The sequence below is a fragment of the Schistocerca gregaria genome, chromosome 4 (assembly GCF_023897955.1).
Source record: "Schistocerca gregaria isolate iqSchGreg1 chromosome 4, iqSchGreg1.2, whole genome shotgun sequence".
Taxonomy (NCBI): domain Eukaryota; kingdom Metazoa; phylum Arthropoda; class Insecta; order Orthoptera; family Acrididae; genus Schistocerca; species Schistocerca gregaria.
This window is the reverse complement of record NC_064923.1, coordinates 71,378,354-71,443,333: the sequence shown is the minus strand read 5'-3', so window position 1 is coordinate 71,443,333 and position 64,980 is coordinate 71,378,354. Positions and strand designations below refer to the sequence as shown.

The 64,980-nt window shown below is 42.1% G+C and overlaps 1 protein-coding gene across 1 annotated transcript; it reads left to right on the top strand.

The window, feature by feature from the left end:
- The first annotated feature begins 10,613 nt into the window (after nucleotides 1–10,613).
- Nucleotides 10,614–30,616, top strand: LOC126267016 (solute carrier family 66 member 3). The gene is made up of 4 exons (XM_049971787.1): nucleotides 10,614–10,977; nucleotides 11,056–11,278; nucleotides 11,525–11,645; nucleotides 26,453–30,616. The coding sequence occupies exons 1-4, from the start codon at nucleotides 10,829–10,831 to the stop codon at nucleotides 26,578–26,580; spliced, it is 621 nt and encodes a 206-aa protein (XP_049827744.1). The 5' UTR covers nucleotides 10,614–10,828; the 3' UTR covers nucleotides 26,581–30,616.
- The last annotated feature ends 34,364 nt before the right edge of the window (nucleotides 30,617–64,980 follow it).

The window sequence follows — 64,980 nt, the reverse complement described above, 5'->3', positions numbered from 1 at the left end:
ATTTCCATAATTTGTTTCACAGGTTTAAACCTTATTCACAGTGGGGGAATTTATATGGAGTAATACAACATTGTGCATTATCTTGTTGAAAAATGCCAGTGCCATTGGGAAACATAACTGCCATGATGGGGTATGCGTGGTCTGCAACCAGTGTATGATACTCCTTGGCCTTCATGGTGCCTTGCACAAGCTCCACTGGACCCATGGATGCCCAGTTGAATGTTCCCCAGAGCATACTGGAGCCGCCGCCTGTTTGTCTCCGTCCCTCAGTACAGGTGTCAAGGAGTTGTTCCCTTGGAAGACGATGGATTTGCACCCTCCCATCAGCATGATAAAGAAGGTATTGGGATTGATCAGACCGTGCAACACCCTGCCACTGCACTAGTGTCCAGCACCACTGGTCACGTGCCCATTTCAGTCATCCTTACCGATGTCGTGGTGTTAGCATTGGCACATGCATGAGATGTTGGCTGTAGAGGCCCATTGTTAGGAGTGTTCAGTGCATTGTGTGTTCACATGCACCTGTACTCTGCCCAGCATTAAACTGTAAGGTTAGTTCTGCCACAATTTGCACCTATCCTGTTTTACCGGTCTGCTCAGCCTGTGACATCTGGCATCTGTAATGAGGGGTGGCTGTGCCCAACCACATGATGTCTGGATGTGGTTTCTCCTTGGTTTTGCCACATGTTGAAGACACTCACCATAGCACTCCTTGAACACCTATCAAGTCATGCAGTTGCCAAAGTGCTCGTGCCTGGGCCATCGCAACCTGCCCTCAGTCAATCTCAGATAGATCGTGCGCCTTCCCAATTCTACATACAGACACGATGCACCGTGTGTGTGCCTGACTAGCAGTCATTCCTCACCAGGTGATGCTGCTAATTCCTGGGTGGGGTTATACTGATAGTAGGTCAGCAGTCATAATGTTCTGGCTGATTAGTGTACGTACTTAGCACTTATTATATTTTAGATGCCATCTCTGCTCCTTCAGTGTTTATAAAGGGTAATAGTTTATGTGAACACAAAAAGGAGCCTATGAGCACTGTAGACAGTTCCAGAGGTTACGCCAAAATTGTAACATAGTGTACACATCATATTAACCTACATAAAACTCCACCTTATTATGGAGGTTTAAATTTCTGAAATGCACAATGGAAATAAATAATAACTTGTGGTTAGTAACAGTAAGCTGGAGAATTACCTCCATTATGTCAGCTTGCATGGATTCTGAAAACATCTGTCCTGTGAAACTCAACTCACAGTTTTCTCAAATGACATAGTTAAAGCCATGGATCAAACCAGTCAGACAGATGTAGTATATCTTGACTTTCAAAAAGCAGGTGACTCAGTTTCACACAAATTTATAAAAGCATGATCATAAGGGGTAACAAACAATATTTGTAACTGATTTTAGCATTTTTTTTCTAGGGGTAATGCAGTATTTACCTTGGGCGGTGAGTTGTCAGCAGATGCGGAAGTAACTCTAGGTGTGCTCCAGGGAAGTGTATTGGGACCCTTGCTGTTCATATCATACATTAACATGTTGGTTGCTGCTCGCATAGCAATGGATGTTTCACTGCCAGGGTAGACTAGGCAGTGTTAATAACCTGGTAGACATTATTAATAGTGACATGAGATATTTTGCAGATGGAGTTATCTATGATGTTAGTCGTAATGCTCTGTTGTGGATGGAGGTGGCCTCGAGGCAGTCAATGTGTTAATAATCTGGTAGACATTATTAATAGTAACATGAGACCTTTTGCAGATGATGCAGTTATCTATAATGAAGTACAGCCTAATAGAAGAAAAGAAGCTCCACAAATATTCAGTCAGATTGTGAGAAGATTTAAAATGGGTGCAAAGATTGGAAACTTGTTTTAAATGTTCAGAAACAGAAATTTTGCCCTTCTCTAAATGCAGAAAAGTGGTATACTATGACTGCAACATTTATGAGTCACAACTTGGAGAAATCCTCTCATACAAATGCCCAGATGTAACAATCAGTGGAGATACGAAATGGAATGATCACATAGGCTCAATTGTAAGTAAAACTTTGGTAGACATTGGTTCATTGGTAGGATAGTGAGAAAATGCACTCCATACACAAAGTAAATTGTTTATAAAACACTTGTGCAACTCATGCTAAATGTGGACAATGAGGGACATTTAACATACATGAAGGAGAAATGTGTGAATGATCATAGGTGAGTCTGACCCGTGGGTGAATATCATAGAAGAACTGAAAACCCTGAACTGGCAGATGCCTGGAAATAGATGTCAACTATTCTACAAAAGCATACTTAAAAAATTTCAAGAACTGGTATTAAGTGAGGAATCTGGTTATATACCATTGCATTTTATGTACTGCTTCTATGGGAACTGTACTGATAAGATTAGGATACTTATAGTGCACACAGAGGCCTTTAAGTAGTTGTCTTTCCTGTATTCCATATGTAATGTTCTTGCTCGCATATAACACACAACTTTAAATATAATTTCACACATAGCATTGTACTCTTACACTGATACTTAACATGTTGAATTTGTTCATTATTGTTGATCAAGCTATTAGTAATTCTCGTTTTCTGCAGGAATCAAAGGGTTATAACATTCTTGTTTCTTCTGGATTCACTTGCAAACTTGAGATTTTTACTCTTTGAAATAAAAAAGGCCCAACATACATAACCTGTCAATTTTCTTTATTTATTCATGCCAAATAAACTGCAACTTCCACCTCTCTCAATGATGACTTAATGACTCCCAAATGACTAAGTGCTTTGGTCCGTCACTGACACTTCTATATAAAAAAAGATAACAATCCATGATGAGAAGTTTATTACTAGTAGACCTATTAATAGTTCCATAAAAACAAGGGAGAACTGCCAGATTTTATGGAACAATCAGTACGCCGGGAAAGCTTTAAACATCACATCAGGCCTATTAATACTTTTGTAAAGTTGTCATGAAAAATTATTTTTTCACAAAAAAACTTGTGTGATACTAAATTTTACAATATTGAAGAAAATATTTGACACTGTTTTCTTATACAATTTATTTTTTATACAAAATTTTATTAGGTATTAATTTTGAACCAAAATTGTAAATTACTACTTAAGTGGTTTATTATTTTGGTTACTAACATTTACAAGATTTTCAGTGCTAAAAGTTACTTTAATTGATACAACCAACTGCCTTGTAAACAATGTTAGAGATTATCATCTTCTGAGACATGTATAATTTGAATAATTGGTCATGACATTACACCGTGTTTTTGTTGAACTTTCTGTTTGATTATTTTGCTTATTTTCTTCAAAAACTGTGTTATGAGTGAACTGTTATTTTCCTGGATTGGAAATTATTGCTTTAACAGATACATGAGATTCCAAATTATTGTGATATTGCAAATGAAATAGTACATCCAGCATTGTTATTTACAAGATATCTAATTATTCCAAATAGTGCTAGATGTGAACACTGATTGGCAAGGAGTAAACACAGACACAAATTCATGATGACGTAATGAAGTATAAAATGTATCAAGTAATTCACTAAAGTCATACACCATCTACCCCTATATGAAATGTAAGCCTGTTACTTTACGCATACAGTATACTCCCAATTTATTGGGGCAATGTGGGGGAGAAGAGGCACAAATAATCGATAAACATGAATAATTGAGATATTTTCAAACGTGCATTCTTAGTTTGATAGATAATCCAAGTTATGTGCATGGGTACTGTAGCCCTGTTTATTTCTTAAAGTAGTCTATGATGTTGGTCTGCTTCTGGGAGCGGTTGACATGTTTTAACACAAATTTTGCATTTTTCTTGCAGCAGTAATGTCAATGCACTGAAACTCCCACCCATTTAATCTAGAAGAGTATCAACACATTGCAGTGTGGTATAATAAATGACACCCACCCTCACTTTCACATTCACTGTCTTCTTCTTTGTTTTGTTGTGAAGCAGTGGTCACAATTTTGGCATCACTCATGTACTGGAAGCCAGGTTTACATGCATCAATCTTCAACCACTCATTCTAGTTTTCTTCATAGACTTATTCAAAGTCATTTAAACCTGTTGTCAGGTTCATTATTTGTGCAGTTGCTATTTTTTCATCACTAAAACCTTGAAAGTCACTTTCTTCTGTTTCTGGAAGAATTTTCCTCCATGATCGAACTAGTGTATGTGGCTTGACTTCTTGCCAGGCATCAGAAATTCGGTTTATGACATCAAGAATTGTCAAATTCTTCCTGATTGGTGCCAAACCATCCTCAGTTAGCATTCTTAGTAGACCAACCCAGTAGTGCTGTTTTACCAATGCAGTTACTTTGTGGTCCATTGGCTGTATAATGACATCATGCTAGGAAGTTACCATGAGACCATTATCAGATATGAGAATCCTCTCATCAGGATCTGAAGGGGTGTGTTATCAAGCAATAGAACAGCTTTGTGTGGCACTCCTTTCTCTTCTAGACATCACCGAACTTGCAGTACAAAATGTATGTAGAACCAGTTTTGAAAATTTCACTACCCATCTATGCTTCTTTCTGGAAGTAATAATGCACAGGGAGATCCATGGCTACAATATCCTTGAATGTTCATTCCCCCCCCCCCCAATCACTAGTATTTTAACTTTGTGTTCCCAGAAGTATTAGCAGTGCATAAAATTGTAATTCATTCTTTAGATGACTTACACCCAGAAGCACATACTCTTCTCTTAAAAGCAAGAGTTCTGGTACGTACACATTTCTAATACAGACCACTTTTGCCTGCATTTTAAATTTGGTTTGGTGTGAAATTCTCTTCTTCCACAGATTTCTGGAATTCTTCCCAGAAAGAATCAGCTGCCACAACATTTGAACTAAACTGCTGTCCCTGCCAGCACGTTTGTGTATCCTGTGACATTTGAATCTGGTTAGCTGACCAGGTGAGGCATTAAATTCTCCCTCTAATCCTAGAGCTTCATGAAAAATGTTAGCTTTTTTGGCACACATTGCACTAAACTATTGCAAAAGAGCAGCATCTAATTCATCAACTGCACATCACTTCATACTTTTTTGTGCAAATGGTCCATAATTAAAATCTCATTTTCTGACAAAATCCTGTATTTTCTGCATATTCTTTTTAACATTCTAAATAGTGTGCATTCTAATACCATAATCTGCTCTTTGTTTTGCAGTAGTTTCCCCCTTCTCAAGTCTTCTAATTAATTCTCATTTATGTTTTAATGTCAACACACATCTCTTTCATTTCCCCATCATCTCATTTATAAACTTTATAACTTGCTTCATTGACACTTACAACCCAATTAATATCAGAAAACTAAGTTTGTTTTCAATTTACTTGGAACAAGTTGGTCAACAACAATGGAAATAGTAATGTATTTTCACATAGCAGTCATATAAACAAATGGAAATGGCACTTATTGTCATGTGGCAGGTTGTTTATTGCTGTTTGGTAAAGAAAAATGTTGCACTTTTTTTTAGATGCACGATTATCTGCACACTGAATAATCCACACACAAGTAATTGAGAATAGGAATCCCAGTATGTGGAACAATGAAAAGTACCTTCTGTCATGCACTTCACAGAGGTTCACTGGCTATCAACACCTACATCTAATGTAGGTGTTAATCTGTGTATGCCTCGTGGACTTAAAGGCAGGTGTTCCTGGTTTGAGTTGCAATCTAGCATACCATTTAACTTGTATTGTTGACAATATTAGGAAAAGGATATATTGCCACTCGCTAAAGATGAGACACTGAGTTGTTGATAGGCACAACAAGAAAGCTGTTATACATTTAGCTCTCGGCCAAAGCCTACATCAGAAAAGAGAAAACACACACAGTCACACAAGCGAGCACACCTCACACACACATGGCCACTGTCTCTGACCCCTCTGATCACAATACAACTCTCACATTGAATGAAAGCAGCAATTTGAAGTGGGATGGGAAAGGAGGAGGAATAGCAGAGTAGGGGGGAGGGGGAGGGTTGAGAGGAGAGCACTGCTGGTGGACTGTACAGTGATTAGATGGCAACATGAGAAGACAGCCAAGCACAGCATTGGGAGGCTGCGGGACAGGGAGTTGGCGGTGAGAGTAGTGGGGGTGGGCGTGGGAAGCAGTAAAGGAGAGGATCAGGGAAGGGGAAAAGACAGGGAGGAGGTGATAGGACAGAGGGGGTGAAAACTGATGGTTGGAGGGTGTGGGGACAACAGGTTACAGTGCGTTGAGGCAGGGATAATTTCTGGAGTGCACTGTTCAGAAAAGCTGGTGGTGGAGGGGAGGAGCCAAATGGCCTTGATTGTGAAGCAGCCATAGAAATCAAACATGTTATGTTCATGCTGCATATTGCGCCACAGGGGAGGGCAGGGCAGGAAACTTCGCTCTTGATCACAGTTTGGCCATTCATCCAAGTGGCCTCACCTCTGATGGGGTAAGATAAGTTTGTGGCAGGAGTGGAATAGGAAGCCGTAGGTGGTTGAATTGAGCTGGTCTTGCACCTGGGTCTTCCATAGGGATCTGATCCTTTTGACAAGAGGTTGGGATTGGGAATGGCATAGGGATCGACTAGGATGTTGTGATGGATTGGTGGACAATGGAACACCACCACAGGAAGGGTGGGAACAATCTTGTGTAGGATGCCTTTCATTTCAGAGCATAATTGTAGATAATCAAAGCCCTGATGAAGGATGTGGTTCAGTCGTTGCAGTCCAGGATTATACTGAGTGATGGAAAGGGTACCCGTTTGTAGCTGCTCCTTTGGGTTGGTGGGAGGAATGGAGGTGCGTGGGGAAATGGCACAAGAAAACTGTTTATGAACTAGGTCCAGTGGGTAGTGCATCTGTGAAGGCCTTGTGAGACCTTTGACATACTGGCCACAGGAGTTCTTGCATTGCAAATATGCCACCCCCGGGTGACCAGGCTGTATAAGAGGGATTTTTTGATGTGGAAGTAATGGCAGCTGTCAAAATGCAGGTGCTGTTTGTAGAATAAAAGATGTTTATCAAAAGAATAAAAGATGTTCCCAAGACTGTGGTTAAGGCAAATACTACACTACTGTGGCTTTTGAGGGGGAAATAAATGACATATTCAAAGATTTTGAGTTAGGTTGTGAAGCAGTTAAGCATAGTTTAAATTGAAGCTCTGTGCCCACAAAAGGTACCGGCATTGAGTTCAATTCCTCGGCCAGGATACAATATATAACAATTTTTGGTGCTATGGAGATAGTTTTCTGAAAGTGGTATACTGTACAAAGGATGATAAGTGAAACGTATGGAATGGCATGAAGCACACTCATTATCAAGGAAAAAAATTAAAGACTTGACAGTGACAAATTTTGGTGACCTTTCTGTGGACAGAAATGGCCACAACCTGTTGAATTTTGTCTCTGAGGACACATGCTATCAGAGCTAATGTCTCCGTTGATACACTGAAAATATTTGTTGTGCTTTTCAGGACAAATGTTTTCACAACCAGTTTGTCTGCTGCATGAGATGGCCATATGGACACTGTGTATGGTATTCCAAAACTGTCACAGTTGTTTGGATGGAGAGACTGGGTAAATCCATCATGCAGTCCATTTTTTTTTATTTTCTTGAAAATTGCAGGAAATACCTGTGATACTGATGTTCAAGTAATAGTGATAAAAAGGAAGAGTAGGAGTTAATGCCTCACCAATGACAAAGTCATTAGAGATGGGATAGTGTTACAGTGGTCAAGACAGGGAGCAGAGAAGTTCTGTGACAATGGAATGAAAAAACGTGTGTTTTCGCCTCTGGTAATTATGTGGAATATTAACTAAAAGTGTGTGCTAAGCGTTGTATACGCTTTGCACACACTTTTGGTTTGCAACTTTTAGTTTAGCCAGTATGAAAATATAAACAAAAGAAGAGTCAGCCATTAATTGACGGGTGGTTAATGTGTGGTGCATGTGCCCCCAAATGCAACAACCTGTGACTTCATCAGTGGCAGTGACAATTAGTTAATACAATAACTATTTATGCTTTCCTTGCTGATAGCAGAGGATGTGGAGGAAGTGTATGTGAGGGTAAGGATGGGATAGGGGGGTAAAGGGAGATAGGGAAGTAGGTGGCTGTCAGTGGTGGTAACAAAACAAGAAATGAAAAACATGATTATCGTAAAATGGAGAGAGTGGGCAAGGGATGTGATGTGTGAGAGAAACTTTGGGAAAAAGCTGATTACAAGGTCTGATTAGGTGTAGTGGTCTAGAAAAGACAGGAAAGGAAAGGATGAGTGAAAGGATAAGACAGAGGGGAGAGGGATAGTGGAGGTTTAGGCTATCAGGATTATGAGAACATTGGATATGTTGAAAGGAGAGATCCACGTTACACAGATTCTGGAGCAGCTGTTGAAATTATGTTGTTTGTGGAATGTTCGGCAAGTGAGTGACCAAGATTGCAATTAGCCCACACAGAACACTGCTCAGTGATTATGGTACAGTTGATGGATAATATAGCTGTTCCACACAATGTCCATGTCTTTTCTAAAATAGGAGCTACCTATGATAGACATATGGTACAAAGTGGTAGATGGATAGGACAAACCTGGGTAGAGAGTAACTGATGGTAGAATGATCTGTGGCATGTAAGACTGGGAATAAGCTCAGACTGATGATACTGCCACCTCCTTCCTTTTTTGTGACTGTTTTAGTTCCATCAAACCTCTTCAGACCTGTAGAGATAACAAAACATTTACTAACCATTACATAACCTAAAATGTACAATACTGTTATTACACCCATATCTAAAACCAAGCATACAAGAACATATTTATATTTAAGTATGTCAGATAGATACAAGAGTGACCTGGCAGTTTATATATGCACAAAGCATCCTTGAATAATAAAGTGGTGTGGTAGCATTTTCCCCATTATATAAGAGCACTTGGCAACATTAGGTGACATGCATGTTTGCCACAAAGCAAACTCATGTGTTACATGTTGTACATTGTTTACTCATGCCAAACCCTTGAATCAATTTCAAACAAATCTGGAATGCAAACAGCACGAGTACGAGCTACTTGGGGTTTACAACCATCTAGCTCCAATAGGAGTGTGAATAATGGCAGAAACGTGTTTTTACAGCTTCCAATGTGTAGGCTGCCCTGCATGAAAGGCATGTTGGAGTAGTGTCAGTCTGTGATATTGACTTGCTTTACATGGTAATCTATATATCAGGGGCAAAATAAATGTTTTCAATTCCCTGATGTGTAGAGCGTCCTGTGCGATAAGTGTGTTATGGGAGTAGTATTGGCATGCTTTATCAACCTGTTTTGCAGAGGCTAGACATGTGATTGAGCATGGGTGCAGGGAGGTTGAGAGGGATAGAGGAGGGTATAGACAGGAAGGATGAGGACAGGAGAGGCATGGGAAGACAGATGGGGCTGGAAGGTATGGACCGGGATAGGGGGGAGAGAATGGAGAGAGGGGAAGGAGGAGGGAGAGGGGTGAATGGAAGGTCTAGTGAGGTATATTGAGGTATATATGTATGTACAGAGAGAGGGAGAGGGGAGGAGGAGGAGGAGGAGGAGGAGGAGGAGGTACAGAGCCAGGAAGAAAGGAGAAGGTGTACTGAGAGAGGGTGGAGGAGGATGTGTGCAGTGTGCTGAACATATAAACAGGTGAAGGTGCAGGGAAAAGACTAGTTAATAAATGTTTCTTCAGAGTGCTTTTAAATTCTTGTGCTACCACTCATAAGTGTTAGGACTAAATATTGTTGCTACTGCTTGTTGGTGTCTTTGGGGCTGTGTGGAAGGGCGTGTACCTAAACTAGAAAGAGTTACAAATGTCAGTGTGTTCCAGTTTCCCTCTCTGTTTCATGCTCTTTAGATTTTACCAATTGCAAATTTCATTGTCACTTTCGAACTCTACCATCAGAAGAATACAACAAATGGTTGGCAACAAATCTAAACATTCTGGAGTGGCACAAAGCTAGACAGAGCTTGTCTGTAGGTCACACTTTCACATTTTTTTTCAGTGTACTAAAAAAGCTGCAAATCAGTTACTAAATATTCCATTACTGCAGATGCGTTGTGAAACATGTTTTAAGTACCACGTCGGATTATCTGCTATAAACTTGCAAATTTTCTTTTGCCAAGGCTATATAGAGATATAAAATATAGAAAAATAAAATCTGCAGTCTGAGATGCTTTAAAAAGAAACTGTTTCTGTAGAAACACCAGATGTCAGAGGCTCATGGCAAATGCGCCCCTACGATCGTTTGTTCGGCGATCAAACTGGCAGGGGTGGGGATGAAGTATTTTGAATACCTGTATTGGCAGACGACTGGCGACTTGTAAGTACAGTAGCCATAAAAAGTTTGACCCTGATAAAGTCCTGCGTAATGTCGACTTTTAAATCATTTTCTTGAAAGAAAACCACCGACTACACAAAAGTTTTTCGTTTTCCTGAGAGCCAGTGGCATATCGCTGTCTGCTATTACACGCGCCCCTGGCTCCCGTAGAGTAGACACATGCCAATAACTGTGCCCAAGTTCAAACTGCCCTCCTCCCAGCGTAAGCAGTAGCTACTACTCCGATTGGTTCGTTCAGACTGATCCTTGTTTGCGGCTATCCCCACCCCTACGCTGAATTTAGTCTGCACACTTAATACAAACCGGCAATGCGGTGTGATAGTGAACTCGTTTGGCGGCATTCTCAAGGACCATTGTGTACCAGTCCTCCTTGAAATGCAGCCAAAAGATGCGATGCGTAGTCGTCATATGTCACCGATGTGTTAAGAACTTCTCCGCTAAGCGTTATAACGTTAGATAAATCGCGGTAAACAGAAGCGGCATTATTCAAGATGGAAATCTTATACGTTATATCTGACGTCCTGAGTATTATAACCATCACTTTGTGCCTTGTTTTGAAAATACCACAAATTTTAAATTTGCTGAAAGTTAAGAGTGCTGTTGGCATTAACCTGTATGGATTACTTTTGGAACTGACAAGGTATAGGACTGAGGTATCGTGCAATATACGATGAAATAGATTTCCTGTATTATGATTTCAAACCATTTTCATTTTCAGCTATACTATTATGGCAAGCTACAATTTTTGTAACGATTATGCATTGCTATCGTACATGGAATATCCAATAATTTTGGTGCAAGAAATTATTTTAATTTATTTGGTACTGAAGTATAAGAATATGGTGAACACGCTGAGTTTCGCAATATTCGGGATTTATTTAGGATTGACATCGGCTTTTCTTACCGGCGTACTACCAAAGACGATTCTGTCGATTTTAGTCGTAAGTCTTACGTTTGTTACATATATTTTTATTAGTTTCAAATTTCTATTTATAGCATTAGTCAGGCGGAATTTAGTAATTGTGTATGAACATAGCAATACAAAGCAATATGATCAATGAAAACTGAATGTTTTTAACATTTGACAACGGGTTAAGAATTCTTATCAGCTGTTTGACATTAAATATTGCTAGATCAACTTTAATTTTGATATGTGTGAATATCTGTAATTTAAATTTTTTGTGCAGCCACTATGTACTCCTGTCTCAGCCTCGAGTAAAGTTGTCCAACTATTGGAAATTTTAAGAACCAAGAATGCAGCATCTGTTAGCGTTTTGACCTGGTTTCTATCCGCATTTACTAATCTCAGTAAGTATGGCACGCTCTCAAGTTAGTATTTCGCTGTGCTGTGTTATGTGCAACCATCAATATAACGTTCTGTTGTCACACACTTGAGTGATACAAATGCATATCAGTTTGTCTTCTCTTGTGGTGTGTCCTGCAGTTTGTTTCAGGCCACAAGAAAAATTTCAGGAGAACAACAATTACTCAGGAAATAAAATCAGTTGCTTTCCCCTCAGTGAATATTTTTACTCAGTATTTCATACTAAGCATCTACACAACTTCACAGAAGACAGTGTGTGTTTATATATAAGAAAACCTGTATAGAGTGATCAGTAATATTAATTGGAATGTACATCACTGAGCTCAGAAGTTTTAGTAAATTGTAATAGGTGTGATTAGTAAGGTACTCTTTTACTTTAGCTTTGAATGTTTGGATATTTACAAATTTGTGCCTGAGGGCTACTGGTAATGTTCAGACACGTGGTGATGGTATCTCTTAGGGAAATGGCAGCAAGGGATTGAAAGGAACACTAGTTACACTCAACATGTTTGCTTGGGGGCCTCATTAAACATGTTGAAGATGTTATTAGTGTAGCCATTCATGGAATAGGATGCAGCTAATTACGGATTGTGATGCATGTTGAGACAAATGAAAGCTCTCTTCTGGGTTTAGAGGAAGGTCGTGCTTGGATCATTCAGGCTACTGACAGAAGAGTTTCAACAGAGCTCATAATCTGCAGCATTGTTCCGAAAACTGATTATAGCCAGCTAGTTCTAAGTCACGTGGAAGGCTTCATCCAGAGACTGTGAAGGTTCCGTGACAAGCAAGGCTCAGACATCCTGTACTTACGCCATTGGGTTGAGAACAGGTTCGAGCACTACACATCAGAGGCTGCTATCCAGCTAACTGACAGTGTATGGGGTACACAGGAAGGATTTGTAGATTATCCTGTCCAGATAAAGAAAGGTGTAGGAGACCAAAAGTATCAGTGCAAAATCCAAAGAAATACTTCCCTCGTCCTTCACAGACAAGAGTATTAAAATCATAGTGGTTAACTGCCAAAGCATTCATTTACTTCCGAAGCGTACATTAACTGTTGAGGCATTCACAAAAAAATGCTAAAGCTTGAGATGCTCCTAAGACATAGTGGAGCTCACACAATATTGGGTACCAAAATTGGTAGCATTGAGAGTTTTGGGGAAAATTTAAGTGTATATCAAAAGGATAGGCTAATGGGAATGGAAGTAGACTTCGTTGTAGTAGATGAGAAAGTCAATGGAAACGAAAACTGCATGTGAGATTGTTTGTGCAGTACTCAGTATCGTGGGTGGGCATAAGCTTATAATTGGATCCTTGTATTGACCACCTGAATCACCCCAGATGTATCAAAAAGCTTAAGAGAAATCCTCCATTACCTAGTACAAAACTTACTAGTCATACTGTAATCGTCTTACAATATCAAATAATCAGTTGGGATCATTACAGCTCTGTTAATGCTGGGTGTGACAAGGCTTCACTAAATGCAAGACTTCCCTAAATGCCCTCTATGAGAACTAGCTAGAACAGGTAGGTTGGAATCCCCCGTATGAGGGAATATATTGGCTCTATTGGCAACAACTCGACCTTACCTCTGTGAAGATGTGCACACTGAAACTGATATTAACATTGAAGAAACAGTGATTACCAAATTGCAAAGGGCAGCCAAAACCAGTAGAAAAGGTTAATGGAAACACTCGATTCCACCCGTCTGCTTTGACCAATGATGTCACAAGTATGGCGGAAACGACCATTCACAACTCCCATATCGCGACTATGATGTCATTACATAAACATGACAATAAACACGAAACTAGATCGAAAAACGATCAAACACATATTCCTCCTATAATATAATGAAACCTATGGGACAAGTGGGGGAAATTGGGGTTTTTTTGGGTGAGGACAGACTAACAAATAACACACGCCACTAAACCAAACGACAAAATCGGTAAAATAAACCGACCACAACATTCGCAAAATCAACTTTCAAAGGAGGAATCTAACACTTACCTTGGCCTATATAGGTCAACAGAAACAACCGATACCAATTCATAAACCCCAAAACCTACAACCACTTCCACAATCATCACTACCTCAAAATCCACAAGAAAACACCAAATGTGGAATCTGTCACTTTCCTTGACCTCACAGGGTCAACAACAACAACACACAAAACCAACTACCAACTCACCAATACCAGCAACACAACCCCCCCCCCCCCCCCCCCTCCCTCGGACGCATGATCCACATATCATCTAACCAGATAAAAACATGAAGAAAAAAGAACATGAAAGCTCTGGCCCGCCTACTAGATCGGACACCCCACACACACACACACACACACACACACACACACACACACACACACACACACACACACACACACACACACACAAAAAACCAACAGAATAAATGGCAACCAAACAAACTTTCCAATCCCCATCCCCAAAAATCAAAACCAAAGAAACAAACACTAACCAAAAAAAAAGAAAAAAACACTAACCCACAACCCTCGGCCTGTACATCTTACTAACAGCCCTTAAGAAAACCCTAAAAATACAGTTCCCCTCAGGGACGCTCTTCCTCCAACAGTACTCATCTAAATGAGCCTGAAGGTTGGAAGAGCGCCTCTTCCCCCCTCCCAATTACATATTTAACAGCTCTCCAAAACCCCCCTGTAGTATCTGTACAGGTCCCACTCTCATAATTCTTGCACTCTACATTGTGATTAACAGGTAAATGATTGTAATCCTTCCGACCCAACCCACTAGAAGATGCAAACCCATCAGAAACTACCGTATCCCCTGTTCTACATGATCTTGAATCAACCCCACTGACTCCCTCTTTGTACGATTTTCCACAACCCTAAACACACACTCAGAAGAACCAGACCCCGATACCACAGCCCCCCACACCTATAAACCAACCACAGGCTTACCCCTTCCATACTTCTTCGTACCAAACTGTGACTTGTCAATGTCAGCCTTTACTCCAGGCCCACCCAACATACCCTGTATTTAATGTATTCTGAACAAACCTCCTGACAAAAAGAATACCAATCAAGGACTATTCGCTCACTCACACCCACCTCGTGAGCACAAAAACTATGCGAGGACTGATAACAAAAATGGTAACTCATCAACACAATTTCACTCATGCCCAACCTAGACTTTTCAAACCAGGTACCCCGGCGAATGGAGCGCCAAACGTTGTCACGCCGGCCCTTCCGCATATAGCTGTCCCTGGTCTGAGACGCCGGAACTTATGTTAACTTCATATAATCGCCACATACAGAGCATTTCACCAGCAGGGCCAGTAACCCAAAAAACTGCAAAAATTTGATGACCGTCATAGCAGTGTCATCCATCATACCCCACAGCCCAAAACTGTTCACTTTATTGGTCATATCCATTCCTAACAACAACATAAAAAGTAATCTCAAAAATTCAAACTGACAAACCACATACAACACTACATTACCATAGGAAAAACCATCAACTCACTGCACAATATGCCACTAATCTTCACTTATAACCACAACAACAGCCGACAACGTCACAACTCAAAGAACCCAATATGGCATACAACCCACAAACGCCACCAGAGAGCACCACAGAACTGCAATCACACACCACCTACAAATACATCACAAACGCACACTAAAGCAACAACAAAACCTTACCCATAACCTACAAACACACCACTAGAGAGCACCACCGACAGCACAACAAGACATCTACAAACATGTGACACTCGCAAACTGAACTTCGCGATGTCACACACCACAACAGATTTATGTCACAGGTCAAAGCTGACGGGTAGTATGGGACGGTTCTGGTGATTCGAAAAATTGATATGTGCGGCTAACTTGTCAGAGAAGTAGTAGTGTCATATGTCAATGAGGAACTTGAAACATTTTGCTCGGGATAGGAGCATGCAGAAAAATTATGCCCCAAGTTTAGAAGAATAATTGAGGAAACATTGAATATGGGGTGAACCAGACCTCCACCGACAAATGTTTAAAGATTTCTCAGGGATATGTTTGTTTATTTTGGTATATAGACCCACTGTCTCCAGCAGGTTGTTACAGAGTTGTTGTATTTAACATGGATTTTTTGCCCCAATTAGTTTTGTATTTTTATTGCACCGAAAATAATGCGTAGCAGTGCAGATGTTGACAGTATGCACTGTGTGTCGTGTTCCCATTCACTCACAATACCTGCTGTTGACAACAGTAATGCCCTCTTTAACTTGTTGCCCTCGAGTTTGCATTCAGTATTGCTCAGTTCTATTTGAAGGGTTTTATTTTCAAGTAGCGATAGTTGTGCATCAACAGTTATATACAGAAGTACTGTGGATGAGTGTACTGATGAAGAATTGGCCAATATGTACGTCGTGTACGGGTGCAATGGACGCAGTGGAAGAGTGGCATGATGACACTATGCTGACAGAGTTGTTCTGCTTTGATGGCAACAACATCAGAAAATTTTTCCATCTGTCCTAGTGATATTTCTTTGAACGGTGTCCCATGTTTTCCATCTTGGTTATTGTGTATTACAGGCTTTGTCACTGTTGTGAAGGTATCTTCACAGAAACAAGAGTGATAATGGTAACAAACTGAGCAAACCATAATTACAATACTGCCTTGTAAGGAGCCACCAGAGATCACGAATCCCTCATAAAAAATATTCAGAAGGTATCCCTGAGCAACCTCTGAAAGTTTGTCAGTGGAGCTCTGTTTTACCCATTTTATCTGCACTTAGTAGAAAAGCTCATCGTGGGAGGGACCCTCTGTGTACTACAGTCACAAAACTCAATGAAATTTCTATATTGTAAAGGCTCTTAGTGCCACCAGAGTTTGTATCCAGATACTCATGGACCAGACAGGAATTCAAATTGAAGCTAGTAAAGTAGAAGCAGAAATACTGAACTCCATTTTCAAATACTCATAAAAAAAAGATGAGTAAAATTGTTATTATTGTTAGTGGCATTGAGAAACAGCTAAGATAGTTAAAATGGAACAAGGCAAAGATTCTGTACTAAATTTCTAGCAGATTTGCCCCCTCTTTACAAGACATCCATTTGTTGTACAATTTTAGAACATATTCTGCTCACAAATGTAATGAGGTATTTCGAACAGAATATTCCCTATGTCAATCAGCTGACAGTCTCATTCATGTTAAATCCAACTTGCCCTATCCTTACATGACATTCTGAAAGCTATGGATTAAGGCAGCCATGTAGATGCAGTATTTCTTGACTTGTCGAGAGCAGTTATTATTGAAAGTGCAGTCACACGGCGGTACCAAGCAAAACGTGTGACTGAATTGACAGTTTCTTGGTAGGGAGGACGCAGTATATTATCTTGGATGGAGAGTCATTAATAGAAGGGAAGTAACTCAGATGTGATCCAGGGAGGTGTGTTGGGCCCCTAGCTGTGTTGTGTATTTCCAGCCTTGCAGACAGTATTGATAGCAACCTCAGACTTCTTGCAGACTCTCAATTATTTGTAATGAAATACTGCCTGAAAATAGTTGCACAAATATTCATTCAGTTCTTGATAAAATTTCACAATAGTGAAAAGTGTTCAAACTTGCTTCAAATGTACGGGAATGTAAAACTGTGCAATTTACAAAATGGAGAAATGTGCTTCCTAAGAGTAGAAGATCAATGAGTCACAGTTGGAATTGGTGAACTCAAACAAAAACCTGGGCGTAGCAAATTGTAAGGGTATGAAATGGAATAACCACATACGCTCAGTTATAGGTAAAGCAGATGGCAGACTTTGGTTCATTGGTAGAACACTAGAGCTATGCCATTGGTCACAAAGGAGATTGCCTAAAAATATTTGTGGGACTCGTACCAATTTGGACAAATGAGGTGTATTGAAAATATAAAAGGAAAACACTTCCTGGCAAATTAAAACGTTGTGCCGGGCCGAGACTCGAACTTGGGACCTTTGCCTTTCACGAGCAAGTGCTCTACCAACTGAGCTACCCAAGCACGACTCACACCCCGTCTTCACAGCTTTACTTCTGCCAGTACCTTGTGTGCTACCTTCCAAATTTTACAGAAGCACTCCTGCGAAACTTGCAGAACTAGCAAGAAAGAAAGGATATTGCGGAGACATGGCTTAGCCACAGCCTGGGGGATGTTTCTAGAATGAGATTTTCACTCTGCATTAGAGTGTGAGTCTCAGTCCGGCACACAGTTTTCATTTTCCAGGAAGTTTCATATCAGTGCACACTCTGCTGCAGAGTGAAAATCTCATTCATAAAAGGAAGAACCACACAAATGGTTTAAGGTTTGTTTGACCCATGGGATAGTTGCCATGGAAGTACTGAAAAAATTGGAGTGGCAAATACTTGAAGACAGATGGAAACTATCCTGTGAGATGCAAATTATCCCATGAGAACCTACTTACAAAGTTTCTAACCATCCTAAAATGCCCTGTGTAGGGATTGTGAAGATGGCTCATGCAGAGGTCTTCAAACAGTCGTTCTCCCCACACCCCATATGTGAATGGAGTAGGAAGAAATACCCTCCCCATGCTTTTCACAGTGGTTTGTAGAATATGGATGTAGAAGCAGATGTAACTTTGAGACTTTTGCACAAGAATATAAAACTCTGTCATAAAACATGGTTAAAATTATTTTTACTTTATTAGTGGTTGTGAATTTCACCATTCACCCTAAATTCTTTTTTATTAGTAACAATAATTGCCATTAGTCAGTAAATGTTTTGATACATGAGTGTTGATATTTCTGAGGTTGCTAAAGCGTACTTCCGCTGCCTGTGGCTTTAGCTTTGTATGCCGATGCTAGCACTTCGTTGACTTTGGTTGTTGGCTGGTTGGGTGGCAGTATACTGTAGCAATGAGAATTGCTGAATCTAATGATTTCTTGTGGCTGAAGATACAAATTATTTGTGTTCAGTATGGAGAGTGCCAGAGTAATCTTGACTGTTTGTTATTTCGAATTTTAAGGTTGCTTACTGATTTTTGTAGTTATTTGGTGAATGGAAAAAACAATGTCCTGACAGACAGACCTGTAGCAAAGGCCAAGGATTAGGTTGGGTTGAAATGTGAGAGATCACTTGTTAGTTGGTGAAGCCAAAATTAACACGAAAATATGTTTACTGTGATAGGTTGATGTGTTGGCCTACATCTACATTTATATCTGCAGACATGTTCTGCAAGCCATCGTGTGCTGTGTGGTGGAGGGTACTCTGTATTGTCACTAGTCACTTCGTTCTCTGTTCCACTCGCAAATAGAGCAAGGGTAAAAAGACTGGCTCTATGCCTCTGTGGGAGCCCTAATTTCTCTTACCTTGTCTTTCCAATCCAAAAGAAAGCAGGTGTTGACAGATGTGAAAATTACCGAACTATCAGTTTATTAAGTCACAGCTGCAAAATACTAACACAAATTCTTTACAGACGAATGGAAAAAACTGGTAGAAGCCGACCTCGGTGAAGGTCAGTTTGGATTCTGTAGAAATGTTGGAACACGTGAAGCAATACTGACCCTACGACTTATCTTAGGAGATAGATTAAGGAAAGGCAAACCTTCATTTCTAGCATTTGTAGACTTAGAGAAAGCTTTTGACAATGTTGACTGGAATACTCTCTTTCAAATTCTGAAGGTGGCAGGGCTAAACTACAGGGGGCGAAAGACTATTTACAGTTTGTACAGAAACCAGATGGCAGTTATAAGAGTTGAGGGGCATGAAAGGGAAGCAGTGGTTGGGACAGCAGTGAGACAGGGTTGTAGCCTCTCCCCGATGTTATTCAATCTGTATATTGAGCAAGCAGTGAAGGAAACAAAAGAAAACTTTGGAGTAGGTGTTGAAATCCATGGAGAAGAAATAAAAACTTTGAGGTTCGCCGATGACATTGTAATTGTGTCAGAGACAGCAAAGGACTTGGAAGAGCAGTTGAACAGAATGGATAGTGTCTTGAAAGGAGGATATAAGATGAACAACAACAAAAGCAAAATGAGGATAATGGGATGTAGTCGAATTAAGTTGGGTGATGCTGAGGGAATTAGATTAGGAAAGGAGGCACTCAAAAACCTGTCTTTAATTATATGATATATTGCAATAAAACAATATATAATGCCATATTAGTGGGTAAAGAGTTTCTGTATTTGTGCATTGTGAAAGTATGCTGTTTCAAGGCAACAGCACATTGAAGATCCATCAAAAACACATTGTTCTTGGTACAGTACATTATGATTAAATAACAGATGATAACATATCAACGAATAAAGCTTTGAGATAAGACGCAAAGCATGGTTGTAGCTCATTCATAGTCGATATAGCATAATGGCTGGAAACACAGAATTGAAGATAATGGGTTATGTGTTGGTGGTTCGTGCTTCTCTGGATTCAGATATTTTTGTACTAACCTTTACATTTTCTAGTAGGTTCTGATACCATTCTAATAGTTTAATAGAAGTATATTCTATAATCTACACCTATGTGATTACTGTGCTATTCTCAATAAAGTGCCTAGCAGAGGGCAATAATGATTGATGTTGTGTAAATAAGTGTGCTCTTTCTTAGTATTGAGTTTATTCGGTTAGTTTTATCTGCAAGGCAGTTTGCACTACTTGGAGTAAGATATTTTGGCTCATTCTTGTTTAAAGTTTTATATTTCACATGTAATAAAGATTCTGCTCCTGAATAGGAATAATGATCAAGTAAGGATGACCTTATGGTTTTACTAAAACGTGAGAAAGATGAAATACTTTCTACCTTAGGTGGAGAACCATTATAAATTTGTATACATTGTTTGAAATGGAACTTTTATGAGCTGATGTCGTTTTTGACTGGACATGATACTTTACTTTTTACCTTGTAACCTGTTCATGGATATTGAAGTTTTTATTTACACATGCTATAGACAGAACAAAATGACTAGCATGTGGACAAGGGACAAAATGTGTTGTAATATCTACATCTGCGTGTACAGCTGTACTCTACAGACATCTGTGAAGTGCGTGGCAGTGGAGGGTACGTCCCATGCTACAAGTTGTCAGGGTTTCTTTCAGTTTCATTCACATACGGAGAGCTGAAAGAAAGATCGTTGGAATGCCTCTGTGCATCCTTTAGTTATTCTAGTCTTGTTCTCTTGATCCCTATGTGAGCAATACATAGGGTGTTTTAGTATATTCCTAGAGTTATAATTTAAAGCTGGTTCTTGGAACTTTGTTAGTAGACTTTCTTGGGATATATTACATCTGTCTTCAAGAGTCTGCCACTTCAGCATCTCTGACGCTGTCCAACATGTCAAAAAACCTGTGACTATTCATGCTGCCCTTCCCTGTATATGTTCAATATCTTCTGTTAGTTCTATTTAGTATGGGTCCTATATGCTTGAGCAGTATACTAGAATGGGTCGCACGAGCGATTTGTAAGCAGTTCTCTTTGTTGACTGATTGCACTTCCCCAGTATTCTACCAGTGAACTGAAGTCCAGCACCGGAGCCTATGTGAGCATTCCATTTCATATTCCTATAAAGGAATTCCATCCATTTCTTAACCTGTGGGATTTGCAAGACAACTGCCTCTGGAGCACGCTTTGATCACACGCCACACTGTGGCACATATACTGTATGCAAGAGTTGCATGACTTGTGAGTGTTCAGCAGCACATTTAACTCTGTACTTGATGAATATTGATGTTCAAAAGTTTGGTTAGTGATGAACTATTCCTGTCTTTTTCTGGTCTTGAAATGAAGCAATTAGTTGATTTTAGCCAATACCATTCATCAACTAAAACCTGAAATTGAACAATGGAAAAATTCAGGATGGAATATTATGAAAAGGAAAGTTGCTACTCACCATGTAGCGGAGATGCTGAGTCGCAGATAGGCACAACAAAAAGACTGTCACAAATAAGGCTTTCGCCCAGTAAGACCTCCATCAAAGACAGACGACCCCACTCCCGTACTGCAACTCGCACACACACACGTGACTGCAGTCTCGGGCAACTGGAGAGAGAGAGAGAGAGAGAGAGAGAGAGAGAGAGAGAGAGAGAGTGTGTGTGTGTGTGTGTGTGTGTGTGTGTGTGTGTGTGTGTGTCGTCTATTTTTGACGAAGGCCTTACTGGCCGAAAACTTTATTTCTGACAGTCTTTCTGTTGTGCCTATCTGTGATTCAGCATCTCCGCTATATAGTGAGTGGCAACTTTCCTTTTCATAAAAACTGAAATTGCTAACATTAAGCAAGCTCAAGGATCCATCAGAATTCCAGTAACATCCTATACAGAAACTGCAGCTGAATTAACTCGTATTTTAACCCTGATATACCACAGACCCGTCAAACAAAAAACTTGGGCACAGTGAATGTACAAAAGCACAGGTCATAATGTATACAACAAGGGTAGCAGAAGTGATCCACAAAACCACTGCCCGATATCATTGACATTCATTTGCTGTAGACTCTTCACACACATTCTGATCTCTCATACATTGAGGTATCTCAAACATGTACCTGTGAACAGGATGTTTATAAAAGAACTGGGGCAATCCATGCAGCATTTGGACAGTTAATGCATAGTCTTCATGAATAAAGACCTGAAATTGCATACCAAACTTGTATACATGGCTATTATCCCATACACATCCTTGAATGACTGTGAACTTGGGCACGCTATCACTGTAATATCAAAAAACTTGAGTGCTTCCGCCAGCAAGAAATTGGATACGTCTTGAACATTAAGTGGGAGGACCATGTGACCAACAGTGCGTTTCTTGAGAAAGCGCATCCAAACAGAAATAAGGCAACCATCTTCACCGCATAAATGCTTTATGACAAACTCTGCTATGGCAGTAGACCTCATGGAACCCCTCTGAAGCATTTTAAGGACCTTCTGAAACACACCGTGAAACAGCCGATACAAATGTATGAACATGGAACCATGTGCTGTGGACTGTTTACTATGGAGGAACACGACATCCACTGCTGTCCATTTGTTTGAAGAACAATGCTGCTGTCACAAAGGGACCAAGTGACAAGCAAGGAAGCTCTCTCAATTACAATCCTCTCTCCTCCAACCACTCAGTGTAATTTGTGTGGGCACATATTGTATGCCAGGATTGGTCTGTTCAGTCATTGGAAACAATCCCTTAAGCCGAGTTGAAATGCCCACTCTATGCAGGAGTAAGTTATGCATACTGGGAATCGAGTTGTTGCTGATGACAATGTCAAACAGAAAGACCTGATCCATGTCAGACAGTATGGATTCTGAGGAGAATGGACGTGTGAAACACAGCTCACACTTTCCCCATAAAAAATTCAGAAAGCTATGGATCAAAGCAACCAAATAGATACAGCATTTTTTGGCTTCTGTAAAGTATTTGACACAGTACCTCACCGACACTTATTATCATAGGGCGGTATCAAGCTAAATATGTGACTGGATTGAGAATTTATTGGTACGAGGACACAACATGTCACCTTCGGATAAGGGTTATTGATAGATGTGGAAGTAAATCCATGCGTTGTCCTTGGAAGTGTGTTGGGACCCACACTGTTCTTGTTGTATATTGATGTCCTGATAGACAATATTAAAATTAACCTCAGACTTTTTGAATATGGTGGAGTTGTCTATGATGAAGTACCCTATCGTCTAAAAACAGCTGCACCAACAGTCAGTCAGTTCTTAGCAAGATTTGAAAGAGGTACAAGGATTGGCAACTTGTTTTAAATGTGCAGAAATGTTAAGTTATGCACTTCATAAAATCCTGAAAAGTAATATTCTATGATTGTAGTACCGGAGTCACAATTGGCATCAGTCAACCAATACAGGTACCGGGGTGTAACAATTTGTATGCATAGAAACTGTAATGATCACACGGGCTACTAATAGGTAAAGCAAGTGGATTGCTTACAAAAAGTTTTCCGTGACCCATTCTAGAATATTGCACCAGTGTGTGGGACCTGTACAAAGGAAAACTTATGGGATATTGAATATTTGCAAAGAACGGCAACTCAAATGGACTCTGGTTTGTATGGCCCATGGTAGAGCATCACAGACTTGCTTAAAAAATGAATTGGCTGATACTTCAAGGTAGACTAAAACTGTCACAAGAATGCCTACTTACAAAGTTTCAAGAACAGTTTCCAAGTGATGAATTTAGGAATATGCTACAGATCCAATCATAACACTCCCATCAGGCTCACAGAGAAGAGATTAGACAAGTTACAGCATGTATAGAGCTATTCTTCCCATGCCCCATAAATGAATGGAATGGGAAGAAGCCCTTGTAACGGGGAAATGGGAAAGTTCCCTGTGCTATGCACTTCATGGTGATTTGTAGAATATACATGTCGATGTTGATGCAACTGATTGTAAAAAACAGTTATCTACAATTGGCCGCTTTGATAAGGTTTCCTCTTAAAGTGTACTGTACACTTCGAAGGGCTATATTAACGTCCCACGCGAGCCAGAATGCAGCCCCATTGTGAATGCTGTTCTCAGGCCTCAGTCAACATGCGGAAGAGTCTGTTCTGGCAGCCATTGGGAGAACAGAATGTAACTAGTTGTAGAATGTGGTGCTCATTGGAAGAGACAACTTCTGTCTTGGCTACGATGTCATATTTGGTTCATTACAGTGACTGACAGAGTAGATGAAGAAGGCCAGCCGTGTTCTGGGAGTTCCAACAAATATCTGTCTGCAACATTACCCTAAAAGTAATTGTGGCTCTCTGGTTCTGAGCCAGGTAGAATGCTTGAACAAGGGAAGTCGAAGGTTCACTGACAAACTAGTGTACTTGTGCTGTAAAGACATGGCACTGGATGGTCTGTCTGAGTAAATCTGGGATGCACTGTGCATCAGAGGCTGCTACCCAAGTGGCTGGCTGTGTTGCAAGTACTCAGCTCTTTTTTAATAAAAAAAAAAAAGGATTTTCTTTCTTTCATTCTTTTGTGCTGAGCCGACTTTCCATCTAATCCAGTTTACGATAGCTGCCTGAAGTATTAATGTGATAACCAAAGAAGAATGCCTCCAAGAGTGGAGTAGTGCTAGATAGCAATGTAGCTCATATAATATTATATATAATTGGATAGATTTTAAAAAATCTACTCACCGAGAGGTGGCAGGATTCATAATTTTTAAATGTGTTTTCTTGTGCTGCGGCTTGGTGAGTAGATTTTTATCTCTACCCAATCATATTATAGTTTCAGAAATTGACATTTTCATATAATATTACATATATATCAAAAATATAGGCAAATAGGAAATGGATGTGATATTGTTACCACAATAGACAAAAACTCAAATCCACAGAGAATGAAAGTGAAATTTTATTAAAATCATTTAGACAGGACTCAGTGTTAATGATGAGCGTAACATTATAATTGTGTCGTTCTATTGGTCACCAGACTGACCCTCAGATGCAATGAAATTTTAGTGTTGTGTAAACAATATCCTTTGTTGATTGATTGCATTCCCCTAATATTCACCAAGAAGCAAAATATGCCACTGACTTTACTTAAGACTGAGCCTATGTGGTTGTTCTATGTCATATCCTTATAAACTGTTACAACGAGGTATTTGTATGAGTTGACAAAAGCAATTTTGATATTGTAGTTGTAGGGTACTATGCTTTTTGTGTGTAAAGTGAACAACTTTATACACATCTCAACATTTAAAGGCAATCTTTGCACAACTTTACAAGATTTGACTGAATCTTTTCAGATAGTACATCAGTAGAGAGAACTACATCACGTATGAGAAGTCTGCATTGTCATTATTGTGCAATGTAAACGTCAAAGGTCCATAACACTTCTGTCAGACATGTCTGAAGTTGCTTTGACTCCTGTTTATGATTCTCCATCCAGTATCACATGCTGGGTCCTCCCTACCAAGAAATGTTCAGTCCAGTCATAAATACAATTATAGTTTCAGTAATGCGTGTAGGTGTGTGATGAGTGTCAAATGCTGTTTTGGAAGTTTTTTGGTGCATGTTCAGAGATACCTCACTTTAGGCCGTATGACACTGTTGAAATTGCTGTCCTAGAAGCAATCGTAAGCAGGGAATACTATGTTAGTGTTTTTCGTATTGGAGAAGTCACAGGACAACAGCTGGGGACATGGTGAAAGTGTGTGTATCCATTCAAGTAATGTCTTTCACAGAGGAACATTATTTATACTACTGAACCATTAATGAGCTTAGGTAACTTGTACTCCTTGAGTTAGCATCAAAATGTTTGCTAAACAATTAATAGCTTTTGTATTTATATGGCAAGTTGAATAAAAGAAATGCGAGACAATACCCTCCCTCTCTCTCTCTCTCTCTCTCTCTCTCTCTCTCTCTCTCTCTCTCTCTCTCTCTCTCACACACACACTCTCACACACACACACACACACACACACACACACACACACACACACAGTTCGTTTTCCATTTATGTATTGTGGTCAGAATAACAGTTGGCAATAGGATGAACTGCATCTTATGCTTAAGAAAAGAAGTAAAAAATGAAGACAATGATTCTGAATGTCAGCAGCTGTAGGCATCAGTTTTTGCCCCTTATGGTTTAATTACTGATGTTAACCTAGTTACTCTTTTCTAAGTTGTTCTTAGATAACAAGTTTGATAACATTATTAAACCTTTCATTATGTGAGGAACACAAATTTATATAACTAAGTTTTATTATTTCTAAATTTCGTGTTGGTGAAGTTTTCTGTGCTGTTGTCATTTAATCATGGGAGCCTTACATGCTAATACTATTATTCATATATTTATGATTTTGTAATATACTGAACAACAATTTCTTGTTTCAGCACGTGTATACACCATCTTCCTAGATTCGGCAGACATTACACTTTTGTCGAATTTTATTATATCTGTGATACTAAGCAGTTCTGTTATGGTAGCTGCTATTGTGTACAAGAAGCCAAAGACATCTTAAACAGTAGTAATTTTTCTATGTAGTGTGCTGTTTTGAACAATCTTAATTCCTGCCATATGGATTTGCTATAAGCTTTTGTAGGTAAATTATCTAAGAATCGGTTACCAACTCGGTGCTGACTATAGACGTCACCAGAGTCAAAGCAATTTGGCAATAACACACTGCCTGACTGATAGTAATGATGTATAATGCTTCCTTAGCATTGCCATTTTAGGAAGGACTCCACTTCTTGAGGAAGAATGAGTTCCTTTCTCCTGTTTTTCTAGATCTTGCTTTATAATGTATATATGCTGTAACTTGATACTTACTTCATGAAGGAGGGGGCTGCTAGAAGTAGATGTAAATGATCCCTGTCTCACAGATGGACTACTTTTCCTGTAGAGGCAGCATGTGAAACAAGCATACGCCAGAAGTGTAATTTCTACAGTTTACAAAGTACTCCCATACAAAGCTACCATACACAGTGGCAGCTGGTGATCATGTGCTAATGTGCTACAGCACACTAAACATAACACTAAAATTATGCCTTTTCTCTTCAAATGCTTGCCGGTGTGCAAATGAAATGGACAAAAACATGTTTTGAGGCACTCTCTCCATGATAACTGTAAACAGAAGCCAGTGTCGAAAGTTGAAATGATGGTCAGTTGCACTACAATAAACTCTGAGAAGGGGGATACAGCTGTGTGTTTTTGACTATGCATTCTCTGATGTGACATCATCCACTAAGGGTGTTTCATTGCTCACAGCACCAGGTCAGTATTTTTCTTTGAAAGTGCATATAAAATCTTGTGCAAGAAACATGGCAAATTGTATAGGTGATCTGCTAAAAGCGGACATTTTTCTGTAGATCTTTTGAGTAGAAAGTGAGAGAGAATGAGTTAGGTAGGCCTACTCCAAATTTAAATCTAACAAGGGGAGGGCATGGTATAGAGCTCACCGATTTGGCTCAAACTACATGAATAGAAGTCAGTAGATGCCTCTTTAGAGTTTCTAAACTATTTCCCCTGAATGGGATGTAGGAAAGGGTAAACAGTGACTAAAGATTGACAAGTACAGTATGAGGGATTTCTGAGCAATGGCTGTCATATCAATGCCGTGACGCAGAGGACAAGCACACTGACTGACAATTTGTCAGCTCGGGTTTGATTCCTCGTAACATTAAACTATTCATTATATAATTTAAACATATTTATGTAGTACAGTTTATATAAGTAAAATTAATGTATTCAGTTGAGTTATGATTACCCTTGTAAGTCAAAAGGCTACAGGAGGTGTTAAAATGAGAATATGTAGAAATTTCATATGAATTTGTATGAAAAGAATTGGATCTTTGGGTGTGATGTTCATAATGCACTATTTTTGCTTTCCATGCTTCTTGTTTGGGTACAGTGATGGATTGGGTGCAAGAGGAGTAAAAGGCATAGGGCATAATAATGCATTAATAAGAAAACATAGCAGGAATCATTAAATACTTGATCATAGAGCATTAGGTACAGCTAATGTCACAGCAATATCAAATCACACCTATCATGACAACATAGTGAAACACACTCTGTTTATTTTTGTAATATTGTATCATATTGGTAAAATTTTTCCCGAGCTGCCACTGGGTTACCTGTGTAAGGTTAGCACTGATCAGAAACTGTTAAGTATTGGTGGACTTTAACTGGTTCTTCACCTCTGAGAATACCCATGAGAAGTGCCAAGTTACAGTGTGCACATAGTAAGTTATTCTCATAGGCAATATGTCAGTCAACTCAAAGCAGAAATTACAGTGTAATAATGCAGCATCTGTTCACTGAAGAACTCCATAAAAAGACATTTGATAGGCTGTGCTGTTTAGATTTTACTGTATGATATTTTTGTATAATCAGCTCATTTGATAAGCTGTTTTATGAAACTCCTTATATGTTTACATTGATTTTAAGGCATATTGCATCATTATGATACTAGTGAATAATTTTATTTTCCATTACAATTTCACATTTAAGCTGAGGGGGCTAATGGATTAATGAAGAAGTACGCACCATAGCATGCAGTCAAGTAGATTCATTTCTGTATTTGGGGAATGACACCTCTCTCTCTCTCTCTCTCTCTCTCTCTCTCTCTATATATATATATATATATATATATATATATATATATATATATATATATGTGATTCTCTGCAGAGAATTGTGCAGTATTTGATAAAAGATAAAAATTTCCAATAATATTCAAATGACTTCATATTCCCTATGCAAACAGAAGATTGGAAACTTGTTTGTATAGTAATGTGCTCTCATTAACACTCCATGCTCATACCACATAGACATGTAGGTCATAGATTACTCTAACATTGTGCTTGTCTTGTTATTTTCACCTAATACAGACTAACAACACTTGGACAATACCAAAGAGTACACCACACAAGATTCTAATATGCAGTTTCTTTTTTAGAAAGTAGTTTGTTGACCATGAGGTCCATGTTTTCATGTGGTCAGATAGTTATTATAATGATCACTCAAAGTGATATTATGGCTGTGACAGGCTGTACTGCTTTATAAACAGTATTTTCTTCAAATAGTGGTGTGTTTCTTAATCCTTTGGCTCCATAGTAATCAATGGGAAGAAACAGACATTGTGTGGGTAAAGTCTTTCCTTCAGTTATCAGTCTTTGCTGTAACAGTATAATGTAGCAGTAGCCATAGGTGGTGTACCTTACTCCTGTCAGAACATCCCTGGACTCCCCCATGGCAGTGTTTATGGAAGAATGAGTTTATTTCCTCTGATCCCCCCACTTCTCCCACAAGGAGTAAAGAAAACATGCACACATCATCTTCTATTTGCGCATTTCAACTTTATTAGTATAGTCAACAATTAGTCATGCTCTCTTTGAAATGTTGCTTGTCGAATGTTCCTTATTTTAAGAATTTACTTCAGCTGCAAACCTATGTTTCCAAAAATTTGTTATGTTTTAGATTTTAAGTGGAAAATTATTAACTCCAGCTGTCTCTAATGACCTGATTGTCATTGGGGCATTAGTGTTTAATGTTCCATCTTGTTTTTCTCATTTTGTGTGTCTTTGCATTGTAATGCTTCGGTATTGTTCATTTTATTTCATTTAATTTTTGCTACATTATATAATAAAAATGTGATCATTTGTATGATGTGATGGTCAGTAGAATTTTTGTTGGGTCACACATTCAGTAGCTGAACAAGAAATTGTACAAGACAATTTGTTGGCAAAGTGGGTGATTGTATTCTGTCCTATATTTCATAGGGTACTTTCAAACAGTAGAAAGTTTAGAATGGAATAACAGTATGGAAAGGATAGTCAATACTTCCCATTTTGTTGTCGTAGGTCACTTTGTTTTATTTAAACTTATGTGATACCTCAACTGAAAAGTGTGTATAAATAATCTCCTGTGCTGCTGTAGTCATTGTTGAAGAACTGAGAGAATTGTTTTAGAACTTTCCATTTGTACATAATGAAAGAAAAAAATCTTTGTTTTTGTTATGATTTATTTGTTTTCACATACCTCATTGTTTAACATAATGCTCTTGTTCTTAAGGCTTTAAGATTATGTTCACTGAAAATAAATAATTTTCAAAATCTTAATTATCATATTGTAAAATTTATAGCATGTTCACAACAAAAAATATTGTAACGAAAGTTTCATAGCATTACAACTAAATGGTAAATTTTTAATGCCTGTCAATTTTTTGAACTGTTTCTGAAATGTTGAATAGTAACTGATTCCATGTTAATTATTGTAATTTTAAATTTATGTATGTTTCAAGTTTTAATGATCATGAACTTTGATTTCAATCAGATATATTGATAGGCTAAACCTATCACTGTACCTGCCTTTTTATAACAAGTTCCATGAGAATTTGTTTTTCGTGAAGACAATATGTACCTGTTATACAATAATAAAAAAATGCTCTTTTACACCAAATAACCCTCACTGTGTTGTTTATAGGCTATGAAAGATGCTTTCTGTATTCTGATTTTAACTGGACATTGGGAATAATATACGAACTAAAAGACGAATTGAGATGTGTGATGAAAGAAATTATTAAAAAGATCATGTAATTTCCTGATTATATAAGGCAAATAATAAAGAGGAAATGCAAAAAAACTGTTAGTACTACTGCCAGTAAGCGATATGGTATAGAGATCACGCATAGGGGATTATCATTCTCCTCCTCCTCCCCCTCCCTCCCTCCCTCCTCTCTCCACCCTCTCTCCCCTGCCTCCCCCCCTCTATGTGTGTGTGTGCGTGCGCGTATGTGTGTGTGTGTGTGCGTGCGCGTATGTGTGTGTGTGCGTGCGCGTATGTGTGTGTGTGCGCGTGCGCGTATGTGTGTGTGCGCGTGCGCGTATGTGTGTGTGCGCGTGCGCGTATGTGTGTGTGCGCGTGCGCGTATGTGTGTGTGCGCGTGCGCGTATGTGTGTGTGCGCGTATGTGTGTGCGCGCGTGCGTGCGTGCGTGCGTGTGTGTGTGTGTGTGTGTGTGTGTGTGTGTGTGTGTGTGTGTGTGTGTGTGTGTGTGTGTGTGTGTGTGTGTGTGTGTGTGTGCGTGCGCGCGTGTGTGTGTGTGTGCGTGCGTGCGCGCGCGCGTGTGTGCGCGCGCGCGCGCGCGTGTGTGCGTGCGCGCAAGCGCGCGCGCGTGTGCGTGCGCGCAAGCGCGCGCGCGTGTGCGTGCGCGCAAGCGCTCGCGCGTGTGCGTGCGCGCAAGCGCTCGCGCGTGTGCGTGCGCGCGCGCGCTCGCGCGTGTGCGTGCGCGCAAGCGCTCGCGCGTGTGCGTGCGCGCGCGCGCTCGCGCGTGTGCGTGCGCGCGCGCGCTCGCGCGTGTGCGTGCGCGCGCGCGCTCGCGCGTGTGCGTGCGCGCGCGCGCTCGCGCGTGTGCGTGCGCGCGCGCGCTCGCGCGTGTGCGTGCGCGCGCGCGCTCACGCGTTTGCGTGCGTGTGTGTGTGTGCGTGCGCGCGCGCGCGCGCCTGTGTGTGTGCGTGTGCGCGCGCGCGCGCGCCTGTGTGTGTGCGTGTGCGTGAGCGCGCGCGCGTGTGTGTGCGTGCGCGCGCGCGCGTGTGTGTGCGTGCGCGCGCGCGCGTGTGTGTGCGTGCGCGCGTGTCGTTTTAGTGAGTTAGTAACTATGAGCACTTCTGTCCGTAAGTGGAATACTCGTATAAATTATTTAGAGCCAAGACTAAACTGATTCATGTGATGTGGAGAAGCAGTAACATTAACTGCTCCATTAACTTACATTGCTGGGGAAAGGAGCTGCTGCTTACAGTGGTAAAAGCTTGTCCAGTATAACAAGGCTTATTAAAAAAAAGTCACTGCAGAATGTAGTCAAAGTTTCTATGCAATTTTACTTCTCTTTCCTTCACTTAATAGGATAATTGAAAAAATTGAACTGGAATTGTATTATGATGATCAATGTCATTCTAAATACTGTAGGTGATTTTTATGCAATGCGGAAAGCTGTACCCAGTGTAAGGAACTGCTGCCAGTTTTGCAATGAAAGATAAAGGGTGGGTGCTACCTTGTTGAGAAAAAGGTTGAAATCAATGGGCCACACATACAAAAAGATTCAAAACCAGATATCAGTTTTAGTTGAATGTGGGAATATTGTGGTCTGTGTAATGGTGATGTCCATTTCTTTTGCACATGAAATCCATTAGGGAAGAGGAAAATCAGAGCTTTGCTCAATAGTAATCTAATGTGTGGAAAATGCAGACAGTGTGAATATGTAGTGGGTGCACAATCTGGGGGCATGCTGCCGAATGATTAACAGTGCCAAGTGGCAGGTTGAAGACTGGATTTTTGAGGAAATTAAGTTCCAGTTCTAGGCCAAATTGACCCAAGGACATTACTGTGGTCAGCTGAACGTGACATTTGTGGTAAGGTCATCACGCCACATAGGATGGCAAGTTAAAAATTTGGAGTTAAAATTGGTGATGAGGTCAAGCCCTTCGCGCCACATGTATGCTGCAAATCATGCACTGAAGTCTGTGGTGCTGGAGCAAAAAGTGACAGAAGTGTCTTGGTTTTGGTGGGAAACAAGAGATTATACTGCTGACTGTTATTTTTGCATGCCAAATTTCCGGGTAAGTAAATGACTTTGATTCTCACAAGCTTAATATGTCTCTTTATTCCTTTTAAAGTAATTAGAGTAAGTATTATAACTGAATTAATTTAATGAGTATATCCCCCTTTACTTTTAGATGTAAACCAAAAGGACAGAAAGAGTGTAAAATACCCAGGCTAGTGCTTCATGGACCAGAAATTCCGTTTCCAAAACCCTCCAGATAACTAGAGTGGCTTTTATGGCCCAGATGATGATGACGTGTATGAAAGAGGATAACAGGAATGTTGGTTATATCAAGCCACCTTAGACTAATGCCACCCAAAACCTGTAACACTAGCCGAACTGAATAATTTGACATGAGATCTGTGCTTATCCAAACACTCTGCCCAGTTACTCAGATAATATCTTTGGGAAAGTGGATTGTTGGATCCGGTAACAACCTTCTATTGGTACCACAATCGTAAAGAAGAGTTTCGACAGTATTTAAGAAAGAATGAACAAGCTACTCTGGTGGTCTCATTGAATCTGTGGGTATAACATATATCCCTACTGAATGGCGGCTTCTCATAGTTTCATCAAGCAGAAGTTTGAAAGGTGTGCTGCTCCACATATGGAATATGATTGCTTCAGTTCCAGTACAGGTGAGTAAAATTTACAGTCATGTGAAACATTTGTTAACTGCTGTGAAATATGAGCATCACAACAGTAAGGTATATGGAGAGTTAAAGGTATATTTTTGAACTTAATACACTATATACTTAATGTGTTAGTTCGGTAAGTATGTCATACCATACACGGGTACACATTATCACTATTTGTACAGGTTGCGATCATACTGCAGGGTCTAGAAGGTGGCTATGCCAAATATCCTTGCTTCCTATGCCCATGGGGCAGTCAGGCAGATAAGAAGCAGTACTTACAATGCTTCTGGAAGCATGATCTGCTCTGATACCAGGTCTGCACAATGTTAAATCACAAGCTGTCGTGGATGCTCAGAAAATCTACATCCACTGCTGCACATTAAACTTTATTTGATGAGATCCTTTATAAACAAAGTGAATGAAATAGTAGGGCTTTGACTTTCTTGAAACAGAAATTTCCATTCATCAATGAGGCCAAACTTAATTCAGTAGTTTTTTATGCTGCTCAGATCAGGAAGCTTAGGAAAGATCCACAATTCAATGAGAGTATGGATGGTTATCATTGAAATCAATAATAAATTTTTTTCTTGGCATCTACAGTATGAAAATGCTGTTGAGGAACTGCTGCAAAACTTCCATGTTCTTGGTGCTTGTATGTTAATAATCATGCCCTTTCTCAGCCATCTTACAGGTTATCTCTCTGACCACTAAGAAGATTACAGCAAGGAGCAGGATGAGCACTTTCATAGAGATATTAGCGTAATGGAGGATAAGTATCTTAGTTGTTGGGACGTGAACATGCTTGCGGACTATTGTTAGTGCCTCAAGACAGACTTTTCAGATGCACAACGCACACAAAATCCTTGAAAAGAACGTTTCTTCCATAAAATGAAGTTAATGTGTGATCTTACAAACATAATTTTGACTTCATGCAAATGCAAAAGTGTTTTCAAATCAGTCAGCATATATACTTGTGGCCATTAAAGTCGCTACACCAAGAAGAAATGCAGATGATAAACGGGTATTCATTGGACACACATATTATACAAGAACTGACGTGATTACATTTTCACGCAATTTGGGTGCGTAGATCCTGAGAAATCAGTACCCAGAACAACCACATCTGGCCGTAATAACAGTCTTGGTACACTTGGGCATTGAGTCAAACAGAGCTTAGATGGCGTGTATAGGTACAGCTGCCCATGCAGCTTCAACACGATACCACAGTTCATCAAGAGTAGTGACTGGCGTATTGTGACGAGCCAGTTGCTCGGCCACCATTGACCAGACGTTTTCAATTGGTGAGAGATCTGGAGAATGTGCTGGCCAGGGCAGCAGTTGAACATTTTCTGTATCCAGAAAGGCCCGTACAGGACCTGCAACATGCGGTCGTGTATTATCCTGCTGAAATGTAGGGTTTCGCAGGGATCAAATGAAGGGTAGAGTCATGGGTCGTAATACATCTGAAATGTAACGTCCACTGTTCAAAGTGCCGTCAATACGAACAAGAGGTGACCGAGATGTGTAACCAATGGCACCCCATACCATCACGCCGGGTGATACACCAGTATGGCAATGATGAATACACACTTCCAATGTGCGTTCACCGTGATGTCACCAAACACGGATGCTGCCATCATGATGCTGTAAACAGAACCTGGATTCATCCGAAAAAATGGCGTTTTGCTATTCGTGCACCCAGGTTCGTTGTTGAGTACACCATCACAGGCCCTTCTGTCTGGGATGCAGCATCAAGGGCAACTACAGCCATGGTCTCTGAGCTGATAGTCCATGCTGCTGCAAATGTCGTCGAACTGTTTGTGACGATGGTTGTTGTCTTGCAAACGTCCCCATCTGTTGACTCAGGGATTGAGACGTGGCTGCACGATCTGTTACAGCCATGCGGATAAGATGCCTGTCATCTTGACTGCTAGCGATACAGGGCCGTTTTGATCCAGCACGGTGTTCATTATTACCCTCCTGAACCCACTGATTCCATATTCTGCTAACAGTCATTGGATCTTGACCAACGCAAGCAGCAATGTCGTGATACAATAAACCGCAATCGCGATTGGCTACAGTCCGACCTTTATCAAAGTTGGAAACGTGATGGTATGCATTTCTCCTCCTTACACCAGGCATGACAACAACGTTTTACCAGGCAATGCCAGTCAACTGCTGATTGTGTATGAGAAATCGATTGGAAACTTTTGTCATGTCAGCACGTTGTAGGTGTCACCAATGGCGCCAACCTTGCGTAAATGCTCTGAAAAGCTAATCATTTGCATATCGCAGCATCTTCTTCCTGTCGGTTAAATTTTGCATCTGTAGCACGTCATCTTCGTGGTGTAGGAATTTTAATCGCCAGTAGTGTATATTGTATCCAAACCATAATCAGCATATATATTTTATTAATGTGAAATACCAAGCAAGCCTGGCCTGACTCAACAAGGTGAGTTACATTTCTGAATTCAGTGTGCACAAAATGTAAAGAATTGGCATATAATAGCTTTACGAAAATGACGCAGACTAGTGTTATTAACTTCAACATTTACAAAAAATAAATTCAAGATCAAGCATAAACCTCTTATTAGCATCCAAATATGTTATATTTCAGCTTATCAATGCTTAAGATTACAAAACTTCTGAAAAGACGGGCTTTAGATGAAGAAATATGCATATGTCAAATAATTCACTTGTTCGAAGTATTGCAGGCGATTAGGACAGTCTTAGTGGAGTCAGCTACATTTAAAGTCTGATAGTCATTATTGTTCCCATTAATCAGCTAATGATAACAATTATCATCTTCTTCCACTCTGAGCTCGCTGCCATACAGAAAACTGACAACTCATAATAAAGTAGTCTAGGTATGTGAAAAATCAGCTTGAAGTTTGCTGTTTGTTCCATAGCCAGTGAGCATATGCTCCAAAAATTGTGCCCCTCCCAACAATGTCCATGAAGCCCAAGAAAGCCAGCTTAAGAAAATTATTTCTACATCACTGTACCAAACATTGAAGTTTGCTGTTTGTTCCATAGCCAGTGAGCATATGCTCCAAAAATTGTGCCCCTCCCAACAATGTCCATGAAGCCCAAGAAAGCCAGCTTAAGAAAATTATTTCTACATCACTGTACCAAACATTAACAATGTCACTTGCTTTTTCATGGTACTATTTTTGCTAGGATCAAGCTGAGCCTTTTCACAAGTGTTCACCTTGGCCACTGGTCAGTGGCTCTCCAAGCCATCTCTGTTTTGCATGCCATCAAGCAGGTAGTCATAACAACAGATAGAATGCTGCACCACTCACATTGACAAGGAATAATTATTGCTGCAGAGGAGTTCCAGCCACAGAGGTATAATAAGGGGAGATGGTGCTACAGACATAAGCTGTACTTTGCTTTGCGGGTTCGGGAGTTAGAATAGGCACGAGCTATTCCTGCCTGTCATAAGAGGCGACTAAAAGGAGTCTCTCACTTTTCGGTCGACTCAGTTATGGTCGATTTTCAGGATTTGACCTACACCTCATTCAGAATTATCTGAAGTGCAGGCCATTTGGGGATGGACACCTTACGTGGTGTGCCGTATATCCAGTGTGCGGTTAGACCTTTTCCACCTCAAGTTGTCCTGGATCAGCACCTCCACCTGCAGTCCAGTTATGTGGGCAAGGATGCATTACAGGGTACATCATCTACTTCCATAGTCTGCTGCCCTCTTTAGCCTGAGACAGTATTGGATTTCTCAGTACTCGATTTCTCAGTACCCAACATCCAGAACATTAGCCAGTCTGTTGTGGTGGGGCCATCATGTACTCATTTGCTGGTAGCCCCCTGACAACACAGGGATCGCACTGCTGATACCAGAGCTGCCACCTCCCCATGTATGCCAAGGACAGTGCCCATCTTCTAGGGCCATCAGGACTTCTGGCAATGACCATCGTGCCAGGTGGTCTTTGCTGTGGCTGGGTGGCACCCATGGGGAGCGTCCCTGATCAGAGTGGGTTGCAGCAGGGCAGATGACCCGCAGAGAAGCGGACTAAGTCATCCTTCGCTGGGGACCAAACAGCCCCATCAGTCTCTAAGGAAGGGAAGGTTAATTATTATGCTGATAGGTATAGCCCTAAATTATTCCTCTCACTAGCAACACCATGGGAGGAACATAGGGCTACAGAATGATGAGATCCATATTTGCCTCATTACTTAGTGTGCAGCAGAACTGATGGGAACAACGCCGGCGTTGCTATCGATGTTGCCGTTATGCCCGTCATCTAAGCTTACTCCAGTGAGCTCTCAGTGCTGCCCATCTCCCCCCCCCCCCCCCCCCCCCCCTCCAGCTGGCTGGGGGCATGTCTTCTTCTGTTGCTCCCAAAGCTTCTACTTTGGAAGCATCGTCCTCCCAAATGCCGGGGACATCAGTTCCCTCTCTCCAGCTGTAGAAGCAACAGCCTCCTCTGGCTCCTCTCAAACAGAAGGGGTCCCTTGGGACTCTACCGTCCACAGTTCCATGGTCGCCCCCAGTGGTCAAGCGGACACCAGCCAGTGGCTGAAAGAGTCACTGGCTGCTGGTCAACAGGCTTCGTGGTCTTCCTGTGTCCCAGGAGCTACTTCCAACGAGATCTCCCAGCAGTCAGGCAGCAGTAGCCGCAGCAACAGATAAGTAAACCGCTTTTGTGACATTTACGAGCTCCTAACCAGGAGCTAATTTTATTGTATCGTGTGTGTGCTTTAATAGTTTAGTTTCTTGTGTCTCTGCATGTAAATGTAACATCTAATAGCCACAGTTGTCGCGTTTTTGTCTGTGTTCGAAACTAAACCGATTTTGTGACATATTACAAGTTCCTAATCGGGGCAAATTATTTAGTTTCACCCGATTGCTTCAGTAGTGAGGTTTTTGAATATCTGCATATTACTAGACACAGTTTGTATGTTTTCGTCAGGGTCTACAGTAGAGTTGCGCAGCACGTGCCGATAGTCTATTTATCTGCATAGTTTAGTTTTCCATGGTCTTTAGTATGTACAGGGACTGTGATTGTTGTGTGCGGAAACGAGCCGAGTTGGTGATACTTCGCTCTCAGGTTCAGGCTGTGATGGCTTCGGTTACACACTTGAGGCTGCAGCGGATGGGCACCACTCTTGTGGGCTGGCCGTGGGCATCCATCGGACATTCAGCACGTTAGAGTCCTCAGATCGGTCCTCACCGGTGGCCAACCCAGTTACTGCCCGCTCTGAGACTGATCCCTCACCTGTGGTCGAGTGGGAGGTCACCTCGGTCCGAAGCAGGTGGCAAAAGACTTCCCAGGCGGCTGCAAGTAAGGCCTCCCCAGTTTGTCTGACAAACAGGTTTCAGGTGCCGTCTGTGGCTGACACTGTCACTGAGCCAGATACTGTTGCCTGTCCTGTTTCAGAGGAAACCACTCAGCCTGCAAGATCCGAGCAATTGCAGAGGGTGGGATTATTGGTAGTTGGGAGCTCCAACGTTAGGCACATTATGGGGGCCCTTAGGTACTTGGCTGACAAGAAGGGTAAGAAAACCAATGTGCACTCTGTGTGCATACTGCGTGGAGTCATTCCGGGTGTGAAAACGGTCCTCCCGGGTGCCATGCAGAGCATTGGGTGCTGCCAACTGCAGGTGGTTGCTCACATCAGTTCCAATGACGTGTGTCACTTTGAACCAGAAGGGATTCTCTCTGGTTTCGAGCTACTAACAGAAGTGGTAAAGGCTGCCAGTCTTGCTTGCAAGATAAAAGCAGAGCTGACTATTTGCAGCATAGTCGACAGGACGGATTGTGGACCTCTGGTACAGAGCTGAGTGGAGGGTCTGAATCAGAGGCTCAAACGGTTCTGCGACTGTGTAGGCTGTGGATTCCTCGACTTGCGCCAAAGGGTGGTTGGTTCTCGGGTTCCGCTGAATAGGCCAGGTGTCCACTATATGCAGGAGGTGGCTACACGGGTAGTGGGGGCTGTGTGGCATGGACTGGATGGTTTTTTAGGTTAGAGGGTCTTGGGAAAACACAAGAAGGGCTTCCGTCACAAAAGGTGCAGGCTGAACACAGGAAAAATGTAGATACAGGAATCACTGGTATAACAGTTGTAAATTGTCGTAGCTGTGTTGGGAAAGTACCAGAGCTCCAAGCGCTAATAGAAAGCACTGATGCTCAAATAGTTATAGGCACTGAAAGCTGGCTTAAGCCGGATATAAGCTCAGCTAAAATTTTTGCGAAGAACCTAACGGTGTTCTGAAAGGATAGGCTAAACACGGTTGGCAGTGGCATGTTTGTTGCTGTCAGAAGTAATTTAACATGTTGTGAAATTGGAGTAGGTACTTCCTGTGAGTTAGTATGGACAGAAGTCATTGTTGGCAAGCGGAATAAAATAATAATTGGATCCTTCTACCAACCTCCCAATTCAGATGATACAGTTGCTGAAACGTTCAATGAAAACTTGAGTTTGATTTCAAACACATACCCTACTCATACAATAATAGTTGGTGGTGACTTTAATTTACCCTCGATATTTTGGCGAAAATACATGTTTAATTCTGCAGGTACACAAAAAATATCATCCAAAATTGTGCTAAACACATTTTCTGAAAATTATTTCGAGCAGTTCATGAGCCCATACGAATAGTCAATGGTTGTGAAAATGCACTTGACCTCTTAGCAACAAATAATCCTGAGTTAATAACGTACATCAAAAGTGATATAGGGATTAGTGAACACAGGGTTTTTGTAGCGAGATTGAATAGTGTAATCCTCGAAAAATAAGCAAAAAATATACCTATTCAAAAAAGCAGATAAAAATTCACTTGACACCTTCCTGAGAGACAGTCTCCACTCGTTCCAAATTAATAATGCAAGTGTAGCCCAGATGTGGCTTAAATTCAAAGAAATAGTATTGGCAGCAATTGAGAGATTTATACCAAATAAATTTAAAAAACGATGGAGCTGATCCTCCTTGGTACACAAAACGGGTTAGAACACTGTTGCAGAAACAACGAAACAAACATGCCAAATTTAAATAGACACAAAATCCCCAAGATTGGCGATCTTTTACAGAAGCTCGAAATTTAGTACAGACTTCAGTGCGAGATACCTATAACAGTTTCCACAGTAAAACTTTGTCTCGAAAAAAAAAAGAGATTCTGGTCATATGTGAAGTATGTTAGCGTCAAGGAACGATCAATGCCTTCTCTGCGTGATAGCAATCGAGATACTATCGAAGACAGTGCTGCCAAAGCAGAGTTACTAAACACGGCCTTCTGAAATACCTTCACAAAAGAAGACGAAGTAAATATTCCAGAATTCGAATCAAGAACAGCTGCCAACATGGTAACATAGAAGTAAATATCCTCGGAGTAGTGAAGCAACTCAAATCACTTAATAAAAGCAAGTCTTCTGGTCCAGACTGTATACCAGTTAGGTTCCTTTCGGAGTACACTGATGCATTTGCTCCATACTTAACAATCATATACAACTGCTTGCTCAACGAAAGATCCGTACCCAAAGACTGGAAAGTTGCACAGGTCACACCAATGTTCAAGAAAGGTAGTAGGAGTAATCCACTAAATTACAGGTCCATATTGTTAACATCGATATGGCAGCAGGATTTTGGAACATATATTGTGTTCAAACATTATGAATTATCTTGAAGAAAATGGTCTATTGACACACACTCAACATGGGTTTAGAAAGCATCGTTCCTGTGAAACGCAACTAGCTCTTTATTCACATGAAGTGTTGAGTGCTATTGACAAGGAATTTCAGATCGATTCCGTATTTCTGGATTTCTGTAAGGCTTTTGACACTGTACCACACAAGTGGCTCACAGTGAAATTGCGTGCTTATGGAATATTGCCTCAGTTATGTGACTGGATTTGTGATTTCCTGGAGAGGTCACAGTTCGTAGTAATTGACGGAAAGTCATTGAGTAAAACAGAACTGGTTTCCGGCATTCCCTGAGGTAGTGTTATAGGCCATTTGCTGTTCCTTAGCTATTTAAAGAAGATCAGAACAAACTGCAAAATGATTTAGAAAAAATATCGGAATGGTGCGAAAAGTGGCAGTTGACCCTAAATAACGAAAAGTGTGAGGTCATCCACATGAGTGCTAAAAGGAACTTGTTAAACTTTGGTTACACAATAAATCAGTCTAATCTAAAAAACGAAAATTCAACTAAATACCTAGGTATTACAATTGTGAAGAACTTAAATTGGAAGAAACACACAGATAACGTTGTGGGGAAGGCTAAGCAAAGACTGCGTTTTTTTGGCAGGACACTTAGAAAATGTAACAGACCTACTAAGAAGACTGCCTACACTATGCTTGTCCATCCTCTTTTAGAATACTGCTGTGTGGTGTGGGATTCTTACCAGATACGACTGACAGAGTACATTTACAGGTACCCCCACACATTTCAGTGTGACACATGTCACATATTCGGCCATTGATCTCTAGGTTTGCAGTTAGGTCCTTCTCCCATCTATCCACTGGAGAGTGCATGACGAGTTATGTGGTAGTGACTGATTTCTGTTATTCCTCTCCCTGCCCCTTTATCCCTCATCTCGACTCTTGCCCAGGTGGGCTCTTCCCAAGGCTGACTGGGTCACTATCACATCCACTTCTACTGTTGAATCTCTGTTGCATGCCACCATCGATGAGGAAAATCACACCATCACCAATACCATTATTGCCAGAGCTGAATCAGCAATCCCTTGTTCCTCCAGTTTCCTCCAGCGGAAGTTGGTGCCTTGGTGGTCGCCGGAAATCACTGCTGCCATAGACTGTCTGCGGCCCCTCTGATGTCATAAGCTACTACTCCCCCCCCCCCCCCCCCCCACCCCGCCCCAAATAACCTCATTGTCTTCAAATGGCTTCACGCCCAGGTTTCCCTCCTCATCAAACAAAGGAAACAGGAGTGTTGGGAACACTATGTTTCCACAATTGGAACACAAACCTCTCCCTCCCAGGTTTGGACCAATCTCCACCAACTTTACGGCTATCAGACCCCTGCAGGTGTCACTGGAATTTCCATAAATGGAGCTGTATTGGTTGATCGTGATGTAATCACGGAACATCTTGCTGAGCATTATGCTCGTATCTCTGCGTCCAAGAATTACCACCCCACCTTTCATCTCCTCAAACAGAGGGTGGAATGACAACACCTCTCTTTTCCTACACACCACAGTGAGCCTTATAATGCTCCTTGCAGTGCGTGAGAATTTCTCAGTGTTCTTGTTGAGTGTCCTGACTCATCCCCTGGCCCAGACTGCATCCATTTGCAGATGCTGAAATATCTGCCAGTGGGTTCCCAGCACCACCTCCTTGCCATCTTCAACCGCATTTGGAGCGATGGTGAATCCCTGTCGCAATGGTGGGAAAGTATCATCGTCCCAGAGCTAAAGCATGGTAAGAACCCACTACGTGTTGATAGCTGTCATCCTATCAGCCTCACTAACTTCCATGCAAGCTACTCGAACCTATGGTGAGCCAGGGTTGTGTTGGCTCTTTGAGTCTCGAGGCCTAATAGCTTTGTCCCAGGGTGTTTTTCTCCAAGGACGCTCCACCATTGACAACTTGGTGCACCTGGAGTCTGCCGTTCAATCAACCTTTTCCAGGCGACAATGCCTTATTGCTGTCTTTCACAACCTGATGAAGGCATGTGAAGCCTCTTGGCAACACCACATCCTCACTACTCTGCATGAATGGGATCTCTGGGGTCTGCTCCCGATTTTTATACAGAAGTTTTACTCACTCCACACTTTCAGAGTTCACATTGGTGCTTCCCACAGTGCATCCCATATGCAAGAGAATGGGGTCCGGCAGGGCTCCTGTCCTGTGTGTCCACAATCTTAGTAATTGCAGCCAATGGTCTCACATTAGCAATAGGATCATCAGTATTTCCGTACTTTATGCTGACAATTTTTGTATTTCCTTCTGCTCCTCTTGTGTTGTTGTGGCTGAACGCTGGCTGCAGGGAGCTTTACGGAGGGCAGAGTTGTGCGTCCTCATTCATGATTTTCAGTTTTGAGCTATCAAAACTTGCGTCATGCACTTCTGTCATCACCGTACTGCCCATCCTCATCCAGAAATTTACCTCGATGACCCACTACTAGATGTAGTGGAGACTTACCGTTTTGGGGACTGGTATTCGATGCCCACTTAACTTGGCTTCCCCGTATTTGTCAGCTTAAGGACAAGTGCCAGTGCCACCTTGATATTCGATGCCTGAGCTACATTGACTGGGATGCTGATCATCCTACACTGCTGCAGCTGTGCAAAGCCCTCGTACAGTCCTGTATTGACTATGGGAGCCTGGTGTATGGTTCAACATCACACTCTGCACTGCGTCTGCTGGATCCTATCCACCACTGTGGAGTTCGGCTCACAACGGGAGCCTTCCAAGCAAGCCTTGACAAGAGCCTCCTTGTGGAAGCTGGCGTAACCTCCATTGCAGCCCTGGTGGGAACTATTACTAGCAAATTATACTGCCCACATTCGTAGTTCACCTTACCATCCAAATTACCGTCTACTTTTCTCTGACATGGCAATCTATCTCCTGCAATGGCGGCCCAGAACTGAAATCCCCTTGCCGTCCTTGTCTGGTCACTTCTTACTGAACTCGACACTTTCTCCCCTACCACTTTTGCTGTGGGTCCACTTGTGTACACCTCCATGATCCATACCTCAGTCACGGCTTCAGATGGACCTATTGCGAGGCCAAAAAGAATCTGTTCCACCTTAGGCCCTCCCCCGGCAATTTCTCTCTCTTATTAGTGAGTTACATGGTTCAGAAATAGTCTACATCGACGGATCAATGGTCGACAGTCTTCTTGGTTTCGCTTATGCCCATGCTGGATATACCGAACAGCACTCCTTGCTGGATGGCTGCAGTGTTTTCACTGCAGAGTTGGTAGCCATTTGTCTCACTCTTGAGCATATCCATTCCTGCTCTGGTGAGTCTTTTGGCATCTGTAGTGACTCCTTAAGCATCCTATGAGCTCTCAATGAGTGCTTCCCTTGACATCCTTCGGTAATGACCACGAGTCTCTTCATGCCCTCGAGAACAGTGGACATTCAGTGACCTTCATTCGGACTCCAGGACATGTCAGGATACAAGTCAATGAACTTTCTGACAGCCTGGCCAAAAATGCTACTGGTAAACCAACTCTGGAAATATGCCTGCTGGAGACTGATCTCCAATCGGTCTTCTGCTGCAAAGTTTTCACGACCTGGGATACTGAATGGCTAACCGTCAATACCCCAAACTAACTCAGTGTTATCAAGGAGACAACAAATGTGTGGCAGCCATCCAAGTGAGCCACTCGCAGTGACTCTGTTGGCATTTGCTGGCTCTGCATTGACCATACTTGGCTAACAAAGTCACCTCCTCTGTCACAAGGACCCACCTCGGTGTTGCTGTGGCTCCCGTGTTAACTGCTGTCCATCACTTGTTGGACTGCCCAATTTTAGCTGCTCTGCAGTGGATTTTTAACCTTCCCACCACTCTACCTATGGTATTGGCGACAGTGCATCAATGGCTGATTTAGTTTTACGTTTTATTTGTGAAGGGGTTTTTATCATACCATCTAAGATTGAGTGCCTGGCCTTCCCTCGCAGGCCTCTACCCTCCCTCCCTTCTCTGTCTTCATTGCTCTTGCTTTGCATTTTGTTTGCCTTGTTGTTTCTTTTTCCCATGTGTGTTCTGTTCATCTGGTCTTTTAGGCTGGCAGTTTTAGTATCTTGCAGATTGGCTGGCTCATCCATTTTTATCTTTGTGATCAGCCAGCCAAAGCCATCTGCTACATGATTTTAATATCTTCCTGTACCTTTCCTTTTAGTGCACATTCCCCTTTTGCTTTGCTTCTTTCGGTTTTTCTTTTGGTGTGTTTCCCCGTAAGTTTTATGCCCTTTTACTTCTCCCACCTTCTTTGTTTTTAATTGTTTTACCTTGAGACCTGTTTGCTTGAGGAAAAAGGAACTGATGATCTTATAGTTTGGTCCCTTTATACCCCAAAACAACCATCCAACCAACCAACTTTGCTTTGATGCAAGACAAGAGCAGACTGCTGTTTATGATTACTACTTTTTTTCCAGTTTCTGTCATGGGGTTGCACAGTTCTTTTTTGAATAGAAAAGTTGCTTCCCTGAATAACACAGCATCAGGAAGGCACTTATAGAGTTTTCCTGGTCTTACATGCATATCTGTTCCAGTTGTTGTGGTTGGCAGGAGAGCCAACCCTGTGTTACTTAAGGAGGCTGAAATGCACACGTTTTAGCTCACGCAGGCTGGCATGAGGTCTGTAACATGACAAGGGAATTAGAATTGAGAAAAACGGACGTAGCTGGTGGAATACTTAACTTTAATCCATTAATGATGAACGTCGCTCTTGACGTTACATATTTCACAATATAAATAGTACTGATAATGGCGCCTTGCTAGGTTGTAGCAAATAACATAGCTGAAGGCTATGCTACCTATCGTCTCTGCAATTGAGAGCATAGAAGTCAGTGAACTGTCGCTAGCAAAGTCGGCTGTACAACTGGCCGAGTGCTAGGAAGTCTCTCTAGATCTGCCGTATGGTGGCGCTCGGTGTGCAATCACTGATAGTGGCGACACGCGGGTCCGACGGATACTACCGGACTGCGGCCGATTTAAAGTCTACCACCTAGCAAGTGTGGTGTCTGGCGGTGACACCACACCAGTAATATAACACATTTCACCTTGTTAATGTGCATTTCTGATTGGTACACATTTCAGATAATCAAGAAGAAGAGCGTGTGGTGTGAAAAGGGTGCTTTTGTAATCCAGTATTTTCCTTAATACGGTCTGATGAAACTCATGTTTGGTCTGTGTCCTCTTCCTGGATATGCTGAGAACATGTTTTACTGTATTTGTTCTGTTTACAATCTTTTCTTCTCACAGAAATTACGCAGAGAGCCTTTTGAATTGGATTAATATGAAAGCTAAAGTCAGGTGACAAAAATAAAATCACTACAGTAAGACTAAAGAGCACAACCAAAATTGTTACAGATAAAAGAAATTATTGTTTTAATGGGTTCATTTACAAATGAAATGATTCTTTTATGCCTTAGACTATAATCAAAATGATTAGTACACCCATAAATTACACAAGCTGGTATTTCATATCAAAAAACTTCCACTAAAAACAAATATTTGGGACCACTAATGTGATGAATGTCAGCTTCAAGTCCGTGACTTTATGACAGCTCTCCTTATTATATATGGGAGCAATCAAAAAGTTTCTATTTGAAGGCCATATAATTGAGAATTGGTATAACTATCAGGCAAAATTTCTGTAAGCAGTGAGGCAATCATCCCATCAACGCACTAGATTGAAGGTACCCATTTGATGAAAGACTCTGACCTGCTGCATGAAGTAGTCTATAACTGCCTGCTGCACATTCTCATCTGACAGGAAGCTTCGATCCTTCAAGGCCTGTTTATAAAGGACCAAAGGTGTGATCCTGTCCGTTTCCCATGTACTTCAATGAGCAGGCCATTCTGGAGATCTGGGTGAAGGAAAAAATACCCTAACCTGTCAGTTGCAAGTTGTGGGCTAGTCAAAAGCCCTGCATCTTACCCTCCAGTATTTACAGTACTTTTGGTGCTACACCTCACTCCATGAAGAACCAGGCCACACAGACTTCAGACCTCCAATTCAGTACTGCAGTCATGAAATCACCCAGTATCATGGTAGCATCCCTGTCTCCTACTACAGCTGTGCAAGACTCCACATCTTCGCCTCTGGCAGCAAAATCACCTGATACAAGACTGACAGGCCAGAAAGGACAAAAGGATCACTCCCATGAAGACATCCCTCCAGCCAAGAAGCATCTGAATCTTTGTCTGATGACCACAGAGGCTGTAAGAAATCAAACAAAGGCAAACAGTCTTCTCCTTCCCGACTTGGAGATCCTCATCAACAATGTTGCCGTGTGATACCATTATCTAGCTGACCTCCATTTTACCAGTGCAAACTACATACCGTTTTTTTTCCCCAGGAATCTGTAGGTTGAACCAGGAAGAATGGAGACGCCTCTGTAGACTTCATGGAGCAGGATCCTCCAGCCTCTGCGTCCTGTAGCAGTAAGTCTTTGATGGCTGGCACTTGGCAGCCACTGAGGTGGCTACCCTTCATTTGTTTCCTCCTCCCCGATTCACTGTTACGACTCTTCTCCAATGGAACATTCGTGGCATTAGATCCAACAAGAACATGGTTGCTCTTGGAATTGCAGTGTCTGGTTGTTTTCTGCCACCAAGAAATAAAATTGTGTCATTGTGACCACTTTGACCCTTCACATCATTCCTTCCAGTTTGTTTGCCCCCCCCACCCCCTCGAGAATAGCATTCCATCTCATGTGGGAGTCATGCTACTCATCCAGGGTGATGTTCATAGCCAAACAGTGTTACTAAACGCTCGGCTGGAAACTGTTGCAGTCCGTACTATCCTTCCTCACTTCAACTTTTCTCTTTCACCAGGGATGACTTATTCCAGCTTATTGGTCAGTTTCGTCGCCCCTTTTTGCTGCTTGATGACTTTAAGACTCACCTTGCCATTTGGGGCTCTTTGAGAAACTGTCTGAGAGGTTCCCTCTTCCATTTCAGGCAACTAAACCTCATCTGTCTTGATGCTGTAGTACCTACATTCCTTTAACTCCATGCACACCTATTCTCATTTGGACATCTTATTCTGTACTGCCCAGCTTGCCTGTTGTCTCGAGTGGTCCATTCTTTCAGACACCTACTTGAGCAACCATTTCCAGTGTGCCATTCATTTGCTGACTCCTACTCTACTTGTGTGTAAACCCAATTAGCAGCTCTCTGAGGCTGACTGGAGACATTACTCTCCCCCTGGTGACCTTCAACGAACAATATTTCCCTTGGTAGAGTACCTCATGAACATTATTCTTAATGCTGCAGAATGTTCCATACTTTGCACTTTGTCGCTACTAGGCCATGTCCTGGTCTCCTGAGGCATGCCAAGATGCGATTCACACCTGGAGACATTCTTGCCACATTTTTAACCACCACCCTATGATGGCAATCTGCATTTGGTATAAATGATTGTGTGTCAGTGTCATTGCATTCTTTGGGATAGCAAAAAAGCTTGCTGGATTTCAGTTACTAGTTCTTTTAACGGTTTCAGTCCCTGTTCCATGGGGGCCCTCTAGGACGAAGGTCCATTCCCTAATTTCTGGTCTGACTGTAGCAGTTGATGTCATTGTGGACACTATTGTTATCTCCAATACCATGGGCTCCACTATTTTGTTGAGATTTTGAGCTTCACCCACTGTCACCCCACCTTCCTTCCTCGGAAATGAATGGAGGAAGCTCAGGTGATATCCCTCTCCTATCAGAATCATGAATGCTACAATGCTGCCTTTATTATGAGGGGGCTAGACCATGCTATCACTTGGTCTCCTGTTCTGTCCCTGGCCCAGATGATGTTCGCATTCAGATATTGCAGCACCTTTCTCTTGCAGGTAAACTTTTTCTCCTTCATATGTACAATCATATTTGGGCAGATGGTACGTTTCCCAGATGCTGATGTGAAGTTACTGTTATACCCATACCTAAGCCCAGTAAGGACAAACACGTCCCATCCAGTTACCACTCCATTTCTCTCACCAGCTGTTTGCAAGGTGCTGGAACGTAGGAGTCATAGCCAGCTGGTATGGTGGCTTGAGTCTTGCAATCAGCTAACCACTGCACTATGTGGATTTCAAGTGTGCCATTCTGCAGTTAATCAACTCATCACTTTGTCAACCTTTGTCATGAATGGTTTTCTGAAGAACTACCAGACCGTGGCAGTTTTTGTTTTGTTTTGAGAAAGCCTGCGACACCAGCTCGCGAACTGGCATCCTCCATACTCTATAAATGTGGGATTCCAAGATCACCTGCCGCATTTCCGTCAGAAGCTTTCAAAAGTAGAGTTTTCAAGGCAGATGTGTGTTCGCTGTTGTCAGACACCTTTATCCAAGAGCCTAAAGGCTCCGTCCTGAGTGTCATTCTCTTTTCTATACCCATTAATTCAATGATGGCCTGTCTCCTGCCATGCACCTCTTGCTCCCTTTTCGTCAACATCTTTGTGACCTGTTGCAGTTTTCCATGGACTTGAGTGGGTCTTCAACGATGTCTTGATCATTTTTACTCATGGAGCATCAACAGTGACTGTCACTTTTCCACTGAAAAACTGTTTGTCTGAATTTCTGGCTACTACATAATGTGTTTCTTCCACTCTCTTTACGTCTTAGGCCTGTGGCTCTTCTGTTTGCTGAAACTATGAAATTCCTGGATCTCATGGTTGATATAAAACCTTCCTGGTCCTTCCACGTGTCTTACCTGGCTGCCCACTACACTTAGTTCTTCAGTGTCCTACGTGTCTTAGGTGGTAGTTCCCGGGGAGTGGATCAGACCACACTCCTCCTTTTGTACCAATCCCTCGTATATTCAAAAATAGACTATGGGTGTTTATTCCTCTGGATGTCCATCCATCTTATGCTGTCTTAACACAACCCACCATTGTGGGATATATTTGGTCACTGTTGCCTCTTACACTAGCCTGGTTGAGAGTTTCTATGCAGAAGCTGCTGAACTACTACTGTCATACCGACATGTGCAATTTGTCTCCCATGCCTGGCCATCCATCCTGTGCTCTCTTTTTCAGTGACTCCCTTGACTGCCAATATGGAATGTGCCCTTCTTTTCTGTTACCTCCCAGAGTTTCCTTTCGGCAATCGCTCCAGTAGCTTAACTTCACACTACCTGCTACATTCCTAATGGGTGTGCACCCTACACTGACTTGACTTTGTGTGGCACTGTCCATCTTGGATTTCATTCACTTCCTAAGGAACTATTCTTAATTTGACCTAACGCACTAAGTTCCTTGACCTTCACACACAACTTATTGATAGCATCTTTGTGTATGCTGATGGCTCCAAGACTGACTGTGGTGCCAGGAGTGCCTTTGTCAATGGCACCAACCATTTTTGATATCTGTCAATGTCAATGAAATTGACCAACAGCCGTGTAACTTAAGATTTTATTTTATTTTGAAGGCTACCAGTTCCATCATTTCACTATGCCATCTTCAGGCCCCATATACATCTCTCCAAATAAGCAAAAATGTCATAGGGAGACATAAATCTCTGGATGTCATGAATTAAATCATTACACTAGTGCTTCATTTGAAGAGTTAATAGTTCAGTTTTGTTTATTTGGAGAGATGCGCATGGGGCCTGAAGATGGCACAGTGTAATACTGAAACTGGTAACCTTCAAAATAAACTAACATCTTAAGTTACATGGCTATTGGTGAATTTCATTCACTTTGACAGTTACTTAACCAGCTAATGTCCCCTGTCCATGATAGACCGACAGAGATTTTTGGTACTGGCTTCCAGAACACTGCTTAATTTTTACAGTTGAGCTCTTTGCCCTCTGATTGTGTCATATGCTCTGATTTTCTCAGTGTCCTTCAGAGCCTCTGTGTGCTGTACACAGTCCATGCCTTTGTGCAACAGGTCCAAGAAAGCTTCTACTTGTTCACTTTTGAGGGAGCCACTGTGATGTTCATGAGGGTTCCTGGTCTCATTGGTCTGATGCAAAAAGAGGCTGTTGCCATGGCTGCACTCCTCCTATCCCAATCTGCTAGCTCTTTCATTCATGTGAATGATCTCTGTGTTCCCGTCTGTTGGCAGATGGTGCCACTGTGTTATCGCCACTGGTCTTCTCTTTATGGGAACAAGCTCCAGGGAATTAAACCTCTCCCAGTACCTTGGCCAATGTCCTCTTGGGGCTCTCGTCATGAGGAGATCACTTTACTTAGGATGTGTATTGAGCACTGTCTTTTTAGCCATTGCCATTTGATAAGTGGTAATCCCCATCAATTGTGCTCTTTGTTGTCAATCTTTGTCAGTTCACCATTTCATGACTGAATGCCAATTTTTTGAACTGCTTACATTCCAGTGTAGTTTGCCATCTCAGTTACTGGCTGTTTTAGTGAATCATTCACGGGCTGATGACCACATTTTACTTTTCAGTCATCGTAGCAATATTGCAAATGGTTCGGGACCTCTACTTTCTCTATGGCATACTTTGTAGACTTTTCTCCAAGGGGACGTTATTGTATTTAGCTCTCTTTCCTTCTGTCACTTGGCTTAATATGTAGTTGCTTTTAACTACTTTTACTTATTAGTGTTTTAATGTTATGACAGGGGCGCTTGTGACCTCAGTTGTTTTTGCACCCTAAAACAAAAACCCAAACCCAGAGTTATGATCACTATAGATCATAGAAGTGTTTGGAGATAATAGAAAATAGATCTCAATTAATAACATGCACTGGATGGTACAAAAGGAACATGCAGCCTATGATCTCAACCAAAGAGTGAAGTACAGCTTGGTGCCAGTGCAAGGAGCTATGCAGAGTGTTCTATCTGCAGATCAGGGGAGCTTTAAACTGCATGTATTTTTAGGCTACTCCCAGTGGATCAAAGAGGCATGACAGGTAATATCCTAGCTATGAATGCCTTTTCCAAGTGTATGAAGCTCTGTTGGAAGAAGATGGCCACAAGTAAAGCAATAATGAACAAATTTAAGAGAGGCTGCCAAGTTAATATTAGGAAATTTGGGGTAATCTTCAAGACAACTGGGTTTATCTATTACAAACCGTGGTACCTTTTTACCTCTTCTTACTGACTAACTGGGTGGACTAGGTACTCATTATATATCGGTTTCATAATAACTTGGTCTATGGAAGCAAGAAGTGTGGACTGGAGAGTGATGTTTAATTTGATGAGGTTCAGTGAGGCTAATGAATTTATTGACATGGACAGTACGTGTATTAATGCTCATGATTTTCTTAGATTATTTTCGACAGGTATTCGTAAGTTTAACTGTGAATTATCTTTATCATGTTGCTTGAATTTTAACCTAGCTGGTTATACATATTTCAGATTTCTTTGTATGAAATATTGGCGTAGTCTATCAAGAGTTGAGTCTTGAACTGGTGTTTTAGAAGACAGAAAATGGGTGTATTGCAGATTAGTATTAGAGTTGCCACTTGCTTGAAAATGCCGCTTCAACAGATGCTGGTAGGAATCACAGTCCTTACTTACTTTATAAAATGCTGGAAACTGCAGCAGTGCTGGGGTTTGGTTTTTTGATCGATTTGCTGCTGCAGGATCTGGATTAATGCTAGGTGCTGTTGTAGGTTTTCCTGTAATTGTTGCTAGAACATTCTTTTTTTTAAGTTTGCTCATGTTGTTTTCATGAGCTTCCTCTTGTTCTGCATTGTAGAGGGTATGGCTGTGCTGTGGTGAAGGCTAGAGAGTCGAGATGAGACAGAAGCCACTCTCAAATAGCACATTCTCTTTGTTAATTTATTAGAAGCTCAAGCCCTTGTCTGGGAGTGGCTGGAAGGTGAGTCTCAATGCATGGAATGCATGACAGTGAAACAGTCATAGGACAGCAGCTGCTGCTATGCTCAGCAAGGCCAGGTGTGGTCAGCAGCCAAGTTGCATTAGAGTTGATGTAGTAGGTTACCTAGTTTGTGTAGGATGCTGAATTCCTCCAGGCTGTGGTAAGTGAAAGGCACAGACAACCAGGGAATGAACTCCAGACCAATGGCCAGTTGGCGCTGTTGAGTATCCCGGTATCTCAGTGACTAGGAAGGCATCAGTTTGACCCTTGGCCCATCTGGTAGTGGCTGTACCCCACTGAAAGTAGTCCTGTCGGGAAAAGATGGCACAGCCATGAGGACTTCCGGGCCGATGATATCCCAGTGACATTTGATGTCTCAATGACTCGCTGCCTGACTGGATGGACAATATTTATTCACACCAAAAGTGTTTGTTGTGATGATGTTGCAGAAAGGCAGAAAGCAAAGCTTGGTGATTGCCAGAGTGCTGGATGAGCGCTTTGCTGTAAGTGGCCCACTTAACAGCATCCAGTCCATCTGCTTAGGCTTGTGCCGTTACAGCCTCTTTCCACTGTATCAGTTGGAGCAGCTGGTGCTGTTGTTCCAGGAGATTGAGGATTTCAGAATTCCCAGAATTCTTAGCTGGTGCAGTCTCCTTAAATTTCCTTTTCCTAGAACTTGGTACATCAGAAAATATCTGTTTTGTGAATTGTTTTTATATGTTCCACTATCAATATTGTTTTTATTGTCATTACTACTACTACTACTACTACTACTCCTGCTGCTGCTGCTGCTGCTACTACTACCACTATCATTATTATTGAAACAACAGCAGCAGTAGTAGAAGTACTGTCAGTATTAACTTTATTAGCTCATAGTCAGTATTATTTACTCACATTGTCACTATAGACACTCTAATTAATACTGTTTGTCATATTAAAATGGTTTCTTAGGTAACTGTGAAATCTTTGTCCAATGTAAGAGAGGGCCTGATGGCCCTAATCAAATCAGGTTAAATAAATAAATAAAAGCAGAGACAGACACAAATTACAATAGATCTTGAGCAGAACAATCATCATAGACTAAAGAGAATCCCAGAGTAGGAACTAGTTCGTAACATTAATACCACTACTGCAGACCAATGGATGGACCTCACGTACGTGCCGGACAATGGAAAATGTTTAATGTTCCATCAACAATAAGGTCATTAGAGATGAAACACAAGCTTGGATTAAGGAAGGATAGGGACAGAATTCAGGTGTGCATTTGCCTTTAGCAACTTCAGGAAATAATGGAAAACCTAAATCAGGATGCCTGGACTGGGAGTTAAGATATGATGATTACAAATGTGAGTCCAGTGTGTTAATCACTGCACTACCTCACTTGGTGTCAGGCTGTGGATGTTTGCAACTTAATATCTCCATGTGGTGTGTCTTTGGTGATCACACCAGCAAGTCTGTCTGTGAATTCTGTATCAGAAGACTAGATCAGTAAGGAGCAACATCAGACTTCCTCTGGTAAGTAACTATTTTTTAATCTTAAGTTTCCCCTCCTCTGTTCCTTCTTGTACATCAGTTTTCGACTGAGTTTATGTCTTGATCAGAAGTGGTGGAGGGTGTTGCTGTTCAAACTTGTTGCACTTCCCAATTTATCACAGATTTTCTTCAGCCATCATATTTCACCTCCATGTTTAAAAAAAACAGCCTGGAGAGAATACTGAAAAATTGATTGGAGACATTTCTTTTGTGGATGAATTACATTTCCTGAGGCTTATTCTAGTGTATCTCAGTCTGTCATCATCATCATCATCATCATCATCATCATCATCAACAACAACAACAACAACAACAACAACATCTTCTTCTTCTTCAATCTCAGTCTAACCATCTCTTCCAAGGTCTTCTGGGATCTCACTCCCTTTCCACTGTTTCAGCCAGTAACTCCAATCTGTTTTACGCTTATTAGAATTTCCAATGATTTGTTGTCAGTAGCATAACTGAACAGTCAGGGTCAACAGACTGGCCCACAAACCAATCATTGGACATCTGCAGGTTGTCCGGCACTTCATTGCAATCTTCTGGCATTGCAACCTTCCTATATACAACAGCATTGTTCACTAATACCCTTGTGGAGCGTCCAACATTACCCACTGGATCATTTATGTATCTTGTGAACAGTAACAGTACTCACTGAAGCGACCCCCAAATTTACACAATGCATAGAGTACTGTTTGCAAGTGAGTCCTGAATCCAGTCATAAATTTGGTTCACCACTCAGTAAACTCCACAGTCCAGAACAATACAGGGTATATCATAATTAATGGTCTAAACACACAGAGTTGAAAGTACATGATACTAGAAGCAAAAAAGTCTTAGTAAAAATAGATTTGCAAACAAACAATTTGCAAGATAATTGTGACTTTATGGCCACTCCTGACGTGATTCTGTGTAAACACTTAAAAAAAAAAAAGTGTGGACACAAGACTGACTTTCTTTGGGAGCTTTTCCTTGTTGGGTGAAGGATTTGGATATAAAATGTTTTCTTTCTTTATTCATTTCACTTTGAAAGGAATCTGGGACACACAAAATGAGTTCTCTCTCTCTCTCTCTCTCTCTCTCTCTCTCTCTCTCTCTCTCTCTCTCTCTCTCTCTCTCTCTGTGTGTGTGTGTGTGTGTGTGTGTGTGTGTGTGTGTGTGTGTGTGTGTGTGTGTGTGGTGGAGGAGGTGTGGTAGCTGTCACTATTTTCTTAAAGGTGTGAAACATCATGCGGTTAATCTGTAGGATGTTGATCCAAGAGTAGACAAAACTCTCAGCATCCTTCATTCAGTATGAGAGCAGGTTCAAGCTGGGTCCCAGCTCACCGAGGCCTGTGGCACCTTATACTTCCACCAGCGTTGTTGGCATTTTGTGTCTCGTGACATGTCGATCTTATTGAATAACTTGGTGGTGTAGTGTGTTATCTTGTCCTTTATGTAATGTTCATGAAGTGCTTCGTGAATTTCTCATGTTCTGCTGTAATGTGGCACTCCCAGCATCCTTTGAGGCACTAGTTTGGATTGTCTGTAAGCATTTAATGTTAGAATCACAAGTGATGCCCCATACTGCAAATCTGTTCAGAAGTTTTGGCTGCAGTAGAGACTTATAGAGTTGCAATTTCGTCTTGGCATTAATGTTGCGTGAAGCATTTTATATGTACCTGTATTCTGCTCTCGTGTGTGAAGCACAAACGTTAATGAATTGTCTGATGCAACTTCTAAGTATTTCATAGATGGCGACCAGCTAATGGGTTGTCCCAACACCAGCAGCGGGAAGTATTAGATTGGTCATCTCTTCTGTGTGAAAACACTGCTGTCATCTTGGTGGAGTTGATGGTAATTTTATTGGCAAGTGCCCATACCTCCAAGATGCCAATTCATCAGTGTATTGTCCCGGCATAAAAAATTGCTGTCTCATTTGTGTAAAGGCTGCAGACTATATGAGGATCTGTCAGGAGGCCATTAATGTATAGGCTGAAGAGCGGGGCCAAATAATGGAACATTGTGGGATGCCTCCAGCTGGAGTTTTCAAAGCAGAGCTCTTGCCATCGATAGTGACATAGAAAGTTCTTCCTGGCAGAAAGCTGTCCACCAGGTGTCTGAGAGAGGCATTTGCTGACAGAGCTTGGCGATAAGATTGCTTCGCCACACCGTATCATATGCCTTTCAAAGTTCAAAAAATGCGCCAAAAGTGGACTACCGCAGATTAATGTGGTGTGGAATATGTTCAGTGAAACGAATGAGTTGCAACTCGGTGGACTTTTCTTCTGAAAGCCGAATAGTTCAGGCTGAATAATTCCATGGCCCCTGAGGCATTGCGTGAATCTTGCAAGTAACATCCTGTGAAGTATCTTCCTGAGTGTCAGTAGAGGCAAATGGGATGAAGATTTGTTGGCTATGAAAGGTCACTCGAGGCTTCGGAATGGGGTTGATCTTCCCAGTGTTCCACATGAGTAGGAAGTATGTGTTGACCAAACAACTACTTATGATTTGTATTAGGAGGACCACTGCCTTCCGCAAAAGGTACCACAAGTTGGTATTGCTTGTGTGAACCATCACTGGTCTTGAGTTGTCCATCTTGGAGGTAATCTTGTTGCCCTCTCTAGATGTTCTAAGCAGAGGTTGGTCCTGTGTGAGCTCCATCTGGAATCATGTAGTGAGGTCTCGAAGCAGCTCATTATCCTGGTTGCCACCTCCACCAGGGTACTTTTGGTCACATTTTGGGACTGTCCTCCGTTGAGTGCAAGTATCTGCAAAGAATTCCGCTTGAAGAAAACTGTTGAGGATCAGTCTGTCAGGACCAGCGATAGCTCACTTAGCTGGCTTTTGCTGCCTGATATTCTTTATGAGCTTCCATTTGTCTCCAGTCTGTGGGATGAACTGAGTCATTTTCAACTACCACACTTTTTGGCGAAACTAAATGACTCGTCTCTGTAAGTTACATCACGAGTGCTTCACTTCTTGTCTGTCTGCTGAGTAATAGAGCAGTTGCAATCATTTACAGGCACTGTTCCACAAAGTCTTCAGGTTTTGTCGGGGTCGGGGAAAGGCATGAAAGTGCGGATCTGGGAATATTGTAGCTGCCATGGCTGAATGATGGGCTCATTAGGTTTTCGTTTTTAACACCTCAACCGCAACATCAATGTCTGCTGTCATGAGGCTGGGGATGGCCGGCCTGACGTTGTTGTCCAGATATGTCTGAGACATGTCCCAGTCGACCACTGTTTGTCCGACCGGAGGAAGTAAAGGACTACATGTTTGATGAGTCCCGTGATGGGTAGTTGGTTATAGGGTATATCGGTTATTATCCTGAGTTGAATGACGTTATTTGTCTGGTGTTAGTGCTGTGGAGGACCACAGAATATGCAGTTCAGCTCGTCCTGCCCAGTGGAAGGTTTGATCTCTGGTGTTCATATTATGGGTACATTAGGAGACTTTTTGAAGTCGCTGGCAACCAGTATTTTTTATTGTCAATCAGACGAGAGATCTTCCCGATGAGTGTGGCTGCAGTGCTGATATACAGGGTGTTACAACTGCCAAACTTTCAGGAAACATTCCCCACACACAAATAAAGAAACGATGTTATGTGGACATGTGTCCGGAAACGCTTAATTTCCATGTTAGAGCTCATTTTAGTTTCGTCAGTATGTACTGTACTTCCTCGATTCACCGCCAATTGGCCCTATTGAAGGAAGGTAATGTTGACTTCGGTGCTTGTGTTGACATGCGACTCATTGCTCTACAGTACTAGCATCAAGCACATCAGTACGTAGCATCAACAGGTTAGTGTTCATCACGAACGTGGTTTTGCAGTCAGATTCGGTGGCCGATGGATTGGTAGAGGCGGACCAATTCCATGGCCTCCACGCTCTCCTGACCTCAACCCTCTTAACTTTCATTTATGGGGGCATTTGAAAGCTCTTGTCTACGCAACCCCGGTACCAAATGTAGAGACTCTTCGTGCTCGTATTGTGGACGGCTGTGATACAATACGCCATTCTCCAGGGCTGCATCAGCGCATCAGGGATTCCATGCAACGGAGGGTGGATGCATGTATCCTCGCTAACGGACGACATTTTGAACACTTTCTGTAACAAAGTGTTTGAAATCACGCTGGTATGTTATGTTGCTGTGTGTTTCCATTCCATGATTAATGTGATTTGAAGTAATAAAATGAGCTCTAACATGGAAAGTAAGCGTTTCTGGACACATGTCCACATAACATATTTTATTTCTTTGTGTGTGAGGAATGTTTCCTGGAAGTTTGGCCGTACCTTTTTGTAACACCCTGTGTAACACCACCAACTTCACAGTCCCAACCATGGTGTGAATAGGCACTGCCATTGCTTCCATGATTTAGAGGGGCTGGTGGTGTTTCCACATGGATCGAATTTTGACTGATGTTCACCGTTCATTTGCCATGCAATTCAGTCTCGTCGATTCGGTATACTTGCATGTTGCAAAGTCAGAAAGTGACTGTCTTTTAGGTGCCTCTCCATAATCATTGCTACGTCAGTGTGGTTTGATAATAAAAAGATCTGTGTTCTTAGTAAGGAGGCCATTCGCATTCCAGTTCAGGACTTTGAGATGTCTCGTGCACGCTGGCCGTGGTGGTCTCGCGGTTAAGGCACTCAGTCCGGAACCGCTTGACTGCTACGGTCGCAGGTTCGAATCCTGCCTCGGGCGTGGATGTGTGTGATGTCCTTAGGTTAGTTAGGTTTAAGTAGTTCTAAGTTCTAGGGGACTGATGACCACATATGTTAAGTCTCATAGTGCTCATAGCCATTTTTTTGTCTCGTGCGAGGCCTGTGGTACATTTTAAGGTGACATTAACACTTTGATGATTCCTTTGATAAGGAAGGAGGTTATCTTCTGATGGAGCGATGTAAGAAGAGCTGCGATGTCAGTAAGCACTTGTGAAAGAGACTGCATGATGTTTTGCAACATGAGGGTGCTTTCATCTTCACAGGCAGGCGCTGCCATACCTGGTCTATTGTGGGGAACATCCAAGAACGTCCTGTTGGGGTGTCGACAACCCACCGTTGAAGGGCTGGGGCGAGAAGCTGATGGTTCCACTGTATGAGGTGTGTGACCTTCTATGTCTGCCTGGAGTGGCAAACATAAGTTGGAATTGGTAGCAGGACGTGACCGGGGTGTGACGCAAGATCTGATGACCGAGAAAAGATTAGTCTCAAAGTAAGGCGCCAGCGATCTGCAAGATTACTTGTCTTTATTCTCCACACTGAAGCAGGCACCGTTTATTGCTCTCATAGCAAGTAGCTACGTAATTATGTTCACAATACAACTCACAAATCTACAGTGCAATCCAAATTGTAACTATGCCAAGGTTGTCATATAAGATACGAGTATTCAATAACACTTCGATATTACCACAGCTAGCGAACAAGAGTGAGTGGCCGTGGCGTCAGGTCTGTGTTCTGGTTATATCTTGTGACCATAGAGGGAGCTGCAGGCAAGAACTAGTGAATGGCGCGACGTCTTCAGCCGGAGATAACGCCACGAATCTCCGGCGGCCGCGACGTGAAGCTAAGGCCGACCACCGCGCATGCGCGGCCGGGCTGAGCGACGGCAGAGCGCGCGTGATTCGGTTAGGTCCGCGGACATAGCATGACGGGCACTGGTGCAGACGCCACCGGCAGGTGCTGTGCAATCACCGGTTTTGGCTGAGTCTCCTTTGATGTCTTTGATTTCCTTTTCTTGGATTTACGCAAGGGGTTCTGGTATTTCTTGCAGCCACACCACGAGGCAATGTGGTCACCTTCGCAGCTGGCAAATGTCGTCTTGGATATGCGTGGCAATGTACAGTTCTTGGAGGCATGAAGGTCGACCCAGTGTGTGGGAAGTGAGCAATAGTTCGTTGTATGCTTGAGCTGCTGGCACCGTTCACATAGAGTTGGCCTATCTATCTCCTGAATGAAACTTACTGGCAGATTAAAACTGTGTGCCGGACCGAGACTCAAACTCTGGACCTCTGCCGTTCGCGGGCAAGTGCTCTACCAACTGAGCTACCCAAGCACGACCTACGCGCCTCCCCACAGCTTCACTTCTGCCAGTTTTAATCTGCCAGGAAGTTTCATATCAGCACACACTCCGCTGCAGAGTGAAAATCTCATTCTGGAAACATCACCCAGGCTGTGGCTAAGCCATATCTCCGCCATATCCTTTCTTTCAGGAGTGCTAGTTCTGCAAGGTTCGCAGGAAAGCTTCTGTAAAGTTTGGAAGGTAGTTGGTTGGTTGGTTTGGGGAAGGAGACCAGACAGCGTGGTCATCGGTCTCATCGGATTAGGGAAGGATGGGGAAGGAAGTCGGCCGTGCCCTTTCAGAGGAACCATCCCGGCATTTGCCTGGAGTGATTCAGGGAAATCACGGAAAACCTAAATCAGGATGGCCGGACGCGGGATTGAACCGTCGTCCTCCCGAATGCGAGTCCAGTGTCTAACCACTGCGCCACCTCGCTCGGTTTGGAAGGTAGGAGACGAGGTACTGGCAGAAGTAAAGCTGCGAGGACGGAGCGTGAGTCATGCTTGGGTAACTCACTTGGTAGAGCACTTGCCCGCGAAAGGCAAAGGTCCTGAGTTCGAGTCTCCGTCCGGCACACAGTTTTAATCTGCCAGGAAGTTTCATATCAGTGCTCACTCCGCTGAATCTCATTCTGGAAATATCTCCTGAATGTTTCGTCATGAGCTAGAGTGTAGAACAAGTGGTGTACACCCTAAATCTTGTCGTCGTTCTTCGATTTAGATAGATTTACCACAAATACTAGCATGGGCACTGTGTCGCTTGTCTCTTCATCTCCCTCTTTATATTGGTGCACTCTCGCCGAGGGAAATCCTTTCTCATGCACTGCCCGTGTAACGTCAACCTCTAGTGCTTGCTCTAGTAGTCGTTTTGTGGTCGCTTTCAGCTCGTTTTGACTCTGGAGCCCAGTGAGTAAAACGCGTAATGTTGTATTGTTTTAAGAATTGAACTGCCCGCTTGTGATACTCGTACGAATCGAGATGATACTTGATTCATTCTCCTTGGAATATCGCCTTGAGGGAACCTTGTAAGTATGGTCGCTGGCATTTTACGCGGCTGCGATTGTTTGGTTGGGACGGCAGTCGACCATACCAATGCCTCTCATTATTCGGAGGTTTGTGGGAAGATCGGTCGGAAACAATTTGCCGTTTCCACCTCTGCCTTCGGTTTTCTCTTGTTTTGTTCTGCTGCCGGTCGTCGCCGGTGTCGACGTTTGTATTGGACGGTTTCAAAACCAGCGCTTCTGGAGCGTCACCCATCTCCTTATTGGTCGGCGAAAATGAAGAAGCGTCAGGTGAAAGATTCTCTTCCATGTTGAGGTATGGGATTTGGTCCTCTGCAGCGTAGGGACGCTGAACTGGTAACAATTGAGCGTCTTGCAGTGAGTCGCTTTTCTTACTGGCGTTGTCGGTCAATTGTCCTCTTGGAAGCCATGTCGGCAGCCTGTGTTGTCATCCTTTCGTGTTCTCCTACCATCTCCTGAATGGCAAAAATCTTTTCAGTTTTATCCATTTGTGCTCCAAATCTTCTTCCTCAGACCTGAATATTTTCTCTTCACTGCTCTGTCACCTGCAACTTGTTGCCTGCCACTTTTGAAAAAACAAATGTGTAAGTAGGCTGTTTAGGTTTTTATGTTGGTAACGCCATGTAGCGCTCTACATGAAAATCACTGACTGTGCTGTGTGCAGCCTGTGGCAGGTTTGCATTGTTGGAATTTGCTATTGTAGTGTTGGGCAGTTGGCTGTTAACAGCGCGTAGCGTTGCGCAGTTGGAGGTGAGCCGCCAGCAGTGGTGGATGTGGGAGAGAGATGGCGGAGTTTTGAGAGCGGATGATCTAGACGTGCGTCCATCAGAGACAGTAAATTTGTAAGACTGGATGTAATGAACTGCTATATATATATTATGACTTTTGAACACTATTAAGGTAAATACATTGTTTGTTCTGTATCAAAATCTTTCATTTGTTAACTATGCCTATCAGTAGTTAGTGCCTTCAGTAGTTAGAATATTTCATTTAGCTGTGGCAGTATTGGCACTCGCTGTATTGCAGTAGTTCGAGTAACGAAGATTTTTGTGAGGTAAGTGAGTCATGAAAGGTATAGGTTATTGTTAGTCAAGGCCATTCTTTTGTAGGAATTTTTAGAAGTCAGATTGCGTTGCGCTAAAAATATTGTGTGTCAGTTTAGTGTTGATCAGAATAGGTAAAGAGCGAAATGTCTGAGTACATTCAGTTCTGCTCAGAAATCAAGTAATGTAAAAGGTTTATCAGCACAATTATTCATTAATTTTTCTAATGGGGCGTTTGAAATGTATTTCCTTACATGTCTCAACGTTCTTTCAACTGTGGTTATTGATGCTGTATGTATAGATCATACAGCGACAGATCCCGCTTTTTTAATTTCTATTTTCTTTTTTTTATTTCCATTTCCTCTTTCCACATCATGTATCCGCCAGTTCATAATGTAACCTCATACGTGTCATCATTTTTTTGGTTTTGAAGCTGTAACAGAAGTTGATTTGCCGCCTCCTTCTTCTTATATGCCTTTTCACGTTCCTCTGCGGCGTCTGCACGTTATATGGGATGAAACAATGTTCACGGCAGTCCGTGGCTGGATTCCTTATCTGGAGCCAGCATCGCAACCCCCTCCTCCAGTACAGAACCTGTGTCCTCCGTCTGTTTGCGTGGTCGTCAAATTGTGGCCCGATTTAAGTATTCGTGCGGTCCGCGGTTCTCACCTTTATTTTATAAAAATATGCGTCTATCAGTTTAACAGACGAATCCAGAAACGGTGAACTAACGTTAAAGGCATCTTAAGAATGTAATTTTCACGCTGAGTAACAAATAAAAATACTTACAGAGACATTAATATTTTAGGCTGTGCTTAATTTTAATTGACATTAGTGAATTCTGCTGTGACCTAAGTTGGCTGCTTACCTCAAGGGCCAGAGCGGTGAGTAGCGCTTTCACTGCAGGGTTGTCTCCTTGAAGGAGTTAACATGGATACATCAATGTGCATTAAAGAGATGGTCAACTTCAAATGTGGTACATATTTGTAGAGAGGAACACGAAATTAAATTAACGCTGTTCTGATACTGCACGAGTAGAAGAAAAATAATATTAAAAACACTTAGTAAGCATTTCGGTCTTGTACACTGACATAAGGCCAGGAGAGCGGTGTGCTAACCACATGCCCCTCCATATCCGCATCCAGTGCCGCCTATGGGCTGAGGATGACAAGACGGCTGGTCAATACCGTTGGGCCTTCATGGCCTGTTCTGGCGGATTTTACTATTTTGTAAAAATTTTACATTGTGCCTCACATTGCATAATGCATTTGAATCAAGTAATCATCCACAGGCATCACAACGACACTTGTAACGGGAATTATAGTTCGTTTGTTTATTTATTTTGGCCGAGCGGTTCGAGGCGCTGCAGTCTAGAACCGCGAACCGCTACAGTCGCAGGTTCGAATCCTGCGAAGGGCATGGATGTGTGTGATGTCCTTAGGTTAATTAGATTTAAGTAGTTCTAAGTTCTAGGGGACTGATGACCTCAGAAGTTAAGTCCCATAGTGCTCAGAGCCATTTGAACCATTATTTTTGTTTATTTATTTGCAACATGCTCCATGTATTTGTGTGTGTGTGTGTGTGTGTGTGTGTGTGTGTGTGTGAGTGACAGAGAGAGAGAGAGCGGGGGGGGGGGGGGGGGGGGTAGTGTAATGGGTCGCGTTGGATAATGATTATGATGATAATAAGGGAGACAGTGAAACCCGATGTCAACTCCCAATCTACTTCCTGCAAATACACTACTGGCCATTAAAATTGCTACACCGCGAAGATGATGTGCTACAGACGCGAAATTTAACCGACAGGAGAAGATGCTCTAATATGCAAATGATTAGCTTTTCAAAGCATTCATACAAGGTTGGCGCCGATGGCGACACCTACAACGTACTGACATGAAGAAAGTTTCCAAGCGATTTCTCATACACAAATAGCAGATGGCCGGCGTTGCCTGGTGAAACGTTGATGTGATGCCTCGTGTAAGGAGGAGAAATGCGAACCATCACGTTTCCGACTTTGATAAAAGTCGGATTGTAGTCTATTGTGATTGCGGTTTATCGTAACGCGACATTGCCGTTCGCGTTGGTCGAGATCCAATGACTGTTAGCAGAATATGGAATCGGTGGGTTCAGGAGGGTAATACGGAATGCCGTGCTGGATCCCAACGGCCTCGTATCACTAGCAGTCGAGATGACAGGCATCTTATCTGCATGACTGTAACAGATCGTGCAACCACGTCTTGATCCCAGAGTCAACAGATGGGGACGTTTGCAAGACAACAACCACCTGTACGAACAGTTCGTGCAGCAGCATGGACTATCAGCTCGGAGACCATGGCTGCGGTTACCCTTGACGCTGCATCACAGACAGGAGCGCCTGCGATGGTGTACTCGACGACGAACCTGGGTGGGCGAATGGCAAAACGTCATTTTTTCGGATGAATCCAGGTTCTGTTTACAGTATCATGATGGTCGCATCCGTGTTTGACGACATGACGGTGAACGCACACTGGAAGCGTGTATTCGTCATCGCCATACTGGCGTATCACCCGGCGCGATGGTATGGGGTGCCATTGGTTAAACGTCTCGGTCACCTCTTGTTCGCATTGACGGC

Excerpts from the sequence above, each read along its gene's own strand:
- LOC126267016 (XM_049971787.1), top strand. The coding sequence starts at position 10,829 with ATGGAAATCTTATACGTTATATCTGACGTCCTGAGTATTATAACCATC. Across the intron at positions 10,978-11,055 it reads TTACTTTTGGAACTGACAAG|CTATACTATTATGGCAAGCT; the intron begins GTATAGGACTGA and ends TTTCATTTTCAG. Across the intron at positions 11,646-26,452 it reads ATCCGCATTTACTAATCTCA|CACGTGTATACACCATCTTC; the intron begins GTAAGTATGGCA and ends TTCTTGTTTCAG.